Source organism: Haemaphysalis longicornis, unplaced genomic scaffold (assembly GCF_048455015.1).
Source record: "Haemaphysalis longicornis isolate Haplotype H1 unplaced genomic scaffold, Haemaphysalis longicornis Haplotype H1 scaffold_2, whole genome shotgun sequence".
Classification (NCBI taxonomy): domain Eukaryota; kingdom Metazoa; phylum Arthropoda; class Arachnida; order Ixodida; family Ixodidae; genus Haemaphysalis; species Haemaphysalis longicornis.
In genome coordinates this window covers 277,166,778-277,235,932 of record NW_027526295.1, presented here as the reverse complement: position 1 = coordinate 277,235,932, position 69,155 = coordinate 277,166,778, and the positions used below count along the sequence as shown (strand labels likewise).

Below are 69,155 nucleotides of genomic sequence, written 5' to 3'. Positions count from 1 at the left end.
AGTGGAGGGTTTTTTCTCTCTCCAAAAAAAAGGTAATTACTAAAATGGTCCACTCATGATTAAAACACGAAAATTCTGCCCCGCTGTGGACGTACTCCACATAACATTCCTGCAAGTTTTTTATGCACAGATATTTTTAGCGAACACAGCAAAATTCCAAAACCATATTGTTTAGAGCAAACGACCAAGACGCCCAAACTTGGTGCATCGATGCATTGCTTGAAACCGATAAAAGAATCACCGATAGTAGTTATTTAATAATACAGAGAGTCAGAGTTACCTCAATACTACCTCGTGCCTCCTCCAAACCTCGACGTTTACTCCCGCAAACCTTGAATGTCGCAGAATTGGCGCTCTTTTGGCTTTCTTTTGCGGACGCCGGTGTTACTAAATTTCCCGAGAACTGTAACTGACTGGAACCATCTTTGCAATGCATCCGTCATCCTAAACTATTTAGGCTTGCTTATCGGTGAGATTGAGTTTAGTTTTCTGTTTCGTTCTTAATATCACACCCCCAGTCAGGTTTTAAGTGAGCTTTGTTATTTGTCTTAGGGTTCTGGGGGCGAGTGACATTCGCCCTGGAAAGTCTTTAAATCCTATTTTATGTGCGTTTGCATGCGAAGTTTCGGCCTTTTATCTTCAATTCACAAGTTACACTATCGACTATATCTTGCATCGCAAAGGTCAAGGATATCTAATCGTCCAATTCACTCTCCTGACCCTTCCTCCTAGCAGCTTACATAAAAAAAATAATAAATAATAAATAAATAAAAATATATATAATAAATAAATAAATAAATAAATAAATAAATAAATAAATAAATAAATAAACGAACAAAAGAAGAAACGAACGAACAAACAAACAAAACTATAAATGAATAAATAAATAAATAAATAAATAAATAAATAACCGCAAGCTGACGGGAACTGAGGATGCTATACGAATTTTAGGAGATCTATGCACCAAATATCTCCTAAACGCCGTTTCCTGCTTCCCTCACGTCCTCCTGTGCCAGGGCGCACGGGTACGCACACGTAGGCACTAGGGCGCAAACAGTGCACACTGGCCGGCCGCATGAGGCACGTTTCCAATTTTGGATTCTCATTTCCGTGAGCGCAGGGCTTCTTTCGGGTGCTCGGCTTATGTTCTACGCAAAAGCCTCCCTTCTTCGTTGTTGTCGCAAGCTCCCGCCGCTCTGCTGTTCACTGTCTAGACGCAGACCGCAGCTCGAATAGGAAATTCTAATCGATCGGTCGGACCGGTGTAGTATGGCTTGGTGACCAACTTCCTGAAGTATGGGCAAAAATGCACTTCATCTTATTTGAAGAGAGCGATTTGGCGCTGGAAACCGTGAAATCGAGCGTTCTTGCGACATGTGAAAGCCCAAAGCTCTCGCTAGCTTGCAGCCTTCACGAGGCGATTTTTTACAGAGTCTGGCAGACACATGCCTGCCTGCGGCCAGACGTACATCCATTGCGCCTTAATATCTCTTTCCAATGAGCTGGTAAAACAAATAGCATGAAGCATGTCGGCACGCACGCACGCACGCACCAGCACACATGTATACACACATACACAGACACACGTGTGCTATGATATAAATGTAATGTAAGAAAAACCTGACCAAACTACAACGTGGCACTTTTATTACATGTCAACATTGCTTTGAAGACACCGTGCCTAGGGAAGGTCCATAGTATGAAAACAAGCACGTAAATGAAAAATGACGCGTTGATATTTTTATTCAAAATTGAAGGTTAGCTCATCTTCTCGAACTTAAATACAGGGTCGGGTTGAGAAACAACGTTGAAGAGATGTGGGATAAAAGCCGAAGAAAAACGAAAGATTAAAAAAAAGACTGCCTTGCGCTGTCGTGAGCGGCGTCGTACACATCACTATAGACACTAGAATTTTAGGCAAGAAAACTCCAGGCTTAAGGCGTTTATGACATGCAATAAAAAGCGTCATTTAGGCATATATAGGTGTCGAAAACTCCAATTTAGGCATATATAGGCACAATTCATATTTACTTCAGCAGCGTATTTGAGGACAACAGGTTATGTGCCCCGGCATACCGTATTTGCACGATTTTAACGCACACCTCCTTTGCTAAAAGTACCCTTGAAGTTTTGGCGAGTGTTACAATAGTGTCCAAAAACGCAGTCGGCAACAATGCAACAAAGCGGTCAGCTGCATTGCCACGGACATGCAATATTCCCAAAATCAAACTGAATTCAACCAAACAAAAAAAACCGCCAACATCACGTGAATACATCTGCGTTCAACCATTCCTTGATGGGAACCCAGTTATGCGGTTATAATTACCACGACGCTTTAGTCATTATGCCAGGATGCAGTCGTTGATTGCGTCGCGCTTTCAGGTGTAACCTTGTCAACGGGCACCCGCAGGGTGGACGTGCAATGAATATGACGTTGCTCCGTGAGAAGTAAGGCTCTACTCGAAGGTTGCCTATTTTTGGGCCCAAACATACCACTGCACGCCTAACGTCATCCTTGGAGTCATCTTGACCTAACCGGTATCTATTGAAAAAGTACTCATTGCACATAATACTGTCGTTTCGCCGAGCTAATACATTGTGATGTATGCTAGATTGCAAACTTTTACACGGTATTTTGTTTGGTGCACTCGTTGGGAGTGCGTCCTGATAAGTACGCACATGAGTAAATTATAGTCACATTCAATTCAAACAGCATTTCACGTTCCTTTGATAATACCATTTCGATTGGTATTTCCGCAGCTTCGCTGTTTGATCGGGCGGGCACAACTGAGTGTCAAAAGATTTTTCTTTCTCTTCAAAAAAGGTATGTTCAAATACTAGCAAATGCCGTCCGTGCAGACAAACCACTACTTTAACGGAAACACCTCCATTCTATTCTGCGCGAGAGGTGTTGTAGAGGGAGGAGGGCGAATAGCGTGTGGAGTGGGAGAGGGAGTTACATGCCAGGGGTGGCACAAACGTTATCGTCTTTCAGCGTTATTCCCAGATAAAAAAAAACCACGTGTGGCAAATTTAGTGTTGAAGGTGTTGGCAAACACTTTCAGCCCAACCTCAAGAAAATGAAGCATATCTCGGAGTATGCGCTCCGTCCTCTTTCGTAGGTAGCGAAATCCACCTGCGAATGTCGTTTCTCCCCGCTGTTGGCCTTTTCACACAAAGCAGCGAGGAACGGTGCAAGTAAGGAGACCGTAATGGGATTTGTTGCCCCAGCCGCTGCGTGAGCAGTGTTTTCTTCAAGCCGTTGTGTTTTGTTACGATGCAACATAACTTCGTGTCGCGCGGATCTCCGTGCTGGCGACATTACTTTCCGGGGTTCCCGCACTTCATGCCTGAAATGGGGAAGCCTTTCTACGCCTTTCGCACACCATTTATTTCCTGTTCGCCTTTCCTTTTTGCATTTTTTCTCACCTTTGATAACCTAGATACCATTTTGCGTAGGGGTGCCCTTCTTGTTCAGAGACGACAGAAATGCCTCATTCTTTACCTTGGGGCGCCGACAGTGTTTTTCTCGTTTCGACCTTTTTATAACTGTTGTTTTTCCCCGAAAAGTGTGCCTACGCATTTCCGACAAGGACGCACTCGGAATACCAGAATACTTCGTTTTCTCCTGCTTCTTCTCCAAATACTAAAACGTTTTCTGTCATTTTAGTTGTTTGCAAATTTTGTCCGTGCAGGAAAAATGAACCACGCACCGCAGGTAAGTGGTGAGGTAAAGAAAAAGTTCTGAACTACAACTCGGCATAGCTCCCAATTCAAGGTTGTGCATAACCTCAGCCAAGGTTTGCTAAAACAGAACTTATTTTGTTTATTATGTCGTTTCATGGAAGCTCACTTGCACGGAGTAAGAATTCTTTCACAACAAGTGCGAAGATTGCAAAATAGGTATTTCAGAAGTATTCAACCTATTGCTTGATAGATGCGGTTATTCAATACAAAGGTTAAGTAAGCAGATACTTTTCCCAGAGTTCCTCCAGTGGTTGCGCCGAGGTGCTGGGCTAGAATAAACATTATGGTTGTCAACTGCTCGTTTCTCTGTGTTCCAAGACTAACCAGAAAGATTTTTTTGTGTATTTCTTACATTATATAAGTGTTAGATAAACAACGGGGGTTGAACTCGTCCTTTTATGCATGATTACCTAATCAAACGCGATTAGGATTGTCTGTAATTGTGGACGTCAGATTTATTGCGTGTGAGCACGTAGCCCATAGTGTCACCTCGAGGCGCGGTGATCTTCGGGAAATCCCTCCCGACTGATGCGTTGGGGTGTTAGCAGTGCGATTTGGGTGGGAGATATTTCATCATCATCACCACCACCAGCATATCTACGCCCACTGCAGGGAAAAGTCCTCTCCCATTAGTGTCCACCTATACCGGCCTTGTGACCAGGACACCCTCCTATGAATACGCGAGATATTTAAGTTCTCTAAATACATCCCCTGCGTCCCCGTCCCCCCGCCAATCACCCTCATTACCACTCCATAGTCCTGCACACTTTTGGTCAGGCTGCACGCAGGGGTGGTTTCGGCGAAATAGATGACACGGACATGCCGCCGAATGGTGGAGAAGTATGGCAAGACTGCTAATCGCATTGAAACAATGTGGACGATATTGCATTCTCGCCTGGCAGCACGGTGCGCTTATCAGGAAGTGCCCACTCTGCCCTGGAACACTGGGCAGAGCTTTCGCGAAGGTGGAGTTGGACGATGCCGGACACTCCTCACGAGACGCACGCACACGTGTGCTCGGTATTTTCTTTATATTTTTTTTTGCTCATGGATGGCACAACGGAGAGGTTAAACAGGTTTGCTGTTAAAAAGTACGTATTCAAAGCAATATTTTGACGTAAACTCTGACATAAAGATTCCAATAGGTTGCGCACGAGCACTGGAACAGGGAAAAATTGAATTGACTTGAGCAAATGTCTTCCACGATTAAAACCAAAGATTTCTACCTCTACCAGCCAACGATTCGTTAATGGCGTCTGGCACCAGAAACTACGAACGCGTACGGGACTAGGAGGGCGGTTTTCGCATCCGGAGCAGTGTAGATGGCGCGGTGATAGGGCGCCATTACCCAGGGCGGTACGGCTTTGTCGTTTGCTTTAGCGACGGCGGTTCTGAGCCTTTTTTAGCACAGCTTCGCGTCCACTGCGCGCTGCCTTCGCATGGTTTGAATAACTTGTTCGACGGCACCTCCAGGGTAACCCGCACTTGACGGAATTAAGGGGTCGTACGGCAAAGATGCGTTAAAGGGACACTGAACTGAATTTGTCAAGCTCCCCTTTCTGCTTGCACTGCGTAGACTGGCTCAAATGAACACATTTTTCATCGTTTATCCGGGCGATAAGGCGGTATTTATTTTATAAAGCCTTAAAGAAGAAAAACTACCATGCGCGGTTTGCGCCGGCTGAACCAACTAACCGCACTGACGTCAGGTAAAGGTCCTACGTGACTGGACGATGTCCAAGATTAACATACAAACAAGTTTTGATTTCGGTTCTGTGAAACAACATGCTTCACATCCGACGTTATCGTTGGATGGGCATTCTCGGTATCTCAATATTTGCCATAGCGTACTTCTGCCGTGTTGTCAGCTGTAAAATTCCTCAGATAAGCCTCCCAGGACAGCTTGCGATCGTAGCAATCACTACCGAGGCCTATGCCATAGATGAACGCTATCCGAGTCACCGCAGACGCTCAAATGCCATGCGCTTTTTCCCCATCTATGGAGCTTGCCTCACTCATACCGGTATCGTAAAAAGCGTATTCGCGTAAGGCGACCAGGCCAAGGGTCTGCTGATTCTGGCCTGTGTCCACTGCCCGCAAGCAGTCGGTACGTATGGCAGCAACACACCAATGAGAACTCGCTAGGTGTCCGTGTCAGTCTGCGGGCATTCTGCGAACTTGCTCGTCGAGCAATGAACGTTACGGCCCAAAAATGGAAAATTCAGTAAAAAAAACATCGGCCGAAAACGAAGTCAACTTTCAAAAATTAAATCAACTTAAAAAGGATGCAACCTCGGTGATTCGAGCTTCCGACTTACAAAATAACATACACAGGGCTCCAGACCACTAGGCCGTAAGCCAGAGGTGACGGTTGATAGAACTATAAGGTATACAATGCATAACCAGTTTACATTTTTATTTAGTTTTATCATTTCCAGCAGCTTAGATGACTATTTGTTGTATAGCGCTCGTGCAGTAGGCGTCCCCCAAATTTTCAAAATATCTCACGTCTTTACATTTGTTAGACGGAAAAGCGTTCGCAGATGTGTGGTCGTGCAACTCACCGCTGTGCTTGCTCACCCAGCGCAAAAATTTGCCTCCTGCACCCTAGTTTTACGCTATGCGTAAAAGTTTCAGTTGATTTTATTTCCTTAGTACCTATATTAACTTCGCTGACTCTTCTCCCGCCTTCAATTGGCCTTAGATTTTCCTACTAGCGTACCAGTCAGTGAAGCATCGCATGTGTGCTTGTGCAGCGCTTGTGTGGAGCGATCTCGACTTATAGCTTGATGCAGTGTACAAAGTAACAAATTAAAGAAACGCACATTCTTCCATCCACAAACGTGTCATGGCTTAGTCTCAACTGAGTTAGCGAATTGCGACGACCCGTCGGCGGCCGGCGGACTAAACGCTGTGTCGACTGACTCTGTCGGAAAGTCGGCGAGCCGTGCAGTAGCGCAGTCAAGCCACACCAAAATGCCATAGAAAATGGGCGAGGATGCAGAGAGGAGGACAGCATTTTCGAAGCGAATTGATTTTTCCACTAAAGAAATTCGCGTAGACGCACCCTAGGTCGATACATGACGTAGGGACTCCGGACTACAATTTGCGCTTGTAATTCCGCAATGTTTACAAATCACTTCAGTGTCCCTTAAAGGATTAGTTTGCAGCGCGAGAAAACAAAATGGGCTGAAAACATACAGACATCTGGCCGCTAGAGAAGCGCTACCTTTTCTCGCACTGCTAGCCATAATGGGACTCCCTTTACTAAATTAGTGAAAACAAATTCGGTTATGTGTCTAGACGTAATAGAAAAGGCAAAAGGAGCAACTGGTTCTGATAAATACCTATTATAAAAGTTCCCTCAGCTTTCTCGGAATTCTCAAAATAACTAACTAGTATAAATCGGTAAAAATGGGTATCGTTAAGCTCTCATGCCGAATTGTGAGCTTTCTCAGAAACCCCCTACGAAGTTTGAGAGAAGCTGTATAGCTTTCTTTGTAGCCGTATGGCTGCATTTAGGTGGATGACAAGCTTTCCTTCGCAGAAACTTACTCCACCTTGGGGGTTTCCACTAAATCTGGTTGAAAAACACCTGTCCCTCACTTCGAGTTGTTGATCAATTCGCTCTCGCGCTACAAACGACGAGACTCCTGGTTAGGTCCGTTGGTAGAGCGACTGCTCCGGTTAAGCGGTGGTCCTCGGTTCGAATCCTGGACCAGGACAAATTTTTCTTTAACTGCGAAGTTTCTGAGAAAGTTGTATAGCTTTCCTTTGTAGCCGTATGGCTGCATTTAGGTAGATATCAAACTTTCCTTCGCAGAAACTTTCTCCACCTTGGGGGTTTCCCCTAAATCTGGTCGATCAACAATAACTTATTCCTGAAAATTTTCACCTTTGCAACGAACATCAACCCATCTAAAATAGGCCTAAACAAGCATTTCCCTCTCCACCCAAACTAATTCACATCAAAATAAGTACCATGGCTATAAAATTTCAATTATAAAAATTACCCCGTAGCATCACTCATGGGAGGATCGAGAGGAAACGCCATGAGCGGAAGTGCTGGATGTGGGAAAGAGAGGGGAAATCATGTACCAGAAACAGCAGAAAACTATGTCTTTTGACGCCGTTTTGCAGCGGGAAGTCATATTTTTCTACCGCCGTTATCTACCCCTTCCTGTTTGAAATGCGCCGTAAAATTTGATCCCTTTAGTTTTTAAGTGCACCGTCTCTATTTCACCGAGTTTGCTGGCCCAGACTGCTCACACATGAAAAGTAAAAACCAAATTATGTGGTTAGCGTACTCTGTAGCCTCATTTACCTCTCCACTATAAAAGCATAATTATCTACAGTAGTAAATCTCCTAAGTGGGATGCGATTTTATACGCTTGTTTGAGTTACATGGTCTTGCGTACTTTTTACTTCAATGCTAGGGCACACGGGGATTGTCAAACAAATCCCACGTCTTGTCAACGTCTTGTCAGACACTGAGCAGCGAAGAACGTCTCGCGTCGAGTTTTATTACGGTAGACGGAATGATTCCTAGCTCCAGTGCTTGGCCGAAGGCTCCATGTTCCGCAATCCGCAGTGTGCACTCCCAAATCCTTCGCAGACTTACCCCGCAGGTAGCACCGTAAAGTAAGACAGATGGGAGGGGAACTTAACTCGCAGGGGAGCGAATGAAAGAATAAAAATGGGGCGGGGAAATTTCAGTTTGACAACTTTGCAGAACAACAAAGGCGTGCAATATGTTTGGCCTGCATCGAAAATGAACTCGTCGTTGTGCCTTGGTCCTCAACGTTTCGAAGCCGCTTTACGAAAGCTATCAGCGGTAATTCATCACTGTCAGCTTTTGCACAAAAGAAAGTACGTTCATTCTTCCGCGCAATTTGTTTATTCTGTACGTGATTAGACAAGTTAAGAAAGTGTGCCTCATAGTCCCCCATTTACATTGCTCTGTGTATTTTCGGGCGTTATCGACACTTCACTTAAAGCTCGCTCTTTTTTTACCCGCGGGGACATTTTTCCAGCGCTGAAACGTTGCGAAAAATACAATTTTCTGCGCCAGAAAACGCCGAAATCTATGTCTTTTGCGCAAACCCCCATCACTTGTTTTCATTTCTCAAAGTTGTATATACAATCGTTATTTCTCCCCCGTATATATGTCGCTTTCGCAGCCCTTTAACATACCGGTACAGTATATAATATATTAGTGTGCAGCTTTAGAGTGAAGCTTTCTGTGACCGTTCGGCCAAGGGGGACTCCGTGGAGAGCTCTCACCTGTGCACGTGTGGCCAAAAATTTGCATTACAGAACGTGGCGTCCGTTGGCACCCCTAGGGGACTCTTGTTCGCGGAGCAGCTATGCTGCGGCCACCGCCGCATTTGCTCCTCTACCGCGGCTGCTTAGTTTGCTTCGAAACGTCAAGCCACTCCCGCTCTCCCACTCTCTGTCTTAATCGGTGCTACGCAGGCTCGATACTGATCGCAGGTACATACATCGGGCCGCCTCTGCGTTCGTTAGCGGTAGCTGACAACTCAGTAGGGGCGTGCCCTTCCTGTTCATCGAGCTTTATCAGGTCAGGGTTTTGTGCGTTTTTCCTGTGCTTGTGCTACAATGCCTTGCTAGAAAGCCAGATTTATCGCGAATTGGCAGAAAACGGGGCTCTAATTTTTGTTTGACAACAAAAGTTTTCCAAAAACTGGTCCTTGACAACTCCCTTAAAAAAATGGTTTCACAATTTCTGTTGACATTTTGTTGAGTTCTTATCCATTCAACAGAAATTCAAGGCTTATTGAGTTACACAATAAGAACTAAACTAAATTTTTGTTGTCGTCTGCACAATGATTTTTCTAGTATTAGCAGCAAAGCTGTTTCCAAATCATTAGAGTTTCATATCCGCAGTTAAAAATACCAAGAAAATGCCGAGCGCACGTAATCGTGTGCCTCGCGGCGAGCGTCCGGCCATTAAAAAAATTGGAGGAGTATCGCGGTGAGGAGATGAAATGAAAATCCCGGGTCATCTCCACTCACGTGAAACTTGGAGAGGGGCGAAGCATGCAGTGTATAATTGTATTCTCGACATCTTGGCGTTTCTGCCAACTGAGATGAAACCGTTGGAGGGTAGAGGTAAACAAGCGCCAGTCAGCGGCATAAACTACTCACAACCGCTAACCACTGTGCTTTGATTTACGCCAAATAAGGGCCATATGCTTGAAAGGAGCGAATTCTGTGCGTAAATATGTCACCACAGACAGTTTTAGGCGCCTATACTATGGCGGTCATCGCGCATCGCTTGCTAGGTTAAGAACCCGACCGGCGCAAATGTTTTGGCCTATCTCAGTGATTGAAAACAAGTGCCACCGGCGCTCCTCCGTCTTTGCTCTCACGTGCGGCCGTGTGCCGCTGGGCGAAAACCGTCCATCCTCCAAGTCAGCCGCCGCGCGGTGCCCGTGCCGATCCTCGGCCATGTCCCCAGCTTTCCGGTAGCCACGCCCCAATTGATAAATAAAAGAGAACTGCCGTTCGAGCGCAATCGCACAATGGAACCACTTAGAGAGAGTATATGTCTGTTTCCGATATCCTACACTTCTGGGGCCTCCGATTTTTCAGTTCCCCAGTACCACTACCGTATCGTACGGGTAGCTCACAACGTCAGGCCCTTCAACGGCAATGCGAATGACACCGTCCAATGTTTTCGCTATGAGGAGATTCGTCAGTCGTGTTAGATACATTTTAGAGCTGACAAGTGCCTCTCACAGTCTACCGAGGTCATGCCGTCCTCGATTCCAGCTAGCCTCAAGGCCTCGATTTCTGACTCTTGAGGACGTGTGGCCGCTTCTCGCCGGCGTAACCGGCGTACGTACTTTTAGACGCTACGGCGCACTGGCGGTAACGCGGGCCCCACGCGTTCGTATCATAATAATAATCAATCAATCAATCAATCAATCAATCAATCAATCAATCAATCAATCAATCAATCAATCAATCAATCAATCAATGTTTATTATAGTGCCCAGGAACCGCGGAGGCCTTCCTGCTGGAGCACTCAGAGGGGAAAATGCAGCACTGCAGTACATCAACAATTTGCTAATAAACATTCAGTGAGCAAAAAAACGGGAGAGTCGGAAGTGGACGTGGAGGAGCCCGAATGGGGAGCAAAAAATGAAATAGACTTCATATTATGCGATAACCCTGGCGTCGTGCAGGATGTGGAAGTGCTCGGAAGGGTAAGGTGTAGTGACCACCGTATGGTAAGATCTCGAATTAAGCTAGATTTGAGGAGGGACCGCAACAAGCTAATACGAAAGAAGCCGATAAATGAGCTAACAGTAAGACGTAAAGTAAAAGAATTCAGGATCGCGCTGCAGAACCGATATTCTGCCCTTAACGAGGAAGCCGAGCTTACGACACAGGAAGCCAGCGACAACCTTACACGCATTATCACGGAGTGTGCAGTAGAAGTCGGGGGCACTATGGCTAGACAGGATACTGGTAAACTTTCACAGGAGACGAAAGATCTAATCAGGAAACGGCAAACCACGAGAATCTCTACCGCAGCTGACAGAATAGAACTAGCCGAGCTCTCGAAGTTAATCAATAAGCGTAAGACAGCTCACATACGGAAGTATAATATGGAGAAGATCGAATACGCTGTAAAGAACGGAGGTAGCCTGCAAGCAGTGAAGAGACGTCTTGGCGTGGGGAAAAATCAGATGTATGCACTTAAGGATAAGCAAGGCGATGTCATCACAAATACGGATAAAATAGTCACAGTGGCCGAGGAGTTCTATAGGGATCTGTACAGTAGCCGGGACATACAGGATAATGCCGAACGAGACAGTAGTTCAGAGGAGATAGACATCCCACCAGTAATGACCGAAGAAGTAAGGAAGGCTTTGAAAGAAATGAAAGGGGGCAAAGCACCTGGCGAGGATCAGATAACAGCAGACCTCTTGAAGGATGGCGGAGAAATTGTACTTGAAAAACTGACAAACCTGTATACGCAATGCCTAATGACCGCAATGGTACCGGAATCTTGGAAGAACGCGAACATCATCCTAATCCATAAGAAGGGCGACATGAAGGACTTGAAAAATTATAGGCCGATCAGCTTACTGTCAGTCGTCTACAAGGTATTTACCAAGGTAATCGCTAACCGAATCTCTGCAACCTTAGATTTCAGTCAACCTACAGAACATGCAGGGTTCCGTAAAGGTTATTCAACAGTGGACCATATTCACACGATCAATCAGGTGATAGAAAAGTGCGCTGAGTATACTGAACCCCTATATATAGCCTCCATAGATTATGAGAAAGCATTTGACTCGGTCGAAACCCTAGCAGTCATTCAGGCATTACGGAACCAGGGGGTAGATGAGCATTATGTAAGAATACTAGAGGATATCTACAATGGGTCTACAGCTACCATCATCCTCCATAGGGAGAGCAGCAAAATACCTATAAAGAAGGGTGTCAGACAAGGAGACACAATCTCTCCAATGTTATTCACAGCATGCTTACAAGAAGTATTCAGAACGTTGGATTGGGAACAGGTGGGAGTAAGGGTTAATGGAGAATACCTCAGTAACCTCAGATTTGCTGATGACGTTGCCTTGCTAAGTAACTCGGGGGACGAATTGCAAAGAATGCTTTCCGCACTGGGCAAACAGAGTAGAACCGTGGGCCTGAAAATTAATATGCAGAAAACTAAAGTAATGATCAATAACCTCGGGACAGCACAGCAGTTTGAGATAGATGGCGAGGCAGTGGAAGTGGTAAGCGAATATATATACTTAGGCCAAGTTGTGACCCCAGATCCCAACCATGAGGCAGAGATAATTAGAAGGATCAGAATGGGGTGGGGTGCATATGGCAGACATTCTCAGATAATGAATAGCAGCCTACCATTGTCGCTGAAGAAGAAAGTGTATGACAGCTGCATCTTACCGGTACTCACCTAGGGGGCAGAAACTTGGAGGCTCACTAAGAGGGTTCAACTTAAATTGAGAACGACTCAGCGGGAAATGGAGCGGAAAATGATAGGTGTAACATTAAGGGACAAGAAGAGAGCGGAGTGGGTCAGGGAGCAAACTGGTGTTAAAGACATATTAGTAGAAATTAAGAAGAAGAAATGGACGTGGGCAGGGCATGTAATGCGAAGGCAAGATAACCGCTGGTCATTAAGGGTAACAGAGTGGATCCGTAGAGAAGGCAAGCGTTGCAGGGGGCGGCAGAAAGTTAGATGGGCAGATGAGATCAAGAAGTTTGCGGGGATAAATTGGTCACAGTTGGCACAGGACCGAGGTAATTGGAGAATAATGGGAGAGGCCTTTGCCCTGCAGTGGGCGTAGATAGGCTGGTGGTGGTGGTGGTTGCATCTAAAAGATGTTTATTGGTTTAAGCTTTAGGTGAGGGTAAGAATGGGCAAATTGAAGGCTAAATCAACCGTTCAGAACACGGCATCGCGCCGAGTAATTAGCGACGAAGCTGTCTTCTTTGTGAAGCGGGTGGGCAGGGCGCCCTCATGTTGGTCAACTCTACGTACGGAGGCAACGTGAACACCGCAACGTAAAAATCCAAATCTCACGTACGCCCGTGAGACACCCGTGGGCCCTTCGCGTTCTGAGCATGCGCAATTGTCACCCGTAAAAGTTCTGCGTAGGTAGAGCTTCTACGCACGTGAAACTAAAACTGTCTAATTTCGCTTGGCCGGACGACACGCCGAACGGCTGGGCTGAATCTCGCCCGGCTGTCCAACGAGGCGCGGCAGACGTGCACCAACATGCCTCGAAGCAGAGCCAAGGAGTCGCCTCCCTCTTCCCCTCTTCAGCGGATCGTCTGATGCAATTCCTAAGGCGCGCGGGCGTCGAGAGCGGTAATCGACGGAGTCAGAGCTGAGCCGTGCTCTCGCCTTTGTGCTAGCCATTCAACGCCCTTGTACATACTGTTACGCGATGGGTTTATTATTTACAGGGGTTGATGAGGTGAAATTCCAAACAAAGCCAAGATGGAACGGCAGTGCGCTGATTGATAGCTAGCAGGGAAAACAGCTTCGTCCTCCTCTTCTTCCCTTCATCCTCGCTGATGGGGTGGTCAATTAAACTATTGCAGGTGTACCGTTGGGTGCGTGGCATTACCCCGTCTCAGACGAAGCCCTCTATTCCAGTCAGCATGCGTCACGAGCATGGAAACGCTTGAGTCTAGCCACACACACGACCGGCGTTGTTTTGCAGGGTCGGCTTTATGATGGGAGTCGTTAAGTTGCGTATATAAGCGAATATATATAGCGAATATATATACTTAGCGAATATATATACGAATATATATATATATATACTTAGCGAATATATATACTTAGGCCAAGTTGTGACCCCAGATCCCAACCATGAGGCAGAGATAATTAGAAGGATCAGAATGGGGTGGGGTGCATATGGCAGACATTCTCAGATAATGAATAGCAGCCTATCATTGTCGCTGAAGAAGAAAGTGTATGACAGCTGCATCTTACCGGTACTCACCTACGGGGCAGAAACTTGGAGGCTCACTAAGAGGGTTCAACTTAAATTGAGAACGACTCAGCGGGCAATGGAGCGGAAAATGATAGGTGTAACATTAAGGGACAAGAAGAGAGCGGAGTGGGTCAGAGAGCAAACTGGTGTTAAAGACACATTAGTAGAAATCAAGAAGAAGAAATGGACGTGGGCAGGGCATGTAATGCGAAGGCAAGATAACCGCTGGTCATTAAGGGTAACAGAGTGGATCCCTAGCGAAGGCAAGCGTTGCAGGGGTCGGCCGAAAGTTAGATGGGCAGATGAGATCAAGAAGTTTGCGGGGATAAATTGGTCACAGTTGGCACAGGACCGAGATAATTGGAGGATAATGGGCAAGGCCTTTGCCCTGCAGTGGGCGTAGATAGGTAGATAGGGTGTGATGATGATGATGATGATTAGCAAAAAAAACCTACAAAAACGGAAAAGAAGATTAGAAATAAAATATTGCAATCCAACCGACTGCACACAATCAATTCGTGCTGGCGCACAGAAAAGGTATAAGACAGCAATGAAATACATCAACAGCTGGCAAATGAACAGTGAGTGAGCAAAAAATAAGAAGAAACTGCAACTTAAAAGAAGAATAAAAATGCCATAGTGTAATTTTAGCCAACATTACACAATCAATAGAAACTGTAATGTCTGTTCAATTGCAAGAAGACATCTTACAATAAGCGTAACTATACGGAAGGGTGAGTGAAAAGAAGAAAGTTTTTACAATATCCGGGAAGCGTACATTTTCAGTTTCAAATGGACGCATGAAGTGAATATGGCAACTTTTAATGATAAAAACGGCAGAAAAAGAAAAATTCTACGATAATTACAATCGCAGTATCAGCACAATACACGAATAACCAGGAACAAGAACAAGCTCGGTGAAGTCAATGCACACGTCAGGACGATAAGTGAAGAAAAAGAGCACTGCCAAGATGAACCTAGTGTGTCAGAGCTAACAACCCGGCCAAAAACTCCCGAAGAGGACGCTGAAAGATATCGAGCTTGTCGGAGTGAACATTATGCAGATGCTGCATCATTTGAAGAGGAGAACACGTGCTAAGAGCTCCAGCTGCTTTAAAAGGGTGGGCGAGCCTTGTAGCGTTTTGTGGAACGCGAAAACTGATTGATTCAAGTAGTTCTGAGCATAAAATAATACCATGAAGCAATTTGTTCATGAAAAGAAGGTCTGAGTGGGTCCGCCGGGAACTTAGAGAAACAGTTATAGGGATAGGCTCCGAAGGAAAACGATGCCTAAATATTGATGAAAATTTGGTCTGTACACGCTCGATACGTTGACAGTTGGAACTACAGGTTCCATTCCAAACGACAGAAGCATACTCTAGTTGCGGAATACATAGCGTTCTGAATAGTTTTAGGAATGAATAAGGAAACCGGAATTCTCGTGAAAACCTGCATACAGCCCCAAGAGAGCGGAGCGCCCGCTTAGTAACTTGAGTGACATGAGGTGAGAAAGTTAAGGCACTGTCGAAAAGCACGCCGAGGTCTCTAATCTCTTCAACTCTAGACAAGTAACCGCCGTTAATACTGTAAAAAAATAAAGTGCGGTTCGTTTTTTCTGCTATAAGACATTACCTTTGTTTTTGTAGAGTTAAGATTTAATCTATTGTCTGAGCACCACTTAGAAAATGAGGATATATCTTGCTCCAGGGCAATGCAGTCATTAACAGACTCAATCCTTCTGAATATTTTAATGTCGTCAGCGTAAAGAAGGAAAGAAGACATCTTAATTGCGGCTGACACATCATTAACAAAAATAGAGAACAAGAGAGGCCCCAACACGGAATCTTGAGGCACACCGCTTGTTGATCTGTACAGAGCAGACGTCTGCCCGTTAACGCTAACGAAACTGAACCGGTTATCTAGATAACTACCCAACAATGCCACGAGTGGTGTATCAATTCCTACCTGTAAAAGCTTTTTAAGTAACAGCGTGTGGCAGACAACGTCAAATGCTTTGCTCAGATCACAGTAGACAACGTCGAGCTGGCCCCTCACAGAAATGGCTGCCGAGGCCTGCTCCATAAAGCAGGAGAGATTAGTTGTTGTCGACCTTCCTGATATAAAGCCGTGCTGGTTACTTTCAAGAAAATTCTGTACAGAACTTGACAGTAATTTGTACAGCGCTGCCTCAAACAGTTTGGAACAAGCACAAAGGAGAGAAACTGCTCTGTAGTTTGCTGCATCCGATTTCGAGCCTGACTTGAAAATAGGACGCACTCGAGAAATTTTCCACGCGAGAGGGAACACGTTTGTTTTTAGACACTGGTTAAATATCACCGTCAAAACAGGTACAAAAATGCTGCCGTATGTTTTGAGAATAGCTGGAGGTATTCCGTCAGCTCCACACGACAATGACGGTTTCATGCGCTTTAGGCTCTCCAAAACCAACTGCTCGTCCAAAAGCACTAAGCTGGAGCCCTGTACGCGATTTAACAATATGTTCATTTCAGAGACGTCACGCTGGCCGCATGTGGCACTGAAGTGCTGAGCAAAGTGGTTGGCGACATTATGAACTTCTTCCCCAGAGGAATCTACAAGATTAATAAGATCATGTGAGTTGTTCTTACGGGACCGGATGTATCTCCAAAATGTTTCAGGCTGTGAATTCGCACTACTCTCTACAGAATCGAGATAGGAGCGCTGGTCCCGCTCATAAAGGTTTTTACATAATTTACGGTAAGAGCAGAAGTTCTGTTTCCATTCGTCATAACCGGTTTTCTTATACTTTCTGTGGCAGCGGTCTTTTAATTTAAGAGTCGTACGAAGTTCTTTCGAAAACCAATGTGGGTGCTTGGAGTGGTTTGGTTTATACTTGGGAATAAATTGGTCCTTACCGCTTTTGACAATTTCGGTGAACCGTTCAACCTGTGCATTGCAATCAGGAAGTTCTTGAATTTCCGACCAATCAAACGAAGAAAAAAAGCTATACAAGCCAATGTAATCCCCACGTGCATAACAGAAGGGAGAGAGTTCATTATACTTTAGTGAGGTACCACAATGCCGAATCGAAACGGGAGCCGAAACTGAAAATGGAGGATGAAGCTTGTCGGGTTTGACAAGAGAGATATCCACCATTGATACTCGCGCGTTCTGTATGTTTGAGAAGCAGAGGTCTAAGATATTTTCGGAGCAGTTTTTGATGTTATTCAGTTGTGCCATGGATGTGAAATCTAGGAAGTCTAAAACAATGCGAGATTTTTGCTGTACGTAATAATTGTAATGCTGGTTAGTTAGACTGTCCCATTGTACACCAGGTGCATTGAAATCCCCTAGAATGATAAACTGGTGATTTTGGTGTGAAGCGCAAACTTCTTCTACAGAAGTAAGTAGCTCATTGAACGAACAAATAGGAACATCGGGGGGAATATAAAACGCCCCTATTAAGAGCCTCTCGCCCCCAGTCAGTCGGATGTCCAGCCAGACACACTCATTGTCGCCCTCAAGGTATTGACGCCTCTTACACTGAAGACCACAATCGACCGCAACTAATACGCCCCCTCCCTTTTGTTTAGCCCCAGTAAAATTCCTATCTTTGCGGAAAACTTGGCAATTTGGAGGGAAATAATCATTAGAGCTAATGTCGCTACAGAGCCAGGATTCAGAAATTACAATAATTGGAAAAGTTGTGGAAAGTACATTAGCAAAAAATTCGGACGCTTTAGTGCGAAGGCCGCGCACATTTTGATAGTAAATGTCCACCCTATTTAGTTTTTTTCATCGTGTGGGACATCAGTGAAACAGAACGTTTCGGGATGCAGCTTTCCGCGGAAAGGTTTGAAAAGGCAGCTCTTCGGCCAGAACAAAGGATCGCTCAAACGCTCGAAGGAGTCCTCATCGACCGTAAAGCAGAAGGAAGAATATGAACTGTACTTGGTCTTCAGCCGCTGACAAGCCAGAGGTATGACATGTACAGTCGAAAGATGCTCCGTCAGTTGGGCTGAAGTGGTGGACGGTGACAGTTTAGACACGAAGATGTGTCTCGGACGCTTAGATGGACGAACGACGGAGATGCTACACGCATCTGAAGCACCCACACACACTGCACTCCCTCTGCGTTTGTTTGACTGGGCCGAGTCGTTGGAAGCAGTGCTGTTAACTTATTGGGGGGCAAAGTCGTCAGGACGCTTCCTAAAAGTCGCCAATTATAACGAAAAGTCGCTAAGCAATGATGATGATGATTACTTTTTTTCGGAGATTTTTAGTTTTTGACTGGCTGAGTGCTTGGAACGGCTACTGACGGCCACCTGCGGCCGCATTGCACGCTAAAGATCGCAGCGCCACAAAGGCTTGATCCTGGGCGTCACTTTTCGAAGCTTGTTCCGAGCACTACCCTGTTTCACAATATTTTATGCCTGTTTAGAACACTGTAATTCAATTTCTCAAAGTCTCCAAAAAAGTCGCTAAGACTCCAAAGAGATAGAATTGTCGCTAGCACGACTGAAAACACGCTAAATTTAGCGACTTTCTCGCTAAGTTAACACCACTGGTTGGAAGGTGGCTTGCCGGATGCATCATTTAACAAAAGGCAAGCCTCGGAAGGGGCTGGGGTCAGCTGCTCGTTCGCTGAAAGCGTAGACGCTGCGTTTATCTTCGCCACAACAGTGGCAAAGGATGAAAGGTCCACTCGCTGCGTGGAAGGGGTCGCCATTGTCACGTTGAGCTCAGGTGTCGAAGTGGGGGCAGGCCGCTCGGGAGGCAACGCACCGGCCCGCGGTAACCGCGGGAGCCGCTCCCCTCGAAGGCTGCGAACCTGCGCCGCAGGACCTTTTCCGGGTTGAAAGGGCGCCTCTAGCGGCGACTGCGGGAACCACGTTTGATGGCTCTCGGTTCTCCCCCGCCCGTAGCGACAGCACGGCGTGTTACCCCCTGTTCTCTGGTTTTCCTAGCTGCAAACTGAACGCGGACTGATTTTTTACGCAGTGTGTATTTCGGGACAGTCTACATCATGTTGCCGATTCAGAACTTCACGAAGTTTCATGATCCAGGAGGAAACTGGAGCGGTGACTTGTCGTTTGTGCCCGCGATCAGCCGCAGTGTGATTGACGGCCACTTCGGTGACCGCCAGTTAGGCAAGGGTTGGGCGATGAAAGAAGAGCTGTACATTCGACGCATTGTGTGCTCCATCTACAAGCATTCCCCTGGGTGTGAGTTTGTTGTAGTGAGAAGCATATGCCTCTGCTCGATGAAGCCCGGCCACTACCGACAACTAGCCGCGCTTCAAGATGTAGCTGGCTCAGCGAAGGTTGTCCAAGCACATTGCGACTGCGTCGCGGGGTGAGTACATCCTTTTATCATGCGTACGAAAAACGAAAACGCTGTTCATGTGTAACGTATTTCAGCGTTAGTTGCGTCAGGTGTTTCACGCTTACGAAATGTTTGTTTTTAACGGTAGTAACAAAACAGTTTCGGTAAAGAGCTAGTTGGCGTCTCGTCGCGCGCATCCTAATGAGTGCGATTGCCGGCAGATATACTGATTTAGGCTGCGTCTTCATTCGCGTTTTATTTTCCCGGCCAGCGAAAGTAGGATTACTTGAGTTTTGTAAGCTGCTTGAAGGGACTGGGTCGTTTCTGCATTTTACATTACCTTTTTTTTCTTTTGATGGCTGTTGTTTTTGATGTTAGATATATACCAGATATAAAGATGTACTGATACAAATATACCGGTTCAGTAAAATAAAGGATTCGAATTATTGGTTCACCAATGTTTTTTATTGGAGTATCTAATCCTTCGGGGCTGCAGAACACCGCGCACGCGTTGCATAAGCTTCATACTGCACCAATTTTTCGCATCTTTTAAATGTCCAATCGCAGGCTGGGCCAAAGGTGTCAACACATTGCTGCATTGTTGATGGCGATACGCAGCATCCAGACACCGTCTTGCACCCAGGTGCCAGCCCGATGGATGGCTCCAACACAAGGTGAGACCATTTGTGCATGCATAATATGTGAATGTGCATATCACCATACATTACACACTGAATCTGTGGGCCAATAAGGACGACACTGACCAGTAAACAACTTGCAACTGGTGAAAGCTTTAGGTGGAGACAACGGAATGTAATACGTACTCCAAAATTTGGAAATGATAAACCGTTATGCCGAAAACAACATTAACGAGGTTTTTTATTCATTCTGCCGACACAATACTCTGTTTCGCATTGAGCCTCACGTTCGGTTTTCATATTTTTCTGTACGGACTAAAGCAGCACCAAATGCAAAAAAACAAGTTTTCATCGACAGACGTACAGCTTCAAACATTTTTCAGTTTAAAACCTAATGACGTGCTGCAGCACGCAGTACTTTTTTCACTGTGGTATAGTGTATTGCGATAGACCCGTACAGTTGCAAGGGAGGAACGCCAAGGAGGAATAAATGCACATTTATTTCAAAAACACTTGATATAAGCCAGCATTATCACACCCAACTCAGAAACATGATTAGTAATGGTGGAGTAGCACTTATACAAAACCTGTTTTTTCTTTCTTTTTTTTTTTTCAGGTCAGAATCGTTTGCCAACAACACCACTGCAAGAAATCACATTCCGGAAACACGTCGTCAACAAGGCTGTGCCAGCAAAAAAAAAGAGAAAACTGGTGCATGGACCCCAACCACATGGACAAGACCTGGCCAACTTTGCCGACAAGATGGCTCGTGACGCCCCGGATCTCCTCTGGAACCGCTACCGAGAAGGAAAACCTGCGCCTCTGCAAAATGCGAGCTGTGTCGCTGACACGGAAGACCTGCACTCAAAGAAGTGCTTGTTGTTGTGCGACGAGTATTTTGAAAGGGGAGTCCCGTTAACTGCCGCCGAAAGGCTTGAGGTATGCGAGCGCACTGTTGGTCAGAGTGCCAATCCAGAGTGGCACAAAGAGAGGGTCGGCCGGCTTACAGCCTCAAATTTTCGAAGAGTGTTACACTGCCACAAGCCTGATGGGCTTGTGAAGGATATTCTATATCCCGCAAAAAAACCACTCAAGCCCGATGACCCCCGGATGTACGGCCTCAAAAATGAAGCGGCCGCTGTAGATGGCTACATCACTTTAATGAGGCTGTATGAAAAGGACATTGAAGTCGCTGAAACTGGACTACATGTCCATGAGGTTTATCCTTTTGTTGCAGCATCGCCTGACAGAGTAGTACGTGATGGCAATGAACTTGGCCTTCTCGAGGTCAAGTGCCCAGCTACGAAAGCAGGAATACCAGTTAGCATTGCTTGTCAAGATAGAAACTTTTGTGCGCAGCTTGTTAATGGCTCAATAACTTTGAAGCGTGACCACGCATACTTCTACCAGGTTCAAGGCCAGCTTGCTGTCACAAAGAAGCCATGGTGCGACTTCGTCATATTCACGAACTGCATCGACTTGCAGAACGCTATATCCGTGGAACGGATTTACTTTGATGAAGGGCTGTGGAGGGGTATCTTGGAAGGCCTTGTATACTTCTACAAAGCTGCCATCATTCCAGAGCTGATCACACGGCGTGTCAAACGTCTCGGCTTTCTGTATACCACTGGTGCCGGCTACGCTACCTTCAAGCGCTACAAAGAAGGCTTCTATATCATTGACCATCACGATGAGGCACTAAAGCTGACCTTGAGGAAGCTCAAGTAACCACTTGTTGAGTTTGCTTCGACCCGCCAGCACAGTCATTGCCTACCAGCGACTATGTGCAAAGACTACGCATGCTCTTTCGGCCACTGCAACCTCAGCCTACATGACCTTCCCTGCCGAGACGTTCACATCACGTCGGACCTTCGCAATGCCACCCACGTTTATCTGCACAACGACACTGTACGCAGGCCACTCCAACCTCACTACGCCGGCCCGTTCCCGGTACTACAGCGACACTCGTCAATGTACCTTGTGGACATGAACGGCCGCCCTGACACCATTGCCCTCGAGAGGCTCAAGCCCGCCTAAATGGCTAACGCCGCTCTGGATCCTCCACAAGAGCCTCTACACACAGGCGCACCTGCAGCCACGCGCATGGAATAAAAATCAGGTCTCTGTTGCGGCAAAACGTCTGGTGCCGTCTCTCTCTCGCCTGATTGGCGCTCTACACATCCACCCGCCGCGGTGGCTCAGTGGCTAAGGCGTTGCGCTGCGGAGCACAAGGTCGCGGGTTCGATTCCCGGCCGCGGTGGCCGCTTTTCTGATGGAGGTGAAAAGCAAAAACGCCCGTGTGTACGAGATTTCGGCGCACGTTAAAGATCCCCAGGTGGTCAAAATTAATCCGGAGCCCTCCACTACGGTGCGCCTCATCGCCTGCGTTGCGTCGGCGCGTTAAACCCTGCAATCAATCAATCGCTCTACACATCCATTACTTGACCATGTTTTCTGCATCGGTTGCTATTCACAATCTTCAGACGCTTGCTCCCTTTCATTGTTTATCAATGGCCCTCTGAAGTTGCTCAGCAAAGCACATGTCGTAAAGACAGCATCTGCTAGATCCAACATATTAATCGGGTATGGCTTGTCAAAGATGTGGAACTCCTTTATTCTGCGAATAACCCTCTCGATGTGCACTCTTGCACTTGCAACATTTTGCGTCGCTTCAACATCTCGTGCACTCATCTGAGCTTCACCTGGAACTCGGAAGGGGGGAATATGAAGGGAAACTCCTTGTGGCAAAAGGTCGTCTACTTTAAACCCTTTGTCCACCATCACGCCATCTCCTGGCTCAAGGAGGTCAAGTACAGCAGACTGCTGTACAATGGCCCTGTCACTAGTGCTCCCACCATACATTGCCGACACAAAACTTACGTAGCAATCTGGTGTCGCACCTACCAAACACTTCATTGTGTTGGCGTATTTGTAATGGGAAAACGTGTGTTTCTGTGCGACAAGACTGGAAGGTTTCTGCATGCGAACTTCTGTTGTGTCAAGGATTATACGTGTATTTGGGAAGCGCCGGAAATGCCAAGGAATGTGCTGCTGCACTTCTGCCAGCGTGGGAAAGCTCGTCATACTAGTTAGTTCTCGCTGCAGCACAAGAATCCACTGCGCAAACATGCGGCTAAAGACTGCCATAGAAACAGAAAAGTTTCGACAAATCTCCTTGGTTGCCATGCCAGTGCGCAATCGCACCAAAACCATGAAAAGCTGCTCCTCAAGGCTGTGCGACTTCTTGTCACTATTTTCTCTAAGGGGTGAATTCCTGCTACACACATAGTGCAAAATGTGCTCAAACACTGCTAGAGATGGCAAGCCCGTGTAATACAGCATATCCTTTGTTGTCTTCATGTTGCGCACAGACAGCTGCGAAGCCTTAATCTCGTAGTAAGAATTTTGCCACTGCTTTGCATTTTCTCGGGCGTCACGGAGTTCAGATTCTAGTTTTGCTGACTTTTCCCTTTCAGCCGAGAGAAGGGCTTCCAGCTGAAGAATGCGTTGCAACGCAAAATCATCTGCTTGACAACCTTTCTCTAGCATGCTTTCTTCACCCGAAGGTGAAGTCACCTCCACATGGCCATCAGCCGGTGGTCCACGGTTCAACAGTGTCTGCGCTACACTTTCTCCAGATGGGGACAGGTTGCCCAAAAGAGGAGTTGACGGCGAAACATGAGCGTTCTCTGCTGCACCATCTGTTAATGGTCCAGTCAAATCATCCTGTCCTCCATGCAGAGGCCGTGAAGTGTCAGGGTCCCCAGTTGACTGGCTCGGTGCTTGGCAGTTGTGGCGCGCAGCCGCTTTTGAGCCTGAGTGAACACACAAACGTGTCAACGGGGATGTGTTAGACACATTCGAAAGCAGTATTTGCCACAAAACATGAGAAAATTTAGTGACAGCGTAAAAGGTGAAAGTGAACATTTCGACAGACTTCTGTCTGGTTGGGAAGTTAATGAACTGAGATTTAATTAGGCTCCAACCAATACAATGTAAAAAGGCAAAAAACTCAGCGTAAAAGGTGTAATGATCTTGGTCCTCTCTAAAAAAATATTTAATTTGTCCGCAAATGCTACTTGCTCTAGTATTTATTTGGCACATAGTGAACAAACAGCTGCGTTCATACTTATCGAATGAGAAACGACAGACGTAAGTATAATCCAGTGTCAACGCAAACTTACTTTGTCTCTTTTGGGATCTCTGAAAACGGGAAACAGCCGAGGCATGGCTCGCTTTCTTGTGTTTGAATATTGACGGCACGTAGTCCGGGTGGGCTGGAAAACGCGAAGGCTGACCTGAGAAAAAAAAAGAAATAACGGCTGTGAGATTGCAAACTTCGCGCTGCCAGCGACAAGTAAAATAAATATGCCGAGGCTGCGAGCGCATATCACTCACCCCTCATTCCCCCAAAGCGGGCTCGCGCTAAGAATAGATGGTATCGTTTACGGTCAATCAAAAGACAGGAGCGGAAACTGACGAGACGCGAAACAGTAATCGTGACTTCTGTGCCAGACGCACGCCAGGTGTGAACATTACGCTAGCCCCGCTGCGAAGGAGGCACGGCTGCGCTGCCAGCGACAAGTAAAATAAATATGCCGAGGCTGCGAGCGCATATCACTCACCTCTCATTCCCCCAAAGCGTGCATTACTGATAGCGCGAGCCACTCGTTTTCCTAATGATAAGAATAGATGGTATCGTTCACGGTCAATCAAAAGACAGGAGCGGAAACTGACGAGACGCGAAACAGTAATCGTGACTTCGGTGCCAGACGCACGCCAGGTGTGAACATTAACGCTAGCCCCGCTGCGAAGTAGGCACGGCTGAGCGGCCTCGCCGCTTTTTACACTTCGTAGTGACACTCGATTTATGCCGTCACTAAACGGAACAAAAAAGACAAGGCAGTTGCTTTACCTGTGAGAAAATGTTCGCTGCAGACGCGCGAGTTTCCTGTCGGCGCCCAAGGTGACCCATCTTCATTCACACGACGCATCGTCACGACCCACTTCGCTCTTTTAGCGGCGTGAAATGCAGCTGAGGGAAATCTGAAGAACCGGACGCTTGAACATTTGCTACTGGCATTACTGCAGCCTACAGCAGAGCACCGCTGCGGCATTGCAAATGCTTTTCGCAGGCGTCGTCCTAGGCTGAGCCAGGAGAGAGCGCAGGGACTCAAGGCACTCAGGGGTTGCTCAGGGCCACCAATGCATATGGCGGCCGTCGCCCTTCCCATCAAGCACTGCGCGCGGCCCGCCGCGCATGCGCAGATGGTTCTCCTGGAAAAGGTCCAATGCCTGACTGCTGGGCGAAAGCACGCGCGTTCTCCCTGATCAGGCGGTCGTTGGCCTCTCGTAGCTTTGCCACCTCGTCCGTCAGGAATGAAAGGCCCTCGAGAGCGTGGAGCAGCATTTCGCGGATGTCGGTCGCGTCCCCTCCAAGGTCGCCTGGTCGAGGAGCGCTGTTCTGAGGATCGGGTGGCTGCGTGGCCGGCAGGCTCTCGTGTACGGAATCGTCACTAGGCCTACTCACCACCTCCGACGCCGAACACAGGCACAGATTACACTGGAAGGGCCTCTCACCAGTCTTCACAGCTTGCAGCTCCATGTCGGGCAGCTGAATACATTTGGAGTGCGCACGTTTTTTGCACGATGTGCATCGAAAATTCTCCTGTCTGCCGTAAAAAACAGCGGAGCACAGCACGCAGACATCTGTGCTGGGCGCCATCTTGGCACAAGCACAATAATAATAATAATAATAATCAATCAATCAATCAACCTTTATTTTTGGTGCCCAGGAACAACCCTAGGGTCTTGGTACTGGTACACCATATACAAGCATTCATAAAAACAAACTAAAATCAAGACAACACAACACAGAAAACCATATATATGAAAGAAACAATAAGGTAAAAATAGTTAGAGAGATCCCAGAAAGCAAAACAGCAAAACAGCAAAAAAAAGGAAGCCTAGTGTTAGAAGCCATGACAACCGGCCAGCAAAACGTTGAAGGCACGTGAAAAATTGAAAATATACAAGCAAATACTCAATGCACATGACGGAGATAGATAATACACATAAAACAAAGGTTTTGTAACAAAATGTTAGGAAGTTTCAAAATGGAAAAACGAAGTTCAGCGTTACAAGCACTGACACTTAAACCGACAGAAATTCAAGCAACACAAAATCAGGAAAAGTGAAAAACAAACAAGCAAGATGATGATTTGCATAAAATAAATACGGAACAGAAATACGGCACATAAATGACATAAAGGCACTTAAGCTACAACAGTTTTCAATTCATTAGAGAACAAAGACAAAGAGCTCTGGAATATATCAAGACGATCGGAATATTCATTATATGTACATTGTATTCTGCAGATGGACGAGCATCGTTTACTTAAAGCATCTGTTCTGAAAGTTCGCAATCTTCGGAAAAGTTTGTTCGGCAAGTTGACATTGATAAGTGCAACCAAGTCATCACACAAAATATCACCATGAAGAAGTTTATAAAGAAGGATAATGTCAGCTCTCATTCGTCGACACCAAAGGGAAGGAATACTTTTGAGACAAGACATGCTGCCGTTTGCGTCTTCTTGTACATGACGGAAACGGTGCCTAAAGATAGAAAGGAACTTATTTTGAACCCTTTCGATGCGGTCATATTGGACTTGCAAGTTCCATTCCAAACAACAGAACCGTATTCGAGAAGAGGTAAGCACAGAGCCGAATACAACTTTAAAAAAGGAAGAGGACTTTTAAACTCTCTAGAATACCTGCAGACAGCACCCAGACATCGAAGAGAGCGTCCGGTAATTTGTGTAACGTGGGAAGGGAAAGTCAGAGAAGAATCAAATAGTACTCCCAAGTCCCGAATTTCGGTCACCCTCGGCAGTGCAGTGCTTGCTATTTCATAGGACTATTGCAGCTGTTGAGTTTTCCTACTATAGGAAACAACTTTCGTTTTTGAGGGGTTCAAAATTACGTCGTTTTTGGTGCACCAACGATGGAATGACACGATATCAGCCTGAAGAGAATTACAGTCCTGAACATTACGCACTTCTCTGAAGATTTTCATATCATCAGCATACAACAAAAAAGAAGAATTTTTAATGGCAGAAGCAACATCGTTAATGAAAATGGAAAAAAGAAGGGGGCCCAGAACGGAGCCCTGGGGTACACCACTGGTTGCTTTGTACCTAAATGATGTTTGACCATTAACACTTACATAGCAATATCGCTCCTGGAGATAGCAACGTATAAGACCCACTAAGGAAGCGTGAACATCTAACAGAATGAGCTTGGCAAGCAATAACGAGTGGTTGACTACATCAAAGGCCTTGCTCATGTCACAGTAGACCGCATCAAGCTGGCTTCTACCAATGACTGCTGGGAGAGCCTGCTCCATGAAGCATGCGAGGTTTGTGGAAGTTGAGCGACCACGCATGAAGCCATGTTGATTAGGAATGAGGACGTGTTTAAGTGAGAAAGAGAAGACCTTATGAAGAGATAACTCGAATATTTTAGAGGCAGAACGAAGAAGCGACACTGGCCTATAGTTCATGGGGTCGGTTTTTGGGCCTGACTTGAAAACAGGGAATACACGACAGATTTTCCATGATCGAGGGTACGTGCCAGACCGGAGACAGTTATTAAATATTGAGGTGAACACAGGAACAAATATATTTGCATACGTTTTTAGAATTGCAGCAGGAATACCAACTGGCCCAGAAGAAAACGAGGGCTTTAGCCGCTTGATGCTGGCCCGCACGATGTTCTCATCCAATTGGAAACAAGCGGAGTAACCGTCCTGGTGACAAGAGACGCTGCCGTCATCACTACCACCGCTAAGCCTAAACAAAGAAGAAAACTGACGAGCAAAGCAGTCGGCCGCATCTGCAACCTCATCGCCGTTGGAATCCAGTAGACGAATAGATTCTTTCGTTGTACTAGATCTAGAATGAATGTACTTCCAGAAGGCTCCCGGCTGATGAGTTGCTTTAGCTTCAACTGACGCCATACAAAGCATGATTACGCTTGTGCAATATTTTGCATAGGGCACGTAGGAGCCGGAACTCCTGAGCGAACTGATTCGCACCAGAGCGCTTCATCTTTCTGTGCACGCGTTCTTTGAGTTTCAGGGCATCCCGCAATTCAGAAGAAAACCAGTGTGGGAACTTGAACTTCTTTGGTAAATGTTGCGGGATGTATTTCTTCATACCCAAAAGCACAATCTCAGTAAAACGGTCAACTTGTTCATTGACATCAGAGTGGTCAATGACTGTTGACCAAGGGGCAGCAGAAAAGTAGCCATACAGCCCAACGTAATCTCCCCGGGCGAAAGCGTAGCGAGGTTGTGCATTGCTTGAAATTACAGAACGGTGGAGCATTGTAGGAAGGCAACAGGAAATAGAAAGAGGAGGATGATATTTGTCGGGTATTACTAAAGCACAATCAGAGCGCAACACATTAACGCCATCGAAGTTTGAAAAGCACAGGTCCAGAATGTTTCCACTGCAGTTTTTTATGTGATTACGCTGTGCCATGGAAGTGAAAGACGAAAAATCTAGTAACCTATTACCCTTCTGTTGAAAGTAGTGGTTGTAGTGGGAACAGGTGAGGTGGCTCCACTGAACGCCAGGAGCGTTAAAATCTCCAAGGAGGAGGACTTTCAGGTCGCAATGAGTAGTCAGCACCTGTTCAATGGAGGAGACTAACTTATTGAACGCGTCAGGAACTACATCAGGAGGAACGTAAAAAACACCAACTAGAAGTTTTTCAGTTTTAGAAATATGAATTTCGACCCATAAAGACTCACCTGCGTTTTCAATATCACTACGTAGCACACACGGGAGAGATTTGTTAACTGCGAGACGTACCCCGCCCCCCTTTTGTTTGCATCCAGTTAAGGCACGATCATTACGATATACATGGTAATTTTGAGGAAAATAGTCATTGGATAGAATATCATGGCACAACCAAGTTTCAGATATAGCTATTAACGGAAAGCAAGAAGACAGAACATTACCAAAAAATTCAGTCGCCTTAGTTCGAAGACCTCGCACATTCTGATAAAAAACATCTAAACTAGTCATTATTCTTTTTCTGATGTGTTGCGCTCAGAGCTGTGAAGCATGCCTTCGCGAAACATGCCTCGAAACTCCTTTAAGAGGCAGTCTTTCGGCCAAACAGCGGGGTCATTCAAGCGCTCGAAAAACTCTTCACTGACGGAAATATAAAAGGATGCGTACGTTTCAAATTTAGTTTTCAGTCGTCGGCAGTTCAAGGGCGAGACACCTAAGTTTAACAGATGGGCATTAAGACTAGCAGAGGTCGTGGACGGAGAAAGCTTTGAAACGAACATTGCTTTGGGGCGCTTCGGCTGCGGAACGACTACCAGTCCACATGTGTGCGATGCACCTACACATGCCCGGCTTCGACGCTTCTTCTCAACAGTAGGAGGGAGACAGTCAAGCCACGGCCGCTCGATGGAAACTAGGTCCATCGAGCGGCCGTGGTCAAGCACAGGCGCAGAATGCACCGGGGAAAGTTGGGACGGAGTAGGAGGCAGTGCAGGAGAAGCCGAAGACACCGACTGCAGCGGAGCAGACGTAGCCGAAGGCAACACTTCCTTGTTTACAGCTTGGGCAAAAGAAGGCTACCCTGAGCTGTGACGCACTCCTTCGGGCAACACGGCGGGGTGGTGAAGTAGTTGGGCACGCAAGGAGGCAACCACCTGCGCATAATGGGCGCGGTCACCCTCCCTCCCCTGACGGAGACAGTCGAAAGCCTGCGCGTTTTCCCGGCGTAGGAGGTCGTTGTCCTCCCGCAGCCGGGCCACTTGGTCGCTGAGGAAAGAAATGCCGTCCAGCGCGTCGATGAGGAGTGCGCGAAGACCGGCAGCTTCCCCTCCAAGGTCAACCGGTTGGGACCGTGGCGGCGGGGCTTTCCTGACTACTGCCGGCGAGTCTCGTCGAAGGGAGGGGGAAGGAGCCCTGCTTGCGGACGGGCCGATGTCGTCGTTGGCTACGCTAGGCCTAGCCGCCGCCTCGGCCGTCTCACACAGATTGCATTTGAACTAATAATCAATCAATCAATCAATCAATCAATCAATCAACCTTTATTTTCGGTGCCCAGGAACAACCCTAGGGTCTTGGTACTGGTACACCATACAAAAAAAACACTACAATTAAGACAAGACAACACACAAAAACTATATGTATGACATAAACAATAAAGTAAAAATAGTTACAGAAATCTTAGAAAGCAAAAAAGGAAAAAAAAAGAACAGAAAGTCAAAAAAGCAAAGGCAGGCTTAGTGTTGCAAGCCATGCCAATCGGCCAGCGAAACGTTCAGTAGATGTGAAAAATAGGAACTATACAAGCAAATATTGAATCAACATGACATAGAGTATACGTATATAACCAAGGTTTTCTAACAACATATTATGAAGTTCCAAAAAAAAAAAGGGGGGAAAAGCTTCAGCATTACCAACACTGACAATAATAATCAATCAATCAATAATAATAATAATAATAATAATAATCAATCAATCAATCATGTTTATTTACGTGCCCAGGAACAGCCAGAGGCCTGAGTGCTGGCGCACGGGTAGTTACATGAAAACAAAATACAAGAAACATATAGCAAGAAACAAACAAGCGACAAGACACAAAAATTAAAGTAGTGAAAATGACGAGTAAAGCACAGGCGGAGCCTGGGTACAGGTAAAAAATAAAAAAAGAAGATGCCTATGTTGCTCTGCCTGTCGTAAAGGCCACACGACAGGCAGAGCAACAAAGTTTGACAGTAATACAAAAAAAAACAACGGAGTGTGGAGACAAATGATAATACGAACAAATGACAGTAAACAGTTTCAAAAATAGGCAACTATCAGTTGGATAGACACAACCGCAGAGAAACCAAATTCCAGAAAAAAAAAAGAGCGACAGACATATCATAGGTGTTTAACATACTGTATTCAACAGCGCTGTACGGTAAATTGTAAAGGATTTCTGAAAGATGTCAAGGCGTTCAAAGAAGCGGTTGTAACAATTCTGTATTCTGCGCACAGGAGAATGATTGGAGTTGCGCGCAGCGGTCAAGAACGGGCGATGCGACCTGGTGGGCTTTTGTGGTACACTAAACTCTAAACAGTTAAGCAGGTCTGCGCAAGAAAGGTCGCCATGAACAATTTTGTGAAGAAATGTGAGGTCTGTACGCATACGTCTGCAGTTCAAGGAAGGGATGGAAGGAACTATGGGTAAGTCAGAATCAGGATGAAAACTGTGATTGTGATGACGGTGCTTAAATATGGATAAAAACTTCTTCTGCACACGTTCTATTAATTCACTACTAGATTTGGAGATGCCGTTCCAGGCAACAGAAGCATATTCTAACTGTGGTATACATATTGCATTGTATAGCATTAGAAATGGATCTGGAGAAGAGAATTCCTTTGTAATCCGACACACATTTCCAAGGCTTCGGAGTGCTCGCCGGGTGATGAGCCTAATACGAGGAGAAAAAGAGAGGGTACTGTCGAAAAGCACCCCTAGGTCCCTAATCTCATCAACCCTTTGCAGAGGAGCTCCCTCAATACTGTAGGAAAACAGCAGACGGTGGGTTTTCCGGCTGTAGGTGACAACCTTTGTTTTAGTGGGGTTTAAAATTAGGCAGTTTTTCCTGCACCAGACCGATAATTCCGACACATCCCTCTGCAAGGCACAGCAGTCCTGAACACCACTAATGTGCCTAAATAGTTTGACATCATCAGCATAGAGAAGAAAAGAAGAGTTTGTTAACACTGTTGAAACATCATTGATAAAGACAGAAAACAATAAGGGACCCAGCACGGAACCCTGGGGTACACCACTTGTTGCAGGGTAAACACTAGACTTTTTGTAGTTAACATCTACATAAAAGGACCGGTCAAGGAGATAGTTGGACAACAAGGCAACAAGGCTTGCGTCTACACCGGACTTAGCAAGCTTGTTAATTAATAACTGATGGTTCACCACATCAAACGCCTTACTGAGGTCAAAATAAATAACGTCCAACTGGCCGTTTTCACAAACTGCAGCCGAAGCCTGTGTCATAAAGCTTGCAAGATTTGTGACCGTCGATCGACCCGAGAAAAAGCCGTGCTGATTTGGTATCACAACGTTCTTGACGCAGGCAGCAAGAACTTTGTGCAGAGCTGACTCAAAGAGTTTTGAGGCGACACAAAGGAGTGAGATCGGGCGATAGTTAGAAACGGCTGACTTATCACCAGACTTAAATATTGGAAAAATTCGAGCGATCTTCCATGCACAAGGAAATTTACCTAAAAGTAAGCAGTTATTATAAATGGAAGTTAAGACAGGCACAAAAATGTTGCCGTAAGCCTTCATGAGGCCTGCTGGAATTCCATCTGCACCACAGGAAAATGATGGTTTCATCCGTTGAAGGCTGTCATTGACAATTTTTTCATCGAACCTAAGTGTGTTAAAATTAGAGTTATTAAACGATAGGCGTTCGTCGTTGGCATCTGGCAGTTGAAAGACAGAATGAAAGTACTGAGCAAAACTGGTGGCAACATCCTCGACCTCTTCACCATCGGAATTAAGCAGGCTAACGTGTTCTTTAGACGCCTTAGAACGGCCGCGTACATACCTCCAGAATTCAGCCGGTTTCTCAGACGCAGCAGCCTCTAACGATTCTATATAGAGCTGGTGGTCACGCCTGTAGAGGATTTTACAAAGTGAGCGATACCGACTAAACTCCGCTTTCCACTTGTCAAGCCCAGAACGCTTGGCCTTTTTGTGGGCGCTATCCTTAAGTTTAAGCGAACTTCGAAGTTCTCTAGAAAACCAGTGGGGAAATTTGGAAGGAACAGGCTTATAACAAGGGATATACTTTTCCATGCCCCTTCTGACGATTTCAGTGAAACGTCGAACCTGTTCGTCAACATCATTGACATCCAAAACACTAGACCATTCAGCAAATGAATAAAAGTGATACAGCCCCGCATAATCTCCACGCTTGAAAGCATATCGCGGGACTGCACAATTGTCAACACCGCCAGAGCGATGCTGGGTCGTGACCGAGACAGAGACAATAAGAGGGGGGTGAAACTTGTCGGGGTGCACAAGGGATATTTCGGAGGCACACACTTGTACGTTTTTTAAGTTTGAGAAGCACACATCTAGAACACATCTAGAATAATAATAATAATAATAATAATCAATCAATCAATCAATCAACCTTTATTTTAGGTGCCCAGGAACAACCCTAGGGTCTTGGTACTGGTACACCATATACAAAACATACATAAAAACAAACTAACATCAAGACAACACAACACCCAAAACCGTATGCATGAAAGAAACAATAAATTATAGATAGTTACAGTAATCTCAGAAAGCAAAACAGCAAAAAAAAACAGAAAAGAAAAGAAAAGAAACAGGAGACCTAGCGTTGCAAGCCATGACACTCGGACAGCGAAATGTTCAAGGCACGTGAAAAACAGGCAATACTCACTGAACATGACAGAGGTAAGTTATACGCATAAAACGAAGGTTTCAGAACAAAATGTTCGGAAGTTTCAACTTTGAAAGAAGCTCAGCATTACAAGCACTGGCACTTGTCAAACCTACAGAAATTCAAGCAACGCAAAACCAGGAAATGTGAAAAACAAACAAACAAGAACATGATTTGCCTAAAATAAATACGGCACATAAATTTGCAATGACATAAAGGCACATAAGCTACAACAGTTTTCAAGTCGTTTGAGAACACAGAAAAAGAGCTCTGGAATATATCAAGACGATCAGAATATTCATTAATATTCATTAATATTAAATAATTAAAATAATTTAAAATTATTTATTTAAATAATTAAAATTAAATAAAATAATTCATTAATAATAATAATAATAATAATAATCAATCAATCAATCAATCAATCAATCATGTTTATTTACGTGCCCAGGAACAGCCAGAGGCCTGAGTGCTGGCGCACGGATAGTTATATGAAAACAAAATACAAGAAACATATTGCAAGAAACAAACAAGCGACAAGACACACACATATTGAAGTAGCGAAAATTACAAAAATAAAGCACAGGCGGAGCCTGGGTACAGGTAAAAAAGAAAAAAGAAGATGCCTTTGTGGCTCAGCTTATTGTAATGAATACACAACAAGCAGAGAACAGTATAAGACGACAAAAACAATGACAAGAGTATAGAGACAAATGATAAGACAAGCATGATAAGTAAACAGTTTCAAAAACAGGCAACTATATTGGTTAAACAGAACCGCAGAGAAACCAAATTTCAGCAATAAAAAAAAAGAAAAACGAACGACAGAGATATCATAGATGTTTAACATACCGTGTTCAACAGCGCAGTACGGTAAATTGAAAGGAGCTTTGAATAATAATAATAATAATAATAATAATAATAATATTAATAATAATCTTTATTTCCATCAATACAAGTGATGGAGGAGGTGGGAGTAAAAGCAAAAAATCACTTGACGGCTCCCACCATCCTTACAGCTGGCAGCGACTGCAAACCGCAATAGAGGACAGAGTTTGACATTGTATTGCGGTCTGCGTAGTGAAAAAAAAAGAAAAGAAATGGCATTCAACTACGCGCTGCGTAATGAAAAAAAAAGAAAAAATGAATAAAAAAGGGCCAAAAAAAGCAACAAAAGCCATACGAACAAACAATTCAAGACTATTCATTAACAAATTCATGAAACAAATCAAGCTTTTTTTGTCAAGCGGACATTCAAAGTTACACAGCCGTGATCTCAATATTAAAAATGATCCGTACATTCTTATGTAGAACGTGGATTGCCGGCAAGATAATTGAGTAAAAATGACACTGAAAAATTATCAATATGGATACCCTCACCAGTGATAGTGTTTAATATGGTGGGTAGTTGATACGATAGGAGTTGATGACCATAGTTTGTACGGACGGGGGGTAATGCCAAATGGGGTTTATGGCGCTGTGGATATGGGGTCTCGTACAATCGTAGGCTTGCTAGACTGGAATGCCAATTTAGACCTCTTTTAAAGTCTGTAGTCTTTCTTGGGCTACTTAAACCCAGAAATTTTGGTCTGTCTGTATGTCTGTCCGTCTGTCTGTCTGTCTGTGACTCGATTCAGCCACCCGGCCAAAGCAAAAGAATGCCTGCGCAATAGTCTTATATAGTCACAGCTAAATCTACCCGTCTATGTCCGGTGTAATGTTCATACTTGTCAACATTGTTGAAGAAGAACAAGACATTACGCAAATATGAGACAACAAATCAATACAGAAGTGATGTTTGCAGTGTTCCTTTATAAAAAAATCAAACATGCTTGACTTTGCGAAATTAAATACTTCATCAACTGCAGAAAAAGAATTCACTCCGCCGTCGCCTGCTGTCGCCAGCGCGCCTATGGCTTCTGGCGCCATTTTAAGAAATCAACCGGCAACAGTTACGCAAGGTTCCATTAGATAGGTTCCACGTTCTGCTTGCAACGCACGTGGAGTAGGGAAACGCGGTTCTGTAAACGTTGAAGTAGGGCGCCTCGATTAACGCGCGTGTTCGCCGTACGGAAGCGTTCGCATCGAGACACCCGGTTTGGAGCAGTGGAACGCGGGAAATTTAAAATGATTTAAGCAAACATTTGGCGTCTTTACCTTGGGAGGAGCGCGACGCAAGAGGAACAACATGAGAGGTGAGCGGGAAAGCGAAGGGAGGCATTTACTTCACAAAAGCCGATAAAGACTATCGTCTTTTTCTTTCGGGTTTGTAGTTCCGGATCGAGCGGTATTTTTACAGGTTGAATATGTTCACTATGTCATGTTTCTGAAATAAATGTTGTGTTGTATGCCCGTACGGCAAGTGAAGAACAATGGGAAGCATCCGTTTTTCAAGACTGGCTAGTTTTTCTAAACTTGAGGTTCTAGTTGTCGCCCATACAAGTGTGGAATAGTAGGAGTAAAAGCAGAAAAGAGCCCGGTACAGTAGTAGTTTGACTTTGGGGGGCAATTTGTATTTGTGGCGGCGAATAAATTTCATGGACCTCGAAGCTTTTAGCGTTATAAGGTGTACGTGATCATCCCACACCATATTTTCTGAGAAAACAACACCCAATGTTTTGAAAGATTTAACTATTTCAATGGTTTGTGATTAATAGCATAGTGGAATGTGTGAATGTATTGGTTTATTTTTCGGACGGAAAATCACAGCTTTTGACTTCGAGGTGTTTACTTCAAGCAAATTAGCGTCTGACCAGGCTGCTAGTTTTTCCAATAATGCGTTAGGCCGGGAAAATAAATATGTGGATTCACCCGACAGAAAAATACTGAAATCATCCGCGTATATTACAAAACGAGCTTTGCGTTCAAGGTTAAAAATTAACTGGCCTAAATACTGCCCTGAGGAACACCACAAACGGTAGGTCTTGTAGTGGTATAGAAGTTATTCATTTGAACGTACTGCTTTCTACATGATAAATAGGACTTAATCAAAATTAAAGCTTGCCCCTTATACCACATTGTTCTAACGTATAAAACAAAATTTCGCGGTTGATACGGTCAAACGCTTTACTAAAATCTATAAATAAATCTGATTACAATATTTCTTTTCGAAATTGTTTAGTATATATTCTTTTTATATATGTAGCTTTCACCGCACACACACACACACATATATATATATATTTATATATATATATATATATATATATATATATATATATATATATATATATATATATATATATATATATATATATATATATATATATATATATATATATATATATATATATATATATATAGCTCCTACCGCACAGGCACAGAAGGCTGTCCGTGGGTCCGTGAGTGCAGCGAACATGAATCTCTAGAGGTGGGTGGTGACGTGCGGCAAAACCACTGCCATCCACTGTGGGGAGAACCCTGGTGTGACTGTATGTCTCTAAAAGGGATTGGCGTTACCCCCAAAGAGTGGACACAACCGTGATGTTTTTTTTAATTTTTTGCGCCCCTACACGACGTCTCGACAGTGTGGTGTACGAACTGTTGGTTTTTTCAATAAACAAATGCTTTCACCGCAACTGGACCTAACTGAACTGAACTGAACTGAATACTAAATTCAGTGAATGAAAACTTAACTGAAACTCGACGGAAAATCTATAAGAGCACCGTGGCCACTTTTCAACAGAACCAAAACAAATCTTCAACACAATTTGAATAGAAATTGTTTTAATATTCAATAAAAGTTGGTGAGTCAATTCAACAACATTTTGATTAAAACTCAACAAAATGCTCTGTAAGGGCTGGCCGCCAAATGGGCCCTATCATTACTTCGACTTTACTTTACTTGTAATCATCAGTAAGTGTAGTGTGAAATTTTACACGTTACAGAACTCGATGATGATGTATGTTTGCAAAGTGAATTGACTCTTAATTTTTAGGACATGTTAGTTAGTTCACAAAGCATTCTCCTGCGTCGTCATTTCTTTTCAAGCCGTTCCTTTAGTCCGTAGGACATTCAAATTGTGCAGTTAAACGCGCCGAAGCTACACCTGAGCTTTGAGGCGCGCCGTAGTGGAGGATTGCAAAAAGTGACTGTGGTTACCAGGGGATGTTTAACTTGCACTGAAATCTCGACAAACGGGCATTTTTGCATTTAACCTCCATCTGGAAAGAAGCTGGTGAAGTCGTGATCGAACCCGCATTCTGACTTATACTCGGTGACAACTTAAGAACGGCACCGAAGTTGCCGCTGTACCTTATGACCGTAGCCGGATGTTTCTCCGCGCGGTGCAAGTAGGGCATTACTGGGAATATTTTGAACATGGCGTTAGCCGTTCCCGTGATTTTTTGGACTTAATATGCTGATAAACGACTCCAGTGACGACAAACAAACTGCGTGAGACAAGGCAGACGATATCACGCATTCATAGCAAAACCCTTTCAGACGCGGGCGCACTGACGTCACGGGTTCGGCGCTTTGGCGGAGTGATACACTACATGAGGTGCTGCCGTTCTTGAGTTGTAACCGAGTATAGTAGGAGCGTCGCAGGGTGTGACGAGCGGACGTATGAAGAGTGTCCATTTTAACACGAAAGTGTTTTATTCCGGGGTACACAAACATTTAGTGACGTCATATCCCTCACGGAAGTGACGCCGGTACAAAAAGCAAGCGGCCTGGAAAGGGTGCACCCCTGCACACAGATATTTCTGCGGGGAAGCAACCTTTAGAAACAAAGAGTACATTTATACTGAGGGTGTTTCGTTTTCGGGTTTTACAGTTTTTGTTTTCGGGTTTTATAACACTGTCGTGTGACAGTGTTTTATGCCGGGATACACCAAGATTTTAGTGACGTCATATCTGTCACGGAAATGACGCCAGTAGACCTTTGCCGAAGCGACCAGCCGTTAGGACGTTGCTCGCTAAGCACACCCACACGACAGCCGGCGACCCGCATATCTTGCTCAGCTGCAGATTTCGCTGCACATTTCACTTTGGCATTTTACCGACTCATATGACAGATGAATCAGCCACAATTCCTTGTAATAAAGATTGAGCTGCATTTATGAATCGATGTTTGCCCATGCGTGCCCTCTTGTATATTAACAGTGCGATGGAAAAAAGTTCGAGCCAAATTTACTGAGTAAAGCTCTGAAGAATGATTTGGAAAAGCCCATAACCTGGTGTGTCTGAATAGCATATAAATGCTAACTTGGCACTCAGTAAAATATTTACTCAAGACTTGAGGAAAGACACAACGGATCAGAAACTTTCCTTACTTTTAGCTGCAGGCTTTAAAGGATAGTCCTTGTAGCTTTTTCAAAGTGTGTTGGCGATGACCTCTTTCAGTAATTTTCTGTTCTGCTTCTTTAATGGGCTTTCCTCGGCCCAATTTTTAAAGACCTTTATTCTGTCGTGCACTAGGTCCCCACATTTTCCAATACTATTTTTGTATATATTTTTTATAATGCTGTGCTTGATAGCTTTTTTTCTACGTTTTCCGCCGAGGAAATCGAGAAGTTGCTCACCATTTAAGCTTTGTTCATTAAACTTATGCCTAAAGCAAAAACCGTATTCGAACGCAACTTCAAATGGTGCAAATGGGATGCGTCCATGATATTTGAAACATTTTAACAATTCGGGTATTTTATGGTCGTGAGTCAACTATCAAGGTTTTAGGCGAATGCTGCCATAATTTTTCAAACGATATATTTTATACCTCTTTCGGAATCTAAGTGAATGTTGTGACGTATAACCCGCGCCACTTGAGCACAAAGCACAGGTTCTTTTCTTGCTGGGTGTATAAAAATTTTCTCCTTCCTCATATAAAAAATTTCTTAAACGTGTACTACGAGAAACGTTGCCGGGCTGTAAATGGAAGGATGCGATATTATTTCTCTTTTCGATAATCTGATTTTCTTCGAAAGAACTCGGACAATACGAAGGAGCGTATAAATGGGAGAGAACCTCACGATGGGAGAACACAGAGAACTTCACGTGAAATATGCGCTACAATTGCTCACACAAGCAAGAATACCGCAAAAAGTGATGGCTCTCCTGGCCCTATGGCGCAGGTACGGATAACGCTTGTGTACGAAAATAGTCTGCAACCAAAACAGATCGTTATGTGTCATTTTCTCGGACATTTTGTTATAGTAATGGTACTTGGTCATTTCTTGACGTACGCAATTCTTTTAATACTGGTAGTTGGTTTTTTGTTTGACATGTGTTCTTTTTCTTCTCGGCGAATAAGATACCCAACCAGACATATTTCTTGTTACTACCTCTGCCCGCACCGTCTTTAACTTCCTTCGCTACTTTCCTCAAGCCTATCCTGTGAATTGAGATCTACGGTGATTGCTGCGGCCAACGGTTTTATTACCGGCGTTCAGCTTTGGTAAGAGAGATCTGATTTCTGGTAGAAAAAACTTCGCTAAAACGTCGTGATGCAACGTGTCGACGAACTACATTAATTCAACCCCTTGGCTGAAGAACCGGCATTTGCTACCCATTGTGTCGTCAAAGTTCTTGGCTCACTTTTCATTGGGGATTCCATTACGAAGAAAGTCTTTGGTGGTTCCAAGCTAAAAAAAGTCCCAGAGGTCGCGCCTAACGTTCCCTTTAGCGGTTTCTTTTAGATCACGATATTACATTTTGTTTTGAAACGCCAAGTTCGCGAACAGAAAAGTAGCTTTGCGCCTTTTTGTATGTTAGCTCGGCAACGTACGTCCTATCTCTATCATTTTCGCACCGGATACCATGGATATGCCTGCAACACTGAAGTTTTATTTTGTGCCGGAGATTGTTTTTGTGAGGTAAGATGACATTGTTGGGTTTTGAAGAACAAGCATACACCCCTAAACGCAGGAACATTTATTCCGCCACTTGGTGGGGCTGTATTGCAATGATTGCAAAAAGCGAACAACCAGTGCTTATCCGAGTTGCGTTCGAAAGGCTGTACAAATTCTTGATGCCTGATAAAAGAAAAAGACATCGGCCAAAGGGTTTACCTGCTTAAGGTCATACACACTTTGGAGTGCATCGTTCCGCGTTCGGGAAGTTGAAGCAAGGCTTAGGGGCCATGACAGTTTATATCATGACGAAACATGGGTCTGTACGTATCACTGTTCTGGAACTTTCATCGAAATCTTATTGTGTATAGAAAGCCATCTGAGATGGTATCTTAGTCTGTTCGTTCCAAAAAAAATAGATCAGGAATGAATAGTTTTTATTTGTGGCCCCGCTTTCAAGGCAACCTCCGAGTTCAAAACTGACGGCTGGAGCTCAACAAATGGTACGTGAAAGCTGGGATCTAGACACACTACGTACCGCTTACGCACCACTGATGTCGGAGGCACAATCAGCAGCCCTGTGAACTTTCACTGATTGTTCGGGCATCCAAAGACAACGCAGAGCTGTCCGGATAACTTGGAATTGACAGGCAAAAAGCAGCGGACATTGTTTCACCCTTTTGAGGGAGAATTCCGGTGCCCATTTCAGGGCTCCATCGCTGCAGGTCCGTTGGTAGACCCCCGAAAAATCCCGCAATTCGCCCCGTCGTCACCCTTTCGCAGTTCCGGCGCTTCGATCATCCAGTGCACATAGTCATACTCTTGTTTAAAATGGTAGGCGAAAGTACCTTGGCGCAGAACTGTGGCACTGAATATTCGCCATCCTTCAGAAGAAACAGTTTTTGGCATGGGACATGACGTTGAAGAACCAACTGCAACAGAAAAAAATCTAGTTTTTTTTTGGTGAAGCCTGACTGGTTTGGATGTTCGGGGACTTAAACCTCATGCACGGCTAAACAATTTTTACGTTTGCTTTAACAGCGACGCTGTTTAGAAAATCGTAATTTTTCGCGTCCGCAGTTAAAAATACCAAGGAATTGCCGAGCGCGCGCACGTCAGCACGGGCCTCCCGGTGACCGCCAGGCCGTTAAAAAAACAAAAAAAAAATGCCTAGCCGTTGCGTGCACGTGCCACGCGACGACCTCTCAGCTTCCCCTGCACACAATTATCAAGCCAAGAATACCCATTTAGGGAAATTGGCCAAGATTACGGCGACCGCGCGGCAGTTACAAAAACCGAGAAAGTGCCGAACGCTCCATTCTACGTTTCTTGCGACGACCGCTCAGCGTCCCCTGCGCACGTTCATCAAGTCAACCATACCCACTTAGGGAGATTGACCAAGATTACGGCGACCGCTCGGCAGTTACAAAAACCGAGAAAATTGCGAGCGCTCACGTGTGCGTGCCTCGCGACGACCACCCAGCGTCTCCGGTGCACGGTTGTGAGACCAAGCATACCCGCTTAGGGAAATTGGGCAACATTGGCAAAAAAGAACTCCAGCGTTTGCCGTAATGGTGGCAACATTTGCTCGGAACGAAAACGACTCCAGCGTTCCCCGTAATCGAGGCAACACTTGCTCGGAGCGAGAAAGGACGCGTCATAGCGTACGCCACTCCAAGGGGATGTCCAATGATTCTAACTTCAAAAAGAAAATGAAAGAACCGCACCCTTATAGCAACAATGATGGAGTGAAGGGCGTTGCGGCAGTAAACAAGAAGCAAATAGGCTGCATTCATGGGTTTAAACCTTCGTGATGGTCGTGAAGGTTGCGTACAGTTTCGCTGTCTGCAAGTCTTACGCGTACCTGTGAGCCTCCTTCATGTTTTTATACATCTATATTGGTCATGCTTCTTTGCTATGGACCAGACTGTGGCGAATTTCTTTCCGTTCCCCTTTACTCGTTATGCGTAATCACTGTGACCAATTAATCATTTGCTTTTTTTGTGCTCCGTCGTGTACTTTTTGTTCGTCCCCTTTTCCCTTGTGTATTTTTTCACCGACTCCCCCGGAGGGAAGCAGCAAGCGAAGTATTTGTTTTTGGCCAACCTCTTCTTCTTTGAACCAATATTTCTTTCTCTCTTTCCCTCTCTCTTTCCCTCTCTCTCTCTCTCTCTCTCTCTCTCTCTCTCTCTCTCTCTCTCTCTTTCTCTCTCACATCTGTGATGCAAGGTCCACAACAGCGGCTTTAATGTTATTCCATATTACTTTTCGTTGCAAGGCTTCCGGTGTTAAAACTCGAACTTTCGCAGATTTCGTACGAGCAGGCCACTCGGCTGACTTGGCAGGTGTGCAACCGACTGCTCAGCTGCGTTCCATGACAGAAACTGCTCCCACGTGACAGCGGGGTGACGGGAGTAAACGGTATAGTACCAGTTGGAAAACCCGCCCACCATCTGAAACAGGGGTGAATGGAGAACCCATCCCGTCAGCGAGAAACGGAAACGAGCTCTACCGTACGAGCGCCTTAGCTTGCAGCACACAGTATTCCTTTGAGTTCGTAAGCCGGAGAACACTCACGTCAAGCATAGAGAAAAAGGGGCCAATCTAAGAGGAAGCGTTCCACTCGAGTCAGGTTTGTTCTCCAGTGTGGTTCATTCTACTTGACTAGCGGAGGCATTCGTTAATGAAGGTGATGAACGGGTGAAGGTTTCTCTTTTCCTTAATCTTCTTTCGCGATCACGGGCACGAAATCTTTGCTACACAGAGCCTGTCTAGACTAATGACGGTGCGTCGGCTTTCCTTTTGTTAGGAAGAATGACATGTAGGCCATAACAATAAGAAGTTACCGTTCCGAATTTGACGGAGTAAGCAGTCCGCTAGAGACTTCTGCCGAGAAACATCTTATTTCTCCTCACTCAGCCTTCTTGTCGAAAAGTAAATTGTATTAGCTGTTTTATGTTCTCTGAATCAGTGAACGGGAAAATGTAGAACGCGCGAACAAATGGCTCAATTTTGTTTTCTTTTGTACTCCGCATTTCCCAGACGTCGCTTTTTTGTCCATAAATTGTCTGCACGTGGGAGCTGAAGAGTGTGTTTTTGCTCAACACCAGCACTCTTACCAGGCTTTACCCGTAGGTTATGAAAGGAGGAAAACGATAGAATTACATTGACGTGCACGCTATTCGATTTTCCCAGTGCAACAAAAACGCAGTGTCAGACTGCCGTCCGACGGAGCTCCAGTTCAGCGCTGCAGCCATGGCTAAAGCGCTGTCCACCGTCATTCGTATTTTTAAGGCCTGTAATTAAAGTTTGTGGGGTTCACGGAAACGTGACTCAGGTGAGATGCTCATGTTAACTCGTTATGTGGGAAGGTTAGAAAGCGTCGTCAATATTGTGTTTAGAAACTTATGCGACTTAACATGTGACGCGAAGCCAATATGATAATTTTTAGGGCGTAAAATACGTACGAGATCTGTGAAAACACAGTTTTAGTTTCAATTTTACCTTCGATTTTTATTTCAATATTGTATACGATTTTATAGTTGTATTTAAATACACCAGGAGGTCGAAAACGCGAAATCCGAGCGTGGCACGTTCGATGGTGATACCCAAAACGTTATGAGCGAATGTTACAAATCAAGCCACGTTTAAAACATTTATTTAAAAGACATGCTTAAATAGCCGCGTCCGAAGGGTTTTTTGAAAACATCTGAAGTTTATACATAAACCATTGTATCAATAATCGTTAGGAGCAAGAACCCATCCGATCAATGTACGAGCCTGACAGACAGATTGAGGAATCTGAAAAATGCAGTTAAGACAAACGCTAATTTAACCTCATTTAGGATGACGCTTCCAAGAATTGTAAAAGTTGATTATTATAAAACGTTTAAGGAGTAACCATTCGACACAAGAGAAAGAGAAACGTTTGTTTCAGCTTTCTGAAGTTGGAGTGGTTGTCTAGTTCGGGAATCCATGAAGTGAGCAGAAAGCCTTCGGTCTGGATGTCAGGAGTTGCTGTACGTCCAGACGGCCGCGGGTCACGACGTTCTCCCACAACTCAGGGATAGGAAGGAGAGGATCGCAGAGGCGGAAGCTTGGAATTGCGCTCACACTGTATTATAACATGAGGTAGAGTTCTGGGTTGGGAAAAGAACTGGCATTCAGCAGAGCATTCGCTCAGAAACATACGATGCAGGCGAAGTGGTTGAGGAAAGGTATTAGTTTTTATTCTGCGTAGTAGGGATTTTTCTTCCCTCGAGAGCGCAAGGTGAGGGGGGAGAAACTGTAGCCTATTGGACCGGTAATATTGCGTTATGTCTTGAGAGTTGGCGAGAAGAATGGACCATGTTGTTGGTCTCCTCAGAAGCCTGGAGGGAGGGGGAGCAGGCTTGCTGGTGAGCAAAGTTGTTGCCCATCAGTGAGGAATAGCCAGGATTCCAGATGATCTTAACTTTCCAGCGGGGTTGATGTGGCAGTAGTGACTTTAAAGTAGAAGGGGCTACCCTCCCAGGTAAGAAACGTCTGCAGGCAGCTTAGGAATCCGTGATAATGTTCGGGTGCTTAGTATGTATGTGGGCTGAGGCGGTAGCTAACTCTTTAGCAACCCAGGTTGACGATGTCTTGATTAATGCACAAGTGATGAGGGCGCTCTTTGTGGTGAATGTGGGTACATCGTGTTGATTGATTAACTTATTATAAGGTTTAACACGCCGGCGCTACACAGGCTATGAGGCGCACCGTAGTGTAGGACTCGGGATTAATTTTCACCCCGTTGGAATCTTTACCGTGCTCCGAAATCTCGAACACGCTGGCGTTTTTGCTTTTCGCCTCAATTAGAAAAGCGTCCGCTGCGGCCCGGCATCGAACCCGCGTCTTTGGACGCAGCAGCACAACGCCTTAGCATCTGAGCCACCGCGGCGGGTCAGCCTACTTGGTGTTGACCATTACGGTAGGTACTGGCATCCGTATAGGTGACATCTGTTCTTTTTGCGTAAATGTTCTCATGCGCTTGACTTCGGGTTTGTCAGCGGCCGAAACGGATGTCAGTGTGCATCTCTTTTGGGTAAGGGGCGAACCCGGATGTGACTTCTCCAATAGTAAGGAAGGGGCTGAGAGGCAGTAGATTGCGGATATGCAATGTGGAGACTGCTTAAAATGGCTAGTCCTGCAGATGCTTGTGATAAACGGAGCCGTTGGTTGATAATGTTGTGCCAGAGCGCTCAGCCCAAATTCGCTGCACGGGGCGACGCGCCAACAGCGGGGCCGACTCACGCCTCTTCCAAACAAGACCAAACCGCCCGCGGCCGACTTGCCCAGACTTACACCGCCGCAGAGTCGCCTCTCCGTTCGCGTCGCGGTGGCTGGGCCGAATCATGCATCGGGTGAACGACCGGCAACGGACATATCGCTACTCGCCCGGAGGCGAGTTCGAGGAGACGGCGTGGGAATCGCCATCCCTTTCCCCATCTGGCGCCTCGGCTGACGCAACCGCTTCGCTACCATTCATCGGATTTCAAACTTCAGCCAGGGAGAGTCCTGATTGGAGAGATTCAAACTTGTCGGTGCTCAAACGAACTTGCGGGGGTATAAAACCTGCCCGGAGGCACTTATCGTGGGCTTTTCTCCGGCGGCATTCTTCGGCGGCCCTTTTCGAAGGCACCGAGTGGAGAGGTGCTGTCGCCTTTGTGCGAGTCATGTAACGTTAGCTTACCTTGTACATACTGTATATAAATGTTGCTTCAACTTTTCGTCGGCTCGAGAACTTCGTCGTCGCTCTGCTCTGCGCCTTGTCGATAGCGGACGGAGCAAGGCAACGCCGCTACACCGGTGACTGCGCTCGGATGGCCAGTCGCAAGAGTTGTGGCTGCGGTGAGAGGGCCCAGTCCCAACAGCGGTGGACAGCGTCGGGTTGGCTTATTCCCAACATCGGTGACAAGCTGGGATGCGAGTCCCAACCTTGGTGACTGCGGTGGGATGCCCAGTTACAACAATAGGTGGCATTCGATAAGCTCGGATACAGTATTGTGGAAGCCAAGTTGTAGGAGACGGGCCGTTGATGGGTTCATGGGTAGATTTTATACCTGTTTAAAAGGTTTGCAGATTTATCTATCAATGGCTTCCGTGTCTATTTTGCTGAGGATCAGGTAAGGTGGGACATACGGTACTCGTGAAATCAGGAGAGCTTAAACCAGTCGGATGAAATCTTCCTCCTTGATGCCCCGGCAGCGGATAATAACGCCGCCTCGAAGCATGTTGGAGACTTGGTGAAACGCCTTTGAGATTTCCAATAAAGTTGGATCATTACCTGTTTTGGAGTGGATGATAGGGCCTAAAATCTGAAGTGAGGAGCTGGGCCGTATGGTATGGCCGTCGAGGGGGCCACACGCATAATAAATCATGAACGTTGTGTGCAAGAACATTTAGTCTTTCATTAAACGCTTAGGGTTCAAATTTCGAAACATTTTGGCTTAGTGACCCTCTACATCAAGGGCAGAAGATACCCTACGAATTCCTAAAACTAGGTTTGGGCCGGACGATAATCAATAAATCAGACAGTCGCCACGCTAACCTGTGTTTTTTCATGTGCACACCCTGGCGAAATCGTATAGATTCCCCCTCTCCTCTCTTTCTCTCTCTTGCAACGGCGCAGTTGACTGTACTGTTGTCTTTTAGCAGCGGAGCTGTTGTACAAGCCGTAATTTCACCGTTTGAGTAAAAAAAAGTACCAAGAAAATGCCCAGCGTCCGTGAGCGCGTGCTCGCGGCGACCGCCGAGCATCCCCGCCACGCAAAGGGGTTTTACCAAAAAAAAAACTCCAGCGCTGTCGTCAAGCGCTGCAGCGCACGTATAAGAATAAAAACTCCAGCGCTAATATTGAAGATGCAAAGACACACTGCTTGGGAGAGGTCACCGAGGCGACCGCGTTCTCTAGAAGCCATTATGGATAATTGAATACATGGCTACGAGTACGCCACCCCTTGCCGGTACGACTTGCAGATCCCTCCTTCGTTGCCTCGAGTGGATGACGGAGAGATAATGGTGGAAGCTTACAATCCTGAGGATGGCTTCCCATCAACCATTTGCCGCGAAGAAGACGACGACATCTTCAACGCATATGACGACGATCACTAGCACCGCAACTATGCAAATAAGCAATGATACTGAAACTTAACTATGTGCCCGGCAGTGCTCACCCAGAACAGCTTCTCCATTCAAGTCTTGCGCGTGAATGCAAGGTTCCCTGAATTTTTTTGTGCGCCCTGTCCCCAGTTGCGGTGAAAAAAAAAGGATTCTCTTTATTAGTACATACGCTTTCATTCCTACTACTTGGGTAAGATAAAGACATGCGCTGATCTGTATTCCACATGTGCAGTTAGATTATTACGGCGAAGGCCTTAGATAACTTATCGAATGAGAAAAGTGAACGTCGTTGACCTAAACACAAACGGTAGCAAAATCGCCCTTTGAGTTCAAGATGAATATACAAAATACACATAGATATAATCATGTGAGATTTGATCTAAGCCTTAAGAGCAGGGGCAAGTGCCTTACCACTGCGCAAACTCGGTGCCCTGCCAGAGTGGAAACAAGAATTAGCCTGGTGCCTACCGCGCGACAGGTGAACGTGACGGCTCGTGAGTAGAACACGACGCACAGCTCTGCCTGTGCGGAAGCTGTGGCATGAATTGCAGCCAGTCTGCGTGTCGGAGTAATTCTCACCAAAAGGTGAACAAACGAAAGCGAAGAAAGGTACGCGAACACAATGGCGCAGCAAAGAAGTCTCATCATAGGTTTTCGTATTCAAAGAACGTAAGCGCACTTAAGTTCCCGAAGAATATTCCGCCAATTGCGCCAATTATTGCGCCACTGGTCCATTCCTCTAAACAAATGACTGCTATAGGGTCAAAATTGGTCAGGTCTTCAGAGTGTTAATAGAAAATTTCATTTTAAAACAAAATAACTTTTTAGAAGCACCTGGCTTAACTGATCATATTGGCTCTTTTATACACTCAGCAGTCGTGAAAAAGCCTACGCTCATTAAAAAACTACGCTCATTAGGCCTTAATTGCATGCAGTGATTAAGAAAAAGGAACAAATGGCTAGGAATATCAATGCATTTTTGCAAGTGTTAAACGTGCGTTTTGCAGCTGAGACACACTGACACACTCTTCTTTAATAATTTAGCGCGCACAGTGTTTTATTCCTAGTTGAGGAGACAACTCCCAACACGGGGAAAGCGTATCTTCTTTCTCCTTTCTTACTTAGCTTATCACAGAGCCTACCACTTTGAATGATTAAAATAAACAAACCTCGTGCGGTTTCTATTCACTCCATAAGCCTTTCACTGGTTAGTTAGCAACAGCCCCACTTCAATCCAGTGACCGAATTTGTGTACTTATGATGGCCCAAGTAGCGCAACAGTGTTTCCGATTGGTGGACTGCTTCTGACATATCATAGATCCTCTTAGTCCGGCAAACAGATTGCTGCGTTGTCGAAACGGCACTGGGTCCTACAATAGAGCCTCCCATACATTCCTACGAACGTAAATGCATCACAGTATACAAGTGTGTGCAACTGACCCGTGAGCTTAATAAGACACGAAATCAGGTTTTGTGGCTTCCAATACCGTCTGCGAGCAGGATTTGTTTTTCTTTTTTGTCCTAATGCATTTTTACCTTTATTTCCAAAAATAACATACAGGCCACCTGCCCTAGAACTCGATTCCCGTATTCGACTGCTAGATTTCTTTTGTTCATTCCTCGTCTATTTTCTACAATACGGCGCAATGCGCAGGGCATATTGTGTTTTTCTCTATCAGCGACTTCCGGATTTAAGGGGGAAGGAAGGGTGCATGGGGGTGGGTTTGGAGCGTATAGCAATACCAAAAACTACTTCGCGATGTAATGCTGACTGGAAGCTCACGGAAAACGACTTTGAAGGAAGCCACGTCCAAGGCGGGAGGAAATCCGCGGTTCTAATGCAGTTTCTTCCCAATCTGCGAAGAGGGTTTTCTGGGTCGGCTTAATGTGAGCCATCAGAAAAAAAGCTTGCGGCAAAAGGATCGATCATCGTGTTTACTTTGGTAAAAAGCTTACAGGGACGATGGAGACAAAATGCCATCTTGTTCTATTTGAAAGAAATCTAAGATTGAAGATTGCAGATTATATTTTTGGCCCAGTTTGAGTGGGTAGGACGGAGGAAAAAACAAAGCGTGCGCAGCATGATGGGTCTCCGGCCCTGGCGTGTGGTAACCCACTGGTCTCCATCCGGGCACCGAAAGACGTTTTCTTTATAAAAAGGATATCGGAAAACTTTCAAATTTCGCGCTATGCAGCGTTCGCAGTGGCGTATTAGGAAAAGAACCAAAAATAGGGGTATCAGTGTTCTAATTTTCCGTTAGTACACCAAACCTAAATATCTTAAAACTTAAAAATTAGTACACCAGACTTAGTACGTTCAAACTTAAAAATCTGATGTTTTTCTTTTTGTGCTGATTATGATGAATTTTATTATTTGCACAAGCTGTCATATATGTGCTATTTCAAGTTTGGCGCATACGAGGCGGCTTCGGGCTGCTTTTTCCACATACTTCATCACATTCACCGCTCACTCTATCCCACAAAACTGTGGTTGCAATGCGGAACACGGGACACAGTGCGGCATCTTATGTAGGCCTGCAAATCTTTCCCCTTCCCTCTCATCACCTCACGCGACCTGTGGCAATCAGCGCTGGGTTGCTCAAACCTAGATGTCCAAGAAGAGCTCACGCGTCGGGCAGGCATAGTCGCCGAAGCAATATGGTCTTCGGCCACCAAGCAGCGCTAACCCTTTGTTGAATAAAGTTGTATTACTCTCTCTCTCTCTCTCTCTCTCTCTCTCTCTCTCTCTCTCTCTCTCTCTCTCTCTCTCTCTCTCTCTCTCTCTCTCTCTCTCTCACGCTGTTTCTTATGTTCGCTGTAAGTAAATCAATTAAAGTTAATAGAAAACTTATTTTCAGCAGTCGCATCATCAGAAATAATGGCTGCTGTATCTTCTGCTCTTCGATTTTTTCTCGTCTCCGGTGTTTCTATTTTTCTGAGCTGTAGCTATCCAACGAAATACCAATGAAATGTCTCGGCTGTCGACAGTAGGATCTTGCTTGTTTTTCGCCCACGCTTGGCATCCTCTTATTGAGTGTCATAAATTACTGTTTCGTGTTTATTTAAATTTTTGGCGTTTAACCTGAGCTATGCTACGAGTCACGCCGTAGTGTAGGACTCAGAATGAGCTAGGCTGCCCGAGGGCGTTTAACGGGCGCTGAAATCTCGACCACCGGGTGTTTCTGGTTTTTCGCCGCAATCAGAAAAGCGGCCGCTCCAGCCGGGATTGACCTGGTTTCCTTGAGTTCAGCAGCACTGAACCACGCGACAGGTGACCTTGCTTGTTCCTGCTGTGTTCTGGTTCTACACAGTCAGGAAATGTGCTATAAATAGAGTAACATGTAAGCTACTTCAATGGAAGCGCAAATTACAATTCCTGTCGCAAACGCACATTACTAGGTTACCACCAAAAAGAAATGTTGCTATTCAGGGCGCACTTGAGACAACTAGTTACTAAACGAAGCGTTTTTGTAAGAAAAAAAAAACAATTCTTGCTCGAAAACAATCCCATACAAAAAGAGTAAGTGACCGGAATCCCGCTAACTTGGCAATCCCAATGACGGCCCTCGGAAGGCTCCAGCTGCCAAACTACCCTGCTTCAGAGTACAAACAGTGTGGCTACCACCCAGAGCTTCGGAAGACAAAGGAAGTTTCAAGAGAAAAGAGCTCTGCTTGCCACTCAGGGGACAAATGAGGCCATCAGAATTTTTCCCCCTTCCACGCAGCCTCCCAGCAGTTCTGCGATTTGCGGCGAGTTCTTTTGAAGGCAGTACTTTGTTCACAGTACCTTTTCTCTTTCTTTACGAGCCTAATGGTGCCATTTTCTGCTTGAGAGTCCATGTGCAATCTCAGTTATCGTTCTCTCTGAGCGAAGTCTCGGAGATGCGCTTTCATGGCACATCTTAGCTTGTTTAGCTATTTAAGTCCGTCAGATTGCTGCTTAGTTGAATGGCTGCCGCAGTGCGGGGATCATTTCGCCATCTGCGACAGTAACTCGTGAAGCTACCGCCAGTGTGAAACACATTCTATTGAATGTACCCAGAAAAATTCATCACACGTGCGGGACTCTGTCTTGTGGTGTCCGTTGAGCCGTTATTTTCTCAGTTTGGCGCTACCACATTACTATGCATATGCTACGAATCTCGCATGAGAGCGATCTTGGCGGTATTTATAGGGTTCTCACTTGTTTTTCTCGTTCAGTGCGCGTTTTACTTTCTGCATATGTGGGTTTCTATTACAACAACAAATGTAATGCCTTTTTCTTGTTCGAGGGACATTTTCTTCAGTTGTGTAGGAAATGATCTGCTTCCAATCTAAACCATGGTGCATGCTTGAAATGGTGTTGGTGTCATGGTAATTCCTCCATTTTGATTTCAGTGTTCTTTGGAATGTGTGATTATTTGTTCCTGAAGGAGAGATGAGCCATGTACCATACGTAGGATTTCTCTTGCTCTGACAAGGGGATCAAATTGTTACTAAAACGTTTTGAGGCCATTTGAGGGTTTCTAGGGCTTTGCGAAGTAAACATTTGCTCTATCACGTACAGATAGACACTCGTCATGAGTGACAATGCGACCCATTTGATAAAATTAGTCTCTTATACGACTAGAACGTGTCTATTTGCACGACCATCAGCTTACCTATAGAGGAATCGCCGGTACAAGCCAGATTGACAAATATTAAACCACCAGATCGCCAAACCAGACTGGAGCTTTAAGCACAACTCCGGTAAACGCTGGGGCGCAGTTGATAGCCATTTTACCGCGGAAACGTAACCGGAACATTAATCTGCGCCGCTCCTGGTAGCGGCAGCTGGTTACATAGACTTTTTATTTTTGTTTTAAGTGCAGAACACTTTAGGCGCTCGCCTTGTCGCCGTAGCTGACTCGATGGACCCAAGTAGAGCAACAGGGCGTCCCGTGGTAACGCTGTCGTTCGCGGCGCACCCCAGAGACTTCGAAAGCGAAGCGGGTTATACAGTCATAAGCATTAGAAACTCGTGAACCACTGGCGCTTGTCGTACATCTACCCGTTTTTTAGCTCAAAGAAAACTATAGGTACATTTGAAGCAAAATAGACGTAATTAACCTGCAGCGCCCGCCTTCATTTAGTTAGGAATGTTCTGTGGGTTTGTTTTTACGATAGTAAGCGGAAAAAGCAGCAGCGAAAGAAAACCATGGTGCATTCGAAATGGAGCAGAAAGGCTCCACGTGCACGAAGAAAATGGTGCGTTCGAAATGCCGCAGAAAGGTTCCAGCCGCGCAAGAAAAAAATGGTGCGCTCGAAATGACGCAAAAAGGCTGCAGCCCCGCAAGAAGAAAACGAAGCGTTCGAAATGACGCAGAACATCTCCAGCATACGATATTAAAACAAGGACAAAAAGAACACAACTCCCGCTGGTGCAGTTTCAGGCAGGGGGCGCGCGAGCACTGCGAAGGCGGGAAATTTGAAATGCATGGAGTGGTAGCAGTGAGCGGACAACGGCGGCACTGCCCATGGCGAATCACTGCTCTGCATTTACGACAGCTTTCACATTTAGTGGAGCGGCTTTAATTTTTTTTTTCCCAAATAAAGTCTCATAACACAAGTTCGATGGGTTTCACACCACCGTCAACAACTCAGCGTTATCAAGGCGCCGGTGCCGCCGTCGACCAAATGACCCCATCGGGTACGTCCGATTCAACATGTCGCTGCGATGATGAGTGATCCTTTAAAGCGAAAATTATCCCTCTAGGATTTGATGTATCTTTAAAGCGAAGCTTTCTATTCCTTACCGGTGCCGTTCATCCTTACGCCATCGCGCACTGCAGGAAAGCCAGCTTGCACAATTAACGCCCCAAGAAGACAAACGCTTCCCGTGGTCGGAATCGAAACTGGCTCCCTCATGGTATTAAGCCGGCGTCTATCCCACTGCTCGATCCCAACACGGTCGAAGCAGTTTGGATTTTAGTCTTCGACTTTACCTCAGGCTGCATTGAAAAAAGCTTCATGTTTTAACCATATTTCTCTTAAGAAACGGGCTTTGATTTCACGTCTTCGAAGAAAAAGTCATGTGTCTTTTAAGGGCGAGGCGTTAGAAAGCACCAAACACAAGCCCACAATTTACGCATAGTACGGCGGTCGATACTTTGTTACACACTCAAAGACATGAGACGGAAAGGCTGGGTGAAAACGATAACGACGATTGTAGCCGGAAGGAGAAGTCAGGGGATTAGATATGTGCCACCACCTACGAATAAGGTCAGTCACAGTGCCTTACTGTGCACTGAAATGCCAGCCCTGCCTGACTAAAGATAAACTTACCAAATCTTCTGACTTATTTTGGTTATTTTTTTTTTACCCCGACGACCTATTCTTCACAATGGTTGCATCCGTGTTAGTGACGCTGGTTAGGTATAAATGAGGAACAAAACAATGCAATTAGGGTAAAAATGAAAGCAAAAACAGCATATCATCCAGCAATAAAAAAAACCACGAACCCCTCCAAGCGATGTATACTATCGTCGTACCCCGGCTCGTACACCTTAGCAAAGTTCTTGAAGGCAACTTCAAATTCCTTTGTCCGTCTGAACAGCTTTGCCCGGGCCGTGGCGCAACGCACGCTGTGTAGTCTCACGGTGATAGGACTAACTTAAACCTTATCTATGGTCTCAGTATTATGCCTCACTGGTGGATAACGTTACTGTGCAATGAAAGAAACCTTCTAGAACATACTATCATACGGCAACACAACGCAACACGTCAATTTATCCAACCGTTGCAATCCGTTCTGGCAGCTTAAGCACGGTGCCCGTCTTACAACCCCCGAAGAAAAAATTGCCCCCACCTCCCCGAAGGGAATCGTGAGGAAGTGCGAATGCATTTCTTGCGCCGAGAGTACACGGCGTAGTAATTGTGCCATCGCCTTGAGAGGCGCAGTACCGGCGAGGGGGAGCTGTCAGGCGAGGGGAGAGGCGCGCGCCGAGGGGGAGTGCAAACCTAACCCTTCCCTTCCCTTCACGATTCCCTTCGGGGAGGTGGGGGCAATCGGAGCCGGACCCAGCCGACTCCAGTCGATGCGCACGCCGCTAGCGACATACAACGGCGCATGCTCCAGGTGCTTCAACCACGCCAAGATGCTACCACGCTTTACTAGTCCGCGCCTGTACGTAGCCGGACTCACCAGCCTCCGCTTCACGTGCACGTCTATCGCAACGTCCTCGGGAACCAGCCGCGGAAGACACTCCACCACGCTCGGAACGTCGATGGGCACGTTCACGATATGTCCCTTAATGCCGTACTGACCGTTGCCCCGAGTCAGCCGCCTGATGGCCATGAAGGGGAGGCGAGGCGAGATGAGGCGCTCTTCGACCGAGTTTAGATCGGGAAGGTGAGCGGGACCCCCACCTCCCCGGCGGACGATTCAGGCTCGCTTAAGAAGTGCATTCGCACTTATTCCTGGCCAATCTCCCACGTGGGTATGTGCCATGTCAGCGGCCAGGCAGCGCGCGCCCATCTCCCCCCGTTGCTAAGGAAGACGAAAAGCGCGCGCACCCGCAGCTGTTGCTATGCGGACGGCGGAAGGTTCGGGGTCGCTTATAAAGTGCATTCGCACTTAAAAAAAAAATTCCCCGCATTTACCCGGGTGGAAGAATGTGAAAGTGCGAATGCAGGAGTTGAATTTGCGCGGTTCGGTAATGTTCGCGAAAGAGAGATCACACACACACACACAACTACAAAGAAAGAAAGATGCATTTATTCACAGACACCTATTTGTGTTGTCGTTGTACTTGATTGCTAGAGCGTATCTCAGCTTTGCAATTTCGTGTCAGTACTCCTTTAGGCGGGTGCATTAGCCCTTCTCACGCCCGATTCCTGGCCAATCCCCCTCGTGGGTATGTGCCATGCACAGACACCTATTTGTGTTGTCGTTGTACTTCATGGCTAGAGCGGATCTCAGCTTTGAAATTTCGTGTCAGTACTCCTTTAAGCGGGTGCATTAGCCCTTCTCACGCCCGATTCCTGGCCAATCCCCCACGTGGGTATGTGCCATGTCAGCGGCCAGGCAGCGCGCGCCCATCTCCCCCCGTTGCCAAGGAAGACGAGGAGCGCGGGCACCCGCAGCTGTTGCTATGCGGGCGGCGGCGGAATGCGGACGGCGGCGGACGCTTCAGGCTCGCTTAAGAAGTGCATTCGCACTTAAAAATACCTTCACCTTTTAAGTGCGAATGCACTTCTTAAGCGAGCCTGAATCGTCCGCCGCCGTCGTCCGCATAGCAACAGCTGCGGGTGCGCGCGCTCCTCGTCTTCCCTAGCAACGGGGGGAGATGTTCCCGCTGACATGGCACATGCCCACGTGGGGGATTGGCCAGGAATCGGGCGTGAGAAGGGCTAATGCACCCGCTTAAAGGAGTACTGACACGAAATTTCAAAGCTGAGATAACTATGTAAAACGCTTCCTTTTTATCAGGAGATATCTCTCAGCAAGTTTTAACAGCAACCGTTCAGCGAAACATATTTAAAATCCATTTCAATCTTCGCCCGCACGAGAAAGCCCAGAGCGGGTCGACGTGACATCATCTGCTACGTGCCCCAAACTGCCGACGTCGGGGCTCCCGTGACGAAGCCGAGGCGCTGGCTGTGGTTGGCGCGAGCTGCTCGGGCGTGTGTACACGTCATGGTTTTGGGACTGACGTCATGCTGCCCGGGCCTGTGGGGACGGCGAAGACCTCGACCGGTCTGGGCGCGCGCGTGCGCTTGCTCGCGAGCGCTTCCAGAGAGGCAGCGATACGGCAAGAATGGTGACGTCACGTGATACATCCTGTCATGGCGGCCGCTCGGCGTTTTTAAGTGCGAATGCACTTCTTAAGCGAGCCTGAATCGTCCGCCGCCGTCGTCCGCCACTCCTCCGGAGGTGTTATCGGGCGCCTCCTCTCCCCTAGCAACGGAGCGAAGCTGAATACCCCGGAGCTGAATACCCCGGAGCTGAATACCGGAGCTGAATGCGGAGATGAATAAATGCATCTTTCTTTCTTTGTAGTTGTGTGTGTGTGTGTGATCTCTCTTTCGCGAACATTACCGAACCGCGCAAATTCAACTCGTGCATTCGCACTTTCACATTCTTCCCCTCGGGGAAATGCGGGGTATTTTTTTGCGTTCAGCTTGGGCAACTCGTTTGCTTGCTACCTGAAGGGGGCCGATAAAGCGAAGGAAAGGCACTGTTATTAGAATTTTGTTCTGTTTTCATGTGTTGATTTCCTTTAACCATGCGTTCGCGATCGCGGGTGGTTTTAACAAGATTTCTTTGCCCGGGACCTCTAGAGGACAACACTTTTATTGACAGGCGCTTTGCACGCATCTGAACTAGTTGTTTATTCGAGGACCCTCAAAACTGAGGTCCAAAGCCAGATACAATAAGAGCAGCGAAGGTCGTTAGACACACAGGATACTGTACCATGCACCTGCTGGCTCCTACCTCAAACAGTAGGCCTTAAAGTACAGTTTTAAAGTGCCTGGCTGGGTCACTTGAAGGTCATTCAAGTCTATTTGAGGCAACTGCAAAGCCAGCTGCTGCAAAGGTTCCCATTACGGATGACGAAGTTTATGCTGAGTTCTGCCGAGGACAGACGGGATCCTGCCGCATGAAGAAGCTTGTTCGAACCGTGCTGCGGTCGAGCGGCTGCAGATTCCCCTTTCGCTCAGAACTACGCAGAAATTCAGCTCTTCAATTGGCACATGCGCAGAAATTGCAAATCGTTGCACCAGGGCTATTGATTGAAACTTCACCACATTTTTCATGTCCGCTGTGGCTGTCACTTCATCGTTATTGGCATCAGTCCGCGCACAACAGCAAAGCAGAATTTAGTACACAAGCACTAAGGACCTGAAGCCAATTGGAAGCAGGGGCGAGCAAGGAATAAGCTTAAGCTTCCGGCCAGGAAAACAATGGATAAGGAGAAGCAGCGGTTGGACATCCGTGAGTGTAGAAAAAAACAAAAAGGTAGCCACCGCTACCGGATACAAAGCTTGCTAAGCTTTTGAAAGTATGAAGCACAGCTGTGTTCGCCCGATCTTGAAGGGACGTCGGAACTGGCCGCAACTGTAAATTACAGGTTACGGAAAAAAAATGAGGGAAGCTTGCACTCTCGCGCAAGTCTTGAATGGCCGAGCTGTTGCAGGTGAGTATTGTCGGACACATAGTGAAGTTCTAGTATGATTGTTTATTTGCTTAGTTTCGGTGCCAGCAAACGTCGTCACATGATTTGAATAGGACGTCGTCGTCTTCGCGGCGAGGGGTGGATGCAAAGTCATCCTCAGCATTGTTAACGTCCACCAGCTCTTCGCCATCAACTCGAGGACTCGGTGACGGGATCTGAAAGTCGTCTCAGCAAGAACTGGCACACTCGTAGCCATGTCTCCAATTATTCAGAATGCTGCGGCCGCGTTGACCTCTCCCAAGCAGGGTGTTTTTTCATCTCTAGCATTGGTGCTGGAGTGTGTTTTTCAAGTGCAGAGCACTTTAGGCGCTCGCCTTGTCGTCCCAGCTAGCTTGCTGAAACCAAGCATATCGCCACGCCACGGCGTTACGGTGTTGCCTGTCACGGTCCCTAACCGCGGCGTAACCCAGAGGCTTCGAAAGCCTAGCGGCTATGCCAGGATATACGTAGCGTGAGCTAAGGTTCAGGTTGTTATTCTTAGCTTTCCTGGTTGTCTACGATTAGCTGATTATCATGCTCACTGATACTTATCATCCAATCCAAATCCAATCCAAATCCAACCCAATCCAATCCAAATTAATCCAACCCAAAACCAATCGAATCCAAGCCAAGTCAATCCAATCCAATCATCGCGCTTGCGCAGCACGGCTCTCTAGGAGCTACGCCAAACTGGCCACCTCGGCCAGTGTAGCCAACCCAATCAAATCCAATCCAAGTAATGCTGTTGTTCGCGGCGTACCCGCGCCAGCAATGAGTGGCAGCCAAGGTGATAGCCTCTTACGAGAAGCCTTGTACAGAGGGCAACACACTTGTCGATAACACGGGTTTCGTACTTATAGCCTTATCTTGCCTCGGCCGAAAAGCATTTGAAGAAAACTATTGTGTCATTCTGAAGTCTGAACCATATATTGTGACCTCAATGTTTTTTTTGTGTGTGTGAGAAATTTGAGTCCGCACTTTTGAGAGGTAACTAGTTGAAGTTGATCTCAGTGTTATAGACAAGGGTGTTGCGCACCGTACATGTTACTGCGAAAAGCAACCGATATCATTTACAATAATTTCACCGTAAAAAGTAACCGATTAAAGTTACAATGACAGCCTAAAAAAGTAATCGAACAATTACTCTAGGGCAATCATTAACTTCAAACATTACATTTCATACAACTTATTACAGTAGTAAAAATATACTCATATAGCGCAGCAGAAGTAGCGATGCCGCCCTTAAATAGAGTCGAGAAAATCTGTTTTTAATCAGCTTAGGGATCTAAAAAAAGGCTGACCGTTTTACCGAGAGCTGAGTGACTCCAGTACATCTAAACCTTCTCGGAAAGAAAGAAAAAAAGTCAAGAAATAATATAAAAAAAACTTCGTGATCGGTTATAGGAAAAAAGTACTTGAATTTTCAGCAACGTCACTCCTTAACAAATGTAATTGTGCAGCTACAAAATTGCCCTGAAATGTAATCGATCCAGAGCATTGCATCACTCGTAACGCGTTACACACTAGTCTGCTTACGTTTACTGCTAACCAAGTTGAAAGGGAAATAACAGCAATAGTTCTCCAAAAAAGGTTAATCGCATGTTTTTTTCTTCCACGGCTGCCGAAATATTCAATTTAACTCTGTCACCACCTCGAAATCAGTCAGGACTTTCATTCCCCCAAGAATCTGCCATCGCAGAAGCTCGCTGAGAAGTGATGTGCCTGAGTAACCTATTGCACCCGCTCACGTCAACTCATTCTTGTTAGCGGGTTTCTGCGCCGACTCTGCTGCTTTTTCCGCTCTCGTACAACGCGAGCTCCTGTTTTCTGCCTAAAACTCTCCCTCTCAGGCAGCATTAGTCACTGCAGTCAAACGCTGTATACAGTATACTTGCGCAGCCTCAAAAATATTCAAAGTAATTCGACAGCTACTTATGTCAAGTGCTCATTACAAGGGCTCGGAATTTCCTGTTACTATCTGTTCCAGATATATAAAAAGTGGAAAATATCGCGGCAAGTAAAGAACTACGCCAGGAAACCACTTTGGGAAGGTTCTCCCCGAAAATAGCTTGTATCAGCAAAAATAAGGATATGCGTAGAAATAGAAATGGAACATGTATTGGCGGTTCCAGACAGTTTTAGCAGTTTCTTTTTCTCGGCCACGTTTTCTGAAGGTAATTAAACCCATTGCTACCATACAGTTTTAAAAACACTGAACAAGAACTGCATATGTATGTGAGATATATATAATCCGTCATATTCCCTCAAAAATACTACCGGTGTTCGAGCTCTTACGTGTCAGATATTTTTATGAAAAGGTAACGTATTGCACATTTCAGGTCAGATTTCAGTTCGCAATAGATGTGAGCAGATATCTGTTAATTAGAGATGCCATTTTCACTAGTGTTACAAACAACCACATTCAATTATTAAAAACCAGTACGTGCCCAGTATTTGTTCAACTTGACGTTCTATACTGCGGAACGCCAGATTCCAATTCCGATAGTCGCACGCTGATCACACGGAATTGCAAAGAATTCATTCGCTCCCATTTTTAGGCTAAAATACAGTATCTAAGTCCAGGAATTTTAAAAAGGTGGTGCACCGAAAGCAAGGCATGCGTGAAATTCTGATCATTACACTAAATCACTTACGCAGGCAGGCAGGCATGCACGCGGTAAGTTTCAAATGTCGGAAAAAGTTTTGCACAGAGCGTTGGCCTTAATTCATGCTTAGATAAGCCATTCAGATATTTATTTCAGCAACACGAAATATTTTCGAAACTTTAAGCGCACCCAAACGCTGGTTTTTACACTTTACTCACAAAATGGTTGAAAAAACACGCTCAATGAAATGATTTCCTTTTAAACCAGTTCTACTGTACAGAAAACCGTCGAATAGCTTGGACTAGCCAGTTCCTAAGAGCGTAAAAATGTTGATTTCTTCTGATCCAAACATGAATTCTCAGAAATCTGGCTCAAGAGGTTTTTGACTTCAGGAGAGTCAACGAGTAACATAAAAAAGTAGAAATTTCAACCTTTTCCTGCCGCATGACCATTTTCTACTTCAAGAAAACGCACTCAAGCAATAAAACCGGAGCATACATTTACGTGTGTACGTGTACAAAGTTTTCGCGCAAGTAGGCTACTTCGCGATGACCATTTACTCTAATCACGAATTTGCCAGTTCAAGGTATTTTTGCATTGCCAAAGTTTTTGCACATGAACGCCTCTTTACACTGCAATGTATGTTCACCCTTAGACATGCTTTGACACTTAGAAGGAAGCTTACCTTCCCCTCCCCGTGATAGTGTACACATGGGCTTCATAGCAAGCGCAGAGCTACTTCTTTTAGCCGCTTTATTGGCATGACAACGTCACGCTCGAACTTCCTACATGCTAGCTTCTATTTTTTTTTACAGATGAGGCTGCGGCTTTTTCAAGAGTGGTATTTAGGAGAAGGGAGGGAGAAAGAGACAAACATTTATTGTACTAATGAGCAGCAGGATGTCCTTAGGGGAGTGGAGGGAAGGGGCGCAATAAAACATGGAATGGTAGAATATCGTTAAATCGGCCTTCGTTAATGCGGAAATTCGGACAATCCGTTATTTTCACAACCTCGCTTTAAAAATGTACATGGCCCTGTGGCGACAAACATTCGCTAATTCGACACAAAATTGCACGCGCACCGGTTTAATCTGACTGGAGGCAAGCCAAGGACGGTGCAACTGTACAACTGTACCGAGTTTTCGGAGCGGGTATCGTCGCCGTCTCAACCACCTTCACGCGATATTGGAGCGGCAGCGACCACTGACCGTTTTTGCGATCGCGGAGGGCCATCCGTCGCCGTCGCTCGCCATCCGTCGACAGCAACGGTGCGCTGTCGAAGTTGATGCAACGGTGCTGTGTTGAGAGAGAGAAATACAACCTTTAATAGAAAAGGATGACCACTGGTCACGATGGGGGAAAGGAATGGGGATGGAGGGCAAGAGAAAATAAACAAATTAATGCTGGTCGTTCTCAGTAGACTCAATAACTGGGCCAGTTCATGGTGATCGCAATGGGGTTTGTGCACATACACCAGTTCGTTCGGGGGAGGACCCGCTCAAACAACCCGTGCCAGACCGCTTTTAAAATTGAATAAACTGCTATTTCATATAATAGTTGTGCACCAGTTTGTTGTGGATCGGGATGGGGTTGGGGAGATTGAAATGTACGGTGCGTGGCGAAAGCTGGGCACCACCAAACTATGTGTGTGAGGTCTGATGGAGTGGTGGTACGGCAGTAAGGACATCGAGGGGGCAGGTGAGGGGTATACCACTTGCGAAGTGTTTCGGGTGTGTACGCTGAATTTGCAATATATTTGCTAATAAAAATTTCGCCTGAGCGGGGAATAGGAGGTAGGCGGCTGAGGTAGCCAGCTGGAGTTTGGACTTTTAGGCGAATGCATCGGTCCTTCTTGCGCTGGTGAATACGCATAGCTGGGGAGGGAGAGAGGGACCACGACGGCCTTACCCCAAGCACCAGTGGAGGATGAGAGTTGGAACTCTCCTGAGCGGCCACATGGGCCGCCTGGTTGAGTCAACGGTGCGCTCTCGAAGGTGCGCTGTCGCCGGCCAGTTATCCGGTTGTGAGATCATTAGCACGAACTTCGGCGTGGACGATGAGGCGACGAAGAAGACCCGACGACGAAGAAGACCCGTTAGATGTGCTGGGTCGGGTGCGTCGAGCCGCAAAAGAAGCCGTGGAGGCTCTCGTCGTTTTAGATGGGTTTTTCTATGATGTCCCAGGCAATACGCTTGCGCTGGAAGAATTGTCGCATGCCTGCAAAGTAGTCCTTTCCGCTTAGCTGTCCGCAAAAAACAAACAAGCATCGCGGACTTCTTCTCAAAGTAAAGGTATAGAATAAAATAATTGAAAATGCGCGTTTTTGTTATTCATTCGATAATTCGACATGAGGGTAAATTGGGCATTTTTTTTCCCTCCCTTCAGATCCGAATTAACGACGTTTTACTTTATTTAGATAAAGTGATCTTATATTATGCGAATGAACACCACCTCGGTGTTCCAAACAGAAAATTGCATGAATGGACGGAGCTGTAAATTCACGCTACGATCAGCCATCTAACGTATCATTATAGGACTGCTGGCCTGTAGGCACGCATCAAATCAAATCAATCAAATCATTTATTTGCCATCATACATAGTAGATGGGAGGGCGGCGAGAAAAAAGCTGCTCACAGGCAGCTTGACCAGCCCACAGCCCCTGATTTATTTGGTTCAGCGCAGCTTCACGGTTGCACATCAGTACAGTGCATGTACATGGCAGTATAAATGAACTGAACACACTGGAGAAAAAAAAAACCCTCTCCATTCCTTGGGAGAAGAAGAAGAAAAAAAAATAAAAAAAGAAAAAACAAGTTCCAGTGACAATAAAAACACGGCATAGCAAGAAATCACAGGAAGGCATCAAACTTAGGCGCTATACACGAGCCGGAGATTCCGGTAAGAACAAGAAAACAAATCAAAACCATCTACTTTGTAGGCGTTCAAAAGAGACGGTAAAGTGTAAGACAAACGCTGTTGACCGGTATTTAGACGAGCAGTATGCACTAACCAGTTTTCTGTATATCTAGTTGGGTAGTGAGGAACTTTTTTTTGCAAATTTGCAAGGTCTTGTAAGGCAATCAGGTTGTGTCCTATCTATGTTTTAAACTTCGCGCTCAGTCGGTATTTGTACAAGTTGTGAATACTGATTATTCTGGCATTGTGAAGAAGGCGTTGAAGATGGCAAGACTGAAGATGGCAAGACTAGTTGAGCATAGCTGCGAAATACACAAAACAAAAGATTTCCTGTTAGTACTCCCTTAATCTTCTTTTCCCCACCCAAATGCGTTATTTTTGGTTCACCGCTAACATTTAATAAACAACTTTCGGGGAAGGACTATATCTGTTACGACTGACTGGAGGCTAGTTCGTGGTTTTCAACAATTTTGCCAGACCAGTGAAACGTAAGAGTCTGCAGCGTCTGCAGGAAATAGTTCCTGTGTCCGTACACCGCCGCCCCGCCACAAGCCGGTCCCTCATGGCTTGTTTGGGGAGTCGTCGCATGCAGCTTTAGGGTAGGTTCTCCAGCTGGAGCACGAATCCTGACACGCTTTCTTGTTCACCCTGCACCCGATGGTTGAACTTGCATGTTTCCGCTATGAAGGCTTTCCGATGGCTGTAGTGGTTCTCCAGCACAGCTTCGACCTCGTCGTAGGCCTTACTTGATGGTGACCGTGGTAAAAACAGGTTTTTCAGTATTTTGTACGCTTTTGGCCCGACAAAAGTCGTACGGGTAACTTTTCCCCGTTAGCTACTTCATTTGCCTGCACGTACAGCTGGTATCGTTCCGCATGCGAGTCTAAACTTTCGGACTTCTAGACAAAACAGTCAATTCTTCCCACCTTGGACATGTTCGGTGCGCCGTTCCCTCGACGTTCACTGTCCCGGCCGGTTGCGTTCCACGCCCTTATTTTAGTAGAGGAGGCTGCCTCGGAAAGCGACCTGCGCCGATCCCATCCTCGTCGCCAGTTATCGTGTTCCGTGCAAGGAGAGCCGCGCGCAGGCGCACGGCGGGACCATCAAGTGGACAGCAGCCAGCTCAGGAATGGGGAAGGTTTCTTGGCAGACAATGCGCGCTTCTTATACGCTCTGGTTGTTGCTTACGCTCCAGTTGTGTTTTTGCTTTTATGGCCCTGTTTATTCAATGTTCCTACGGGAACCTGTAAGTTAACGTAAATAAATAAATAAATAAATAGATAACAAAACATAACAGATGGCGCAATCACATAAACGAACTCATGGAGAACATGAAGACACGTAGAAGAGCTTTTTTTATGCCTTTCGCCATTGCAATCGAGTGACCTTCAGCCACCGGGGCGCAAGCTGCGCCTTTCTTTGTTGTCACATCGCTCGCTCAGAGCCTCGCCACTATGGTACCGCGTGACTAGGCGATGGTAAAATGCATGCTTCGCCTGCGCTTGCTTGCTCAGCGCCGGCTGTGGTTTGTTTGCGAGCGATTCAGAGCAAGCGATCCACGTGACTACGTGCAAGTTTAGCGACTACTTCGCCTTCTTCAGTCTTGCCATCGATTGCTCCCCGGTTAGGCCATCTGCGCCTGCCCTTCAGCGCAAGCGAAAAGATGAATCTAATCGTCCAGTATGTATTGCTAGACCCCAGGCTGTAAAGTCTTAAACAAAGGCAAACTTTCACGAAACACTGTATGCATTGTCGTGCTAACTATCAATTTTGATATGTTAAACCTGAAAAATTTCTCTTGTTATAGTCGTTGTCGTTGCAGTGCAAAATTTGTGTTCCCAAACTTCCAACCGCTCTTCTCCAGCGTTACTTGAATTGATTGCTCGACCCCAACCTTTCGCCCATGTTATCCAGCCACCCCGTTTTCAGTCTCCCTCTGAACTTCTCATCCGTTGCTCCAGGAGACGCTGTAAAACTTTGGAAATCAACCTATTGTGGTTCTACGTTCATTCCACTGGTTGATTGGTTCATTCCATTGGCGTTCCATTTGACGTGTTCCCCTTTGATTTCAGCTTGGGTGCCAAGCTTCTACACCTGTTGACTTCCTAATCTGTAAGTCCTGATTATTATTTGTTAGGATTGCTCCTATCCCCTTTCTTTCAATGCGTTTTTGTTTCGGTAACCTAGGCATTCTTGCAGAGATAAGTAGGACCCAAAGTTTCTGCTCCGCAAGCTGAACCAGGAGTATGCACTTGAAGTGTATTAGACTTTATATGTGAGCCATTTACACATGGTTTTCGGTGCTTTTCGTATTCCGTTGGGGTAGATTACCCGTAGGGCTCTTGGAATACACTACTAATTTGTAGAGCACCACAACAGCGACTAGGACCACTGCCACTTCTACGCCCATGTTTAGTACTGCAACTAATCCCAGCACTATTACTTCCATCACCACGAATTATACTACAGCTGCGGCCCGTGTGACTCCCACAATTTCTAGTGGCATTACCGCTATACCAGTACTCCTGCTACTATGACTAGGGAGCCTGCTTTTTTTTCGAAGGTGCTGTAGGGGGGTCCCAACATGCTAATTGGTGTCATGTAAAAAATAACTTTAATTACGAGAGCCTATTACGGGTGTTGAATACTGCCGCGTCAGTCCGCAGGCGTTCTATCACTGAGTGTGGGCACCTATAAACACGCGCGGCACGAGGACAGTAAACGGCAGGTATTTTCATTTCATTTCAATTTATTTCCTTAAAGACCCCATTGAAGGGGTATTGCATAAGGGGTGGGTACATACATGAAAACGTGAAAGCCATATTTTATTACAATGCAAGGAAATTTGTTACGGTGTTCAAAAAGGTGGAAGGACAGGTTATGGCGGTGATACTGTTTCCCGCCAATATGGTGTTTCCACACTCCCGCACAGAAAATATATGCGCCCGATTAATGAACGCCGAGGCTGCAACACGTTAAGTAAAGATGGCGAGTAATACATGTTACACAAGATAGAAAATACCCGCCGCTGTTTCCAGCTTGGTTAGTATTATTGTGTCTTGGGACTGCGATTTCCGGGACCATTTCTTCCAACAACTGTTTTCTTCAACTGTTATGTTTTCTTACAGCTACCAATATATCTTCACGAATTCCGCACTGATATTATGCTACTGTGTTACACAATTCTTTTTTTCTTCTTTTTTTCGGCAGAGTCACATCGGTGCGACTGCAGAAAAGCGATGCGACTTTCATCTCGTTCACGCCACGTGCTAGTTTCACAGGTTAGTTTTCCGAAAACGCGTTTCCAGAGTCGGTTCTTGCATGAGGGAAGTTTCTTTAGGGCCCGAGAGCAGCAGCTGCAAACGTTTCCGTCGCGGCACGCAATTTCGGCAGCCAGATCACTGGCGCCTTTCGTGATACTTGTTCCTGTCGCATGTAAGGCACGGCTGTTGCGAAAAGCAATAACAGAACTAACCGGTCCCAAGCATTTCGCCCTCGTGTTCCCAGAGGAGCAATACCTAAAATAAAACAGTCTTGAACTTTCCAAGAAAAAAGTAATTTACAGAGGCACACCACTGCGATGTATTTTTTACTGCAAAGCAGTGTATGTCTCACCCCATCAGTTTTCATACCGGTGAAGCGAATTCACTCGGCGCCGCTCCGGGGCTACTCCTCGCCGCCCCCGACCCCTCTGTCACAACGGTTACCACAACGGTTGTTCCCCTCGCCTCCACCGATGCTTCTTTCACAAGTTGCGCATTCGGCTGACAGCGGCCGTAGCGCCGTTATCAGATGATCGCGGAGAATCAACAGCAGCACGACTGCGTGCAAAAACGCCAAAAGTCGCCGCAACCGCCGCCGCCCAGAATATAGCTGCGGCAGTTTTCACCGCAAATTCAACCTCGCTCACTGGCTGCGGGTCCCTCCTGGTTGAAAGCAACTTTCCCCGTTGGAACGCCGGCGTGAGCACATAATTTTTTTTTACCTTGGAAGCCAATACGAGAGACATTGCCGCGTCGGCGGCCCTTGACCAACTGGTTATAGTTCTTCTGTAGGAAGAATGGCAATAGATCTTAGTATGGCCGCATGTAAAGTTTTTTTCACTCTCTTCGCCAAGGTATTTCACGCCTAATTATGCGCCCAGCCCCGGTTTCCGGCCTAGGCGTGCACGTGTTTGGGGTGCAGGGAGAGGGAACGCACTCACAGCAGGCCCTGACGCGACTACCGGTGACATACCCGTTGTGGTAGTGGCAGATTTAAACGTTGGAGTCTCATGGCTCAATGCGCCCAGTGAGCTGTCCATCGCAATCGAGCGGTTTAGGTCTGGGTTGGTGTGTTGCACAGACAATAAGATGCCTTCGACAGGGCAGTGAAAGGGACACCCACGTGTGTGTCTGCCAGAAACAAGGTTGAGGCCTTCGAGGTGTTAATTCGCTATGGGACGGACGTATGTCGTTCGCTTGGAGGAAGAATAGTGGAAATTGAAGATGCTTCAGCCCGAACAGAAGCGTGACTTGGCACAAAAACAACGGGAAGCCGCCATCATCGTCGTTGCCACCACGCGTTTCACCTGGTCGTGAAGCTGCGAATCCCTCCCGAATGAACAGCAACTGGCCTGCTTGAAACGCCGATGTGGACCATTGTCACTTGTCCAGCTTAAAGGGCTTTCAGAGCGACATGTTCGACAGTGCCTTTCACTGCTAAGCACCCGCTTATGACCGGTTGGCGGTTTATAAGCACACGGGTTGGGAGTGGAGGGAGAACGGGGGGGGGGGAGCTTGCGCAGATAAAGAATTCATGGTCTTACTGATGACATGCCCGTTGCGTTGGCGTTGGTTTAAACGTGGCAGTGAAACAGCCCAATGGACCCGTCCGGTGCCCTCAACGGTAGAGCTGATCGCGTTGGCGTGTTACACAAACAGTAAGATGCCTACGACGCCGGAGCGAAAGAGCCAGGGCTAGGTTCGTCCGCCAGGATAAAGCTCTTGTCTTTCCAAATTTCATTCAAGTAATTGGCTAGGATGTATGATCAGTGGTAAATTACAAACAAGCGTGTTTTGTTTCGCGCACTCCGTGGAGGACGTGCAGCTTTGCAGGTCATCCTTCTTCACAGAGTGAAAGGGCACTAATTTCTTTTTTTTTTAACTTTCGAGGAACAGTCACTTAAAACGGGGTGACTCAAAGTGAGTTTATTGTAGAATCGTAGGGCGTACACAAGCCAGCACCGCAAACGGAGGATTACTTTAACGCTCGAGGTAACCCTAGCTAATGGGACGAATGCCGAATGCCAACAGAAAAGTATATAGTGGCGTCCCACTTGGCAAACGCGGGTTCCACTTAACCGCATCGCGTGTTCTATAAATGCTTTGTTTAAACGTTCTGTCACCTCCAACTGCAGAATATCGTGTCAAAGCAGCAGAAATTCTCGCTTTTAAATCATGGGGCGATACTCCATGGTTGATATGCGTTATCCTGTGTGTGCGTTACACTTTGACGTCTTTTGGAGTACGCATACGTGAATCCCGCCGGATTTAGAGTACATGGGGACCAAAAAACTGAGGCCGACGTTTCTCTATAATGTCTGTCCTGAATGTAAACCATTGATTGATTGATTGATTGATTGATTGATTAATTGATTGATTGATTGATTGATTGATTGATTGATTGATTGATTGATTGATTGATTGATTGATTGATTGATTGATTGATTGATTGATTGATTGATTGATTGATTGAAGTGGCGTGTTGCGTCTGCGTGCCTGTGCGTGAGTGCCTACGTGCATGCGCGCGTGCGGCGCGCGTGC

At 45.9% G+C, this 69,155-nt stretch overlaps 2 protein-coding genes across 2 annotated transcripts; one reads left to right on the top strand and one right to left on the bottom strand.

Annotated features, from left to right (window-relative positions):
• Window positions 1–19,101: 19,101 nt before the first annotated feature.
• LOC144170742 (uncharacterized) lies at window positions 19,102–22,333 on the top strand. Its single transcript, XM_077700723.1, has 3 exons — window positions 19,102–19,595; window positions 20,133–20,239; window positions 20,820–22,333. The coding sequence occupies exons 1-3, from the start codon at window positions 19,267–19,269 to the stop codon at window positions 21,929–21,931; spliced, it is 1,548 nt and encodes a 515-aa protein (XP_077556849.1). The 5' UTR covers window positions 19,102–19,266; the 3' UTR covers window positions 21,932–22,333.
• Window positions 22,334–22,338: 5 nt separating this feature from the next.
• On the bottom strand, window positions 22,339–25,488 carry LOC144170741 (uncharacterized). The gene is made up of 3 exons (XM_077700722.1): window positions 25,119–25,488; window positions 24,388–24,501; window positions 22,339–24,018 (listed from the first exon to the last, which is right to left on the bottom strand). Exons 1-3 carry the CDS (start codon window positions 25,435–25,437, stop codon window positions 22,670–22,672), a joined length of 1,782 nt encoding a protein of 593 aa, XP_077556848.1. The 5' UTR covers window positions 25,438–25,488; the 3' UTR covers window positions 22,339–22,669.
• Window positions 25,489–69,155: the final 43,667 nt, after the last annotated feature.

Coding starts and splice junctions, on each gene's coding strand:
- LOC144170742 (XM_077700723.1), top strand. CDS start 19,267: ATGTTGCCGATTCAGAACTTCACGAAGTTTCATGATCCAGGAGGAAAC. Junction 19,596..20,132: donor CATTGCGACTGCGTCGCGGG/GTGAGTACATCC, acceptor GTCCAATCGCAG/GCTGGGCCAAAGGTGTCAAC. Junction 20,240..20,819: donor ATGGATGGCTCCAACACAAG/GTGAGACCATTT, acceptor TTTTTTTTTCAG/GTCAGAATCGTTTGCCAACA.
- LOC144170741 (XM_077700722.1), bottom strand. CDS start 25,437: ATGGGAAGGGCGACGGCCGCCATATGCATTGGTGGCCCTGAGCAACCC. Junction 24,502..25,118: donor CAGCGAACATTTTCTCACAG/GTAAAGCAACTG, acceptor TTTTTTTCTCAG/GTCAGCCTTCGCGTTTTCCA. Junction 24,019..24,387: donor GAGATCCCAAAAGAGACAAA/GTAAGTTTGCGT, acceptor GTGTTCACTCAG/GCTCAAAAGCGGCTGCGCGC.